General features: G+C 29.6%; 4 protein-coding genes and 1 long non-coding RNA gene across 5 annotated transcripts in view; 3 read left to right on the forward strand and 2 right to left on the reverse strand.

The window, feature by feature from the left end:
• LOC112794189 (monolignol oxidoreductase AtBBE-like 13) overlaps positions 1-1501 on the forward strand; it is a 2205-nt gene extending 704 nt beyond the window's left edge. Inside the window, exons 1-2 of the mRNA XM_025836301.3 lie at positions 1-335; positions 760-1501. The exon at positions 1-335 is cut by the window's left edge and continues 704 nt beyond it. Coding sequence (XP_025692086.2) covers positions 1-335; positions 760-1424 — 1000 coding nt within the window. The 3' untranslated portion in view covers positions 1425-1501. The remainder of the gene's footprint in view (positions 336-759) is intronic.
• Positions 1502-31920: 30419 nt separating this feature from the next.
• On the reverse strand, positions 31921-35180 carry LOC112796162 (lignin-forming anionic peroxidase). The gene is made up of 4 exons (XM_025838492.3): positions 34940-35180; positions 34664-34855; positions 34415-34580; positions 31921-32837 (listed from the first exon to the last, which is right to left on the reverse strand). The coding sequence occupies exons 1-4, from the start codon at positions 35150-35152 to the stop codon at positions 32500-32502; spliced, it is 909 nt and encodes a 302-aa protein (XP_025694277.1). The 5' UTR covers positions 35153-35180; the 3' UTR covers positions 31921-32499.
• A 5900-nt stretch (positions 35181-41080) lies between these two features.
• On the forward strand, positions 41081-42209 carry LOC140184285 (uncharacterized). Its single transcript, XR_011880710.1, has 2 exons — positions 41081-41502; positions 41597-42209. It is a non-coding gene; the product is annotated as an uncharacterized lncRNA (long non-coding RNA).
• A 2456-nt stretch (positions 42210-44665) lies between these two features.
• LOC112794611 (uncharacterized) lies at positions 44666-45496 on the forward strand. The gene is made up of 2 exons (XM_025836600.1): positions 44666-45052; positions 45107-45496. Exons 1-2 carry the CDS (start codon positions 44666-44668, stop codon positions 45494-45496), a joined length of 777 nt encoding a protein of 258 aa, XP_025692385.1.
• Positions 45497-48475: 2979 nt separating this feature from the next.
• LOC112794190 (uncharacterized) lies at positions 48476-49815 on the reverse strand. The gene is made up of 2 exons (XM_025836302.3): positions 49375-49815; positions 48476-49009 (listed from the first exon to the last, which is right to left on the reverse strand). Exons 1-2 carry the CDS (start codon positions 49600-49602, stop codon positions 48587-48589), a joined length of 651 nt encoding a protein of 216 aa, XP_025692087.1. The 5' UTR covers positions 49603-49815; the 3' UTR covers positions 48476-48586.
• Between the last annotated feature and the right edge of the window lie 22274 nt (positions 49816-72089).

The following is a 72089-nucleotide window of genomic DNA, read 5'->3' on the forward strand; positions in this document are numbered from 1 at the left end:
CAATGTCCTCGATGCAAAACTAGTTGATGCCAATGGGAGATTGCTGGACAGAGAAGCCATGGGAGAAATCCCGTTTTGGGCCATTAGAGGAGGTGGAAGTGGAAACTTTGGAATCATTCTTTGGTGGAAGATAAAGCTTGTTCCTGTGCCAGAAACTGTGACCGTGTTCACAGTTACCAAGACAGTAGAGCAAGGTGCAGAAGACATTTTCCTTGCATGGAAAGATGTGGCTTCCATTGACAATGATCTTTTCATAAGAGTCATCTTTCAACCAGTTAGTGCTGCCAATAAAACTGGGAGAACCGTCTCAACTTCTTACAATGCCCTCTTCCTTGGTAAGCCTCTCTAATATGCACAATGCACCCCCATTAAAACTTGTTACATACAATTTTCCTTCCTTGGTGATGCTCTATAATGTGTCTGCGTATGCTTATGCATCTCAGAGCTTGTCATGAAATTACATGTATCACAAAATTTTAAATCATTAACTATAGTTATATATATCTATTATGCTTTTTACACTAGAGATTTTTTTTTCTTAGATTTAGAGTGAGAATTTGTATATATATATTTTTTCTCTTTTTATTTTATCTTATAGAAAAATAATAACTATAAAATTTTAAGTCATAAAAATTCTAATAGCATATCATGAAATCATTTTTCACAAAAAGTTAAGACATAAGATATCATATATCTAACATTAAGCATCAGATTGTATTGTATTTAATGTTTGTATTTATATTTTTATAACAAATGTAGGTGATGCGAGTAGACTCCTCAAAATTATGCAACATGACTTTCCTAAGTTGGGTTTGACAGAAAAAGATTGCTTGAAAATGAGTTGGATTAAATCGGTACTCTATCTTGCTGGTTACCCTAATGATACAAACCCTGATGTCTTGCTTCAAGGAAAACCAATATTCAAAAACTACTTCAAAGGCAAGTCGGATTTTTTTCCATTTTCGACACCGCCCATTCAAGAGTTATTCGCAAGGTTGGTTGAAGAAGATAACCCTTTAATAATTTGGAACCCATGGGCCGGAGGAATAACATATTTCCCAAATTCTGTTACGCCATTTCCTTATGGATTTGAAAATCTTTATTTGGTCGAGTACTTAACTTTGTGGCATAATGCATCCGAGGATGGGTCAAAGCATTTAGATTGGATTAGAAATATCTACAAGTACATGACCCCTTATACAAATACTCAAAATCTAGGCAGGATAGCATATGTGAATTATAGGGATCTTGATTTAGGGGTGAATAAGAAAAATGCCACAAATTTTACGGAAGCAGCTGCATGGGGTATTTCATATTATCAGGAAAATTTCAAAAAGTTAGTGAAAATAAAGAATAAAATGGATCCTGAAAATGTCTTTAGACATGAGCAGAGTATTCCACCAGATCTATCAATCATGGCTTAAAATCCAAAAATATGTATATCCACACATACATGTGTGTGAGTGGTTTAGGTTTATATACTAATTTAAAAGAATAGGAGGGGTTGTACGTGATTTTATTATGCATTAATAAATAAAAAGAGAAGTGCACACTCAATATATAGTCTCAATAATTTTCATGTCCAATTACTTTAATCTCCATCCGTTACTAAAAAAATTAATTTTAGTGACAAATTTTTAGTGGCTATGATATAATGGCTACTGTTAATTTTGTTTAAGTTATATTTTAGTGACAATTGTACATTTGTCATTATTATTATATTTTGTAATGACAATTATTACTATTATCATTAAATTATTATTGTCTTTTTACTTTTAGTTCTAATTTTCTCCATCAATAACTGCAATTACCATTATTCTCTCGAAATTTTTAACTTTATTTTTATTTTTATCATCTTCTTCCATCAAATGCCAAACAAAATAAAAAATTCTCCCACCTAAAATAAAGAACTCAAAACAGCAAAACCTCAAGCACTTTCCTCCATCGCCAACCACTACCGCAGATCTTGCCATCGCCAACAACCGTCCATCATTCAAACTACATCGTTGTTCCTATTTTCATCATCTGCCTCAGATCCACGTTACTGTCTTTGTTTCTTCATTCGTCTCAGATCTATGTTGCTACGCCAGACCCAGCATCACTTTCATCTTCAAAAGTATCGTCAATGCGGCAAAGAAGTTCGGCACGGAGGTTGAGGAGGTTATTAACCAAATGTTCGATCATTTGGCTTTCTGCAAAATTCTAAGCTTGACCTCGTGCTCTCCAATTCCGGCACTGTTCGCGAAAAGGTTCAGCAATTCTCCTCTCTAGTGGCGGATCTTAAAACAAAATTTTGGAGGGGCCAAAAAGTTTAACATAAAAATTTAATAATAATATTTATATTAAAATAAAATTTATAAATATAATTATTCTTTAAGTTTGTTACTAATAAGATAATAAATAAATAATTCTACAGATAAAAAATACAAAATAATTTATAATAGAATTCTTCAAGTCTTTAGTGACTTGAAATCTTCAATAATTGAATCAGAACTAAACTTTTTAGTAATTTATAATATTTATTAAATTTTTTTATTAATTTATACAAATACAATAATATCAATACTTATTAGATATTCTAATATTTTTTATCATATAAAAAATTAAATTAAATAAATAATAAAATATAAAATAATATTAAATTAAATAAATAAAAAATATCTAATTTTTATATTTGAACTCAAAAGTAAAGGAAGTGTTGCTTGTTGAATAGAGAGCTACGAAATGCGAATACAGAAGCTGCTAGCAAAGCAGCGTGTTTTTGTAACAATAATTTTTATTTTTTATTTTATTAGATGATCTGTTTTTTATTTTATTTTTTGTTAGATAACTTTTTTTATTTGATTTGATTGTTAGATTATCTTTTTTCTTTTTTTTTGTTAGATAACTTTTTTTTATTTGCTTTTATCTTTTAATTTTGATGTGTTGTGAAAGCCAACAAAAGCCCATCCAGTTCAGTTCAAATCCAACATGTTTTTAATGTTTAAAATTAAAAATAATTGTGCAATAAAAGTAAGAGATGAGAATTAAGCTTGAGTGCTTTAAGTCATAGTAAAGTATTTGAGTCAACTTGAACTATTTTTTTATTTTTCGAAATACTACTAATTTTTTTATAAAAAGTTTGGGGACCATGGCCCTCTCTCTCTCTCTCTCTCTCTCTCTCTCTCTCTCTCTCTCTCTCTCTCTCTCTCTCTCTCTCTCTCTCTCTCTCTCTCTCTCTCTCTGCAATTTCTTTTTAACTTTCAAATTTGAAGATTCTACTGCTGATTTTGTGAATAATTGTGTTAATTGTGCAAATATCATAGGATTTCAAATTTGCGGTTGTGAGGGACTCAGAGAAATCGGAATTAGAATATAATAGTAACAAATTATATAGGTTTGAGTTCTACCAATTTTGCTTCTATAATCTGTGATTCACTATTTGGTCTTTGTTACATATTTCATAGTTTCACATTGATATTTTCATTTTCTCTAGCCAATAAACGATTAGTTCTCTATTCTGAAATTTAGCAGGATTTTGTTGTTGTCGCCATCGCCAACAGTTGTTGTTGCTCTTCTGTTTCTCTCTGGTGACCAAACTTGTTGCTCATTGCTCAGCTCCACGGCTGCCATAGTTGTGCTTTTCTGAAAGCCCTTATTTATGGTTAGAATTGCTGCAATTTTTCTTAAAGAAAACTTTTGTGTTAATTATAGTTGTATGTTATGTTATTGACACAACTAGAAAATGGATTAACACAAATAAATTTACAGACAGATTTAGTCTTTATTACAGACGGATTTTCGGTTACTGATAAAATTACCGACGGATTTTGTCCCTCTGTAAAAGCCTCATCGGAAATTATTTACCGACGAATTTTTACCAGTTATCGACGGATTTTCCCTCAGTAAATTCTCCATCCATTTTTCTGGAACGTCAAACTTTTCGACGGATTTTCCATCGGTAATTGAAACCTTGGAAAACCATTCCAAACTCTAAATGCAGATAGAAAATCTGTCTGGAAATTCGTCGGTAAGGTAAAATAATTTTTTTATTTTTTCATTGCAAAATAAACTTGTTTTCATACAAAATAAATATAAATTTAATAAATACAAATTTTTATCTAATTTGTATTCAAATATTTATAATATTTTAAAAAATAAACAAATTCATCGTATTATCAAACTAAAAGAAAATATTATAAACAAACAAGTCAATATAAGTCAAAACATAAACAAAGTGTATTGATACATCAACTATAATAATAAATAACAGCCATACACCAACAAAGTTTATTGAGTAAATTAAAAGTTGTTAATGGGTATCCAAAGGGCTCTAAATAATTTTTCTCATACTAGTAAATTAAAAGACCTATGCTGCAAGCAACTCCTATTCAATTTTCTAACTCATTTGAACAATTTTTGCTGCTCTAATAATTAAATTGTAACAGAAGATTCATTAGATGAAGTTGGTGAAGGAGGTCCTTTGTTAATTCCATTTATCTCATCTGCAAAATTCACTTTACTTGCTCTTTCTGCTGCTACTGCTTCTTCATCATCCCAGCTTTCCTCACACGGTCACAAATGTTCTCTAAGACCATCATCCATGTGCTGAAATAGTGGTACCTGAAAAAATTAAAATTTTTTTAGCATCCAAGGCCTGTTCACCCCCTTTAGGGTTTGGGCTAGTTTAGTTCATATCTTTAGGACCCAGAAGAGAATTAACAATTCAAGTAGCTGATGTGTATCAAAGTCATGAAAGACATTTACTAGAAACAGAACCAGGTAGTTGATGTTACATTACTGAAGCAAGCTAGAACTCTGGGGACACCATCACATGGTCCATCCACACCAAGAATGAAGTCCATTCTTGGGCCAATCTAGTTATAGGGTCTCACAATTGTGAACTTGAGGCCATTCTCCGCATGCTTAGCTATAGTTTTGCACAACAATATAATTAAGTTAACAAAGAAAATAAAATCTAATTATAGCTTACATAAAAGATAAAAAGTAGATTCTTTACCATATATTAGCCTATCAGTCATTTGCTTTGCACAGGTGATGAGCGGATAATTTGTACGCTTTTTGGCATTGTTTTTAGTATGTTTTTAGTATGATCTAGTTAGTTTTTAGTATATTTTTATTAGTTTTTAGTTAAAATTCACTTTTCTGGACTTTACTATGAGTTTGTGTGTTTTTCTGTGATTTCAGGTATTTTCTGGCTGAAATTGAGGGACCTGAGCAAAAATCTGATTCAGAGACCAAAAATGACTGCAGATGCTGTTGGATTCTGACCTCCCTGCACTCGAAGTGGATTTTCTGGAGTTACAGAAGCCCAATTGGCGCGCTCTCAACGGCTTTGGAAAGTAGACATCCTGGGCTTTCCAGCAATATATGATAGTCCATACTTTGTCCAAGATTTGATGGCCTAAACCGGCGTTCAAAGTCACCCTCAGGAATTCCAGCGTTAAACGCCGGAACTGGCACCTGAATGGGAGTTAAACGCCCAAACTAGCACTAAAGCTGGCGTTTAACTCCAAGAAGAGTCTCTACACGAAAATGCTTCATTTCTCAGCCCAAGCACACACCAAGTGGGCCCGGAAGTGGATTTTTATGTCATTTACTCATCTCTGTAACCCTTAGGCTACTAGTTTTCTATAAGTAGGACCTTTTACTATTGTATTAAAAATCTTTGGATCTTTGAATCTTTGGATCTTTGGATCTTTGGATCTTTGGAACCTTTTTCTTTAGATCTTTTGATCACTTTGGGAGGCTGGCCATTCGGCCATGCCTAGACCTTGTTCTTATGTATTTTCAACGGTGGAGTTTCTACACACCATAGATTAAGGTGTGGAGCTCTGCTGTACCTCGAGTATTAATGCAATTACTATTGTTCTTCTATTCAATTCCGCTTGTTCTTGTTCTAAGATATCACTTGTTCTTCAACTTGATGAATGTGATGATCCGTGACACTCATCATCATTCTCACCTATGAACGTGTGACTGACAACCACATCCGTTCTACCTTCGATTGGGTGAATATCTCTTGGATTCCTGATACACGATGCATGGTTGATCGCCTGACAACTGAGTGCTCGCCTGACAACCGAGCCAGCCATTCCGTGAGATCAGAGTCTTCGTGGTATAGGCTAGAACTGATGGCGGCATTCAAGAGAATCCGGAAGGTCTAACCTTGTCTGTGGTATTCTGAGTAGGATTCAATGATTGAATGACTGTGACGTGCTTCAAACTCCTGAGGGCAGGGCGTTAGTGACAGACGCAAAAGAATCACTGGATTCTATTCCGGCCTGATCGAGAACCGACAGATGGATAGCCGTGCCGTGACAGGGTGCGTTGAACATTTCCACTGAGAGGATGGGAGGTAGCCACTGACAACGGTGAAACCCTTGCTTAAGCTTGCCATGGAAAGGAGTAAGAAGGATTGGATGAAGACAGTAGGAAAGCAGAGAGACGGAAGGGAAGGCATCTTCATACGCTTGTCTGAAGTTCCTACCAATGAATTACATAAGTATCTCTATCCTTATCTTTATGTTTTGTGCGTTTATCACCTACATCCATATGAGTTTGCCTGACTAAGATTTACAAGATGACCATAGCTTACTTCATACTAACAATCTCCGTGGGATCGACCCTTACTCGCGTAAGGTTTATTACTTGGACGACCCAGTGCACTTGCTGGTTAGTTGTGCGAAGTTGTGTTAATGCCATGGTATTGAACACCAAGTTTTTGGGGTTCATGACCGGGGATTATGAGAGTTGTGAAAAGTATTGTTCACAATTTCACGCACCAAGTTTTTGGCGCCATTGCCGGGGATTGTTCAAGTTTTGAGCAAGCTTTTGGTCCGGTAACATCAGTGCCAAGGATTGTTGAGTTTGGACAATTGACGGTTCATCTTGTTGCTTAGATTAGGTATTTTTTTTTTCGGAATTCTTGAAGATGAATTCTAGAGTTTCATGATGATTTGTTGAAGTCTGGCTGGCTGTGAAGCCATGTCTAATTTCATTGGACCGAGGTTTCAACTTATCATCACAAAAGCTTGTTGATTTCTATCAATCTTGCTTTTGGAGCAGTGATTTGCTAAGGCTTGGCTGGCCATTGGCCATGTCTAGTGTTTTGGACCGAAGCTTTCTTTGAAAGTTTGGCTGGCTGTGAAGCCATGTCTAATTCCTGGACCGGAGTCTTAGACTAGCATTGCACTGATTCCTGGAATTCTCATTAAGAATTTTGATACCTTTTTCCTCTTAATTTTCAAAAAAGCACAAAAAAATTACAAAATCATAAAATCCAAAAATTTCTTGTTTGAGTCTAGTGTCTCATCTTAAGTTTGGTGTCAATTGCATGCATTCATTCGTGTGTCTTAAGGATCTTCAAGTAATTCTTGATGATTTTCGTGCTCTGATCTTTGAATTCAATTGACTTGAGTGTTTTGTATGTCTCATATGCATTCTCATTAGTGTCAGTAGTATACAAACTGCTAAGTTTGGTGTCTTGCATGCATTGTTATTTGATTTTAGTTGCATTTTGATTATTCTTTATTATTAAAAATCCAAAAATATTTTTAATTTGTGTCTTTTCAAGTCAATAATACAGAGAATTGAAGATTCAGAACATACAGCAGAGGAATTGCACAGAAAAAGCTGGGCGTTCAAAACGCCCAGTGAAGAAGGACAGACTGGCGTTTAAACGCCAGCCAGGGTACCTGGTTGGGCGTTTAACGCCCAAAAGGGTATAGTTTTGGGCGTTAAACGCCAGAATGTGCACCATTCTGGGCGTTTAACGCCAGGATGGCTAAAGGGGGAAGATTTTGTTTTCAAATCAAATTTTTTTTAGTTTTCAAAATCTTTTCAAAATCAAATCTTTTTCAAATCAATTTTTCAATCAAAATCTTTTTCAAAATCAATTTCTTTCCATTTTCAAAGATACTTGCTACCAATTAATGATTTGATTCAACATTTCAAGTATGTTGCCTTTTCTGTTGAGAAAGGTTTAATGTTTGAATCATATCTTTTCTTGTTAGCCAAGTTTTTAATTTTCAAAATCAAATCTTTTTAAAATATTTTTCAAATCATATCTTCTCAATCACATCTCTTTTTTTTTAAAAACTAATCATATCTTCTTAACCACATCTTTTTTCAAAATAATTTTCAATCAAATCTTTTTAATTTCTAATTTCAAAATCTTTTTCAAAAATCACTTGATCTCTTTCCCACTCTTGGTTTTCGAAAATTAATTAGTGTTTTTCAAAATGTTTTCAAAATTTCTTACTTAATTTTTGAAAACCACTTCCCTCCTTCTCACATCCTTCTATTTATGGACTAACACTATTCCTTAATGCAAAATTCGAACTCCATCTTTCCTGATAAGTTCGAATTTTCTACTTCTGCTTTCCATTTTTCTTTTCCTCTGACACCTAAAGGAATCTCTATACTGTGACATAGAGGATTCCATATTTCCTTGTTCTCTTCTCTTTCTTATGAGCAGGAGCAAAGACAAAAGCATTCTTGTTGAGGCTGATCCTGAACCTGAAAGGACCTTGAAGAGAAAGCTAAGAGAAGCCAAAGCACAACTCTCTTTAGAGGACCTGACTGAATTCTTCAAAGAAGAAGAACACATGGCAGCCGAAAACAACAATGCCAACAATGCAAGGAAGGTGCTGGGTGACTTTACTGCACCTACTCCCGACTTTTATGGGAGAAGCATCTCTATCCCTGCCATTGGAGCAAACAACTTTGAGCTTAAGCCTCAATTAGTTTCTCTAATGCAACAGAATTGCAAGTTCCATGGACTTCTATTGGAAGATCCTCATCAGTTTTTAGCTGAATTCTTGCAAATCTGTGACACTGTCAAGACTAATGGGGTTGACCCTGAGGTCTACAGACTTATGCTATTCCCTTTTGCTGTAAGAGACAGAGCTAGGACATGGTTGGACTCACAACCTAAAGAAAGCCTGGACTCTTGGGAAAAGCTAGTCAATGCCTTCTTGGCAAAGTTCTTTCCACCTCAAAAATTGAGTAAGCTTAGAGTGGAAGTCCAAACCTTCAGACAGAAGGAAGGAGAATCCCTCTATGAAGCTTGGGAAAGATACAAACAATTAATCAGAAAGTGTCCCTCTGACATGCTTTCTGAATGGAGCATCATAGGTATTTTCTATGATGGTCTCTCTGAACTGTCCAAGATGTCTTTGGATAGCTCTGCTGGAGGATCTCTTCATCTGAAGAAGACGCCTGCAGAAGCTCAAGAGCTTATTGAAATGGTTGCAAATAACCAATTCATGTACACTTCTGAAAGAAATCCTGTGAACAATGGGACTAGTCAGAAGAAAGGAGTTCTTGAGATTGACACTCTGAATGCCATATTGGCTCAGAACAAAATATTGACTCAACAAGTCAATATGATTTCTCAAAGTCTGTCTGGAATGCAAAATGCACCAAGCAGTACTAAGGAAGCTTCATCTGAGGAAGAAGCTTATGATCCTGAGAACCCTTCAATGGAAGAGGTGAATTACATGGGAGAACCCTATGGAAACACCTATAATCATTCATGGAGAAATCATCCAAATTTCTCATAGAAGGATCAACAGAGACCTCAACAAGGTTTCAACAATAATAATGGTGGAAGAAACAGGTTTAGCAATAGCAAGCCTTTTCCATCATCTTCTCAGCAACAGACAGAGAGTTCTAAGCAGAATACTTCTGACTTAGCAACCATGGTCTCTGATCTAATCAAAACCACTCAAAGTTTCATGACTGAAACAAGGTCCTCCATTAGAAACTTGGAGGGACAAGTGGGTCAGCTGAGCAAGAAAATTACTGAACTCCCTCCTAGTACTCTCCCAAGCAATACAGAAGAAAATCCAAAAGGAGAGTGCAAGGCCATCAACATGGCCGAATTTTGGGAGGAGGGAGAGGCAGTGAACGCCACTGAGGAAGACCTCAATGGACGTCCACTGGCCTCCAATGAGTTCCCCAATGAGGAACCATGGGAATCTGAGGCTCAAAATGAGACCATAGAGATTCCATTTGACTTACTTCTGCCATTCATGAGCTCTGATGAGTATTCTTCCTCTGAAGAGGATGAGTATGTCACTGAGGAGCAAGTTGCTAAATACCTTGGAGCAATCATGAAGTTGAATGACAAGTTATTTGGAAATGAGACTTGGGAGGATGAACCCCCTTTGCTCACCAAAGAACTGAATGACTTGTCTAGGCAGAAACTGCCTCAAAAGAGACAGGATCCTGGGAAGTTTTCAATACCTTGTACCATAGGCACCATGACCTTCAAGAAGGCCTTGTGTGACTTAGGGTCAAGTGTAAACCTCATGCCTCTCTCTGTAATGGAGAAGCTAGGGATCATTGAGGTGCAAGCTGCAAAAATCTCACTAGAGATGGCAGACAACTCAAGAAAACAAGCCTATGGACTTGTAGAGGATGTTCTGGTGAAGGTTGAAAACCATTACATCCCTACTGATTTCATAGTCCTAGAGACTGAGAAATGCATGGATGAATCCATCATCCTTGGCAGACCCTTCCTAGCCACAGCAAAGGCTGTGATTGATGTTGATAGAGGAGAGTTGATCATTCAAGTGAATGAAGAATCCTTTGTGTTTAAGGCTCAAGGATATCCCTCTGTCACCATGGAGAGGAAGCATGAAGAGCTTCTCTCAAATCAAAGCCAACCAGAGCCCCCACAGTCCAACTCTAAGTTTGGTGTTGGGAGGCCATAGCCAAACTCTAAGTTTGGTGTTGAACCCCCACATTCAAACTCTAAGTTTGGTGTTGGGAGGTTCCAACATAGCTCTGAGCATTTCTGAGGCTCCATGAGAGTCCTCTGTCAAGCTAATGACATTAAAGAAGCGCTTGTTGGGAGGCAACCCAATGTTTTATAATTAACTATTTTCTTTTGTTATTTTATATTTTTTGTAGGTTGATGATCATGAGAAGTCACAAAATCAATGAAAAAAGCAAAAACAGAATGAAAAACAGGAAGAAAAATAGCACACCCTGGAGGAAGAACCTGCTGACGTTTAAACGCCAGTCAGGCTAGCAGATGGGCGTTTAATGCCCAGTCTGGCACCATTCTGGGCGTTTAACGCCAGAAAGGGGCACCAGACTGGCGTTAAACACCAGAAAAGGGCAAGCTCCTGGCGTTAAATGCCAGAAATGGGCACCAGCCCGGCGTTTAACGCCAGAAATGGCTAAAAACGAAACTTTGATTGCCATTTGGTGCAGGGATGACTTTTCCTTGACACCTCAGGATCTGTGGACCCCACAGGATCCCCACCTACCCCACCACTCTCTCTCTCTCTTCTTCTTCCATTCACCAATCACCTCAAGACCTCTTCCCCAAAAACCCTTCACCTATCAAATCCCATCTTTCTCTTCACCACTCACATCCATCCTTCATAAAACCCCACCTACCCCACCATTCAAATTCAAACCTCTTTCCCACCCAAACCCACCCATACATGACCGAACCCTCCCTTCCCCCTCTCCTATATATACCCTCCTTCACTCCTTCATTTTCACACAACCTAAACACCACTTCTTCCCCTTCTTGGCCGAACACAAAAGCCATTCCCATCTCCTTCATTTCTTCTTCTTCTACTCTCTTCTTTCTTCTTTTGCTCGAGGACGAGCAAACATTTTAAGTTTGGTGTGGTAAAAGCATTGCTTTTTGTTTTTCCATAACCATTTATGGCATCCAAGGCCGGAGAAACCTCTAGAAAGAGGAAAGGGAAGGCAAAAGCTTCCACCTCCGAGTCATGGGAGATGGAGAGATTCATCTCAAGGGTGCATCAAGACCACTTCTATGAAGTTGTGGCCTTGAAGAAGGTGATCCCCGAGGTCCCTTTTTCACTTAAAAAGGGTGAATATCCGGAGATCCGACATGAGATCCGAAGAAGAGGTTGGGAGGTCCTTACCAACCCCATTCAACAAGTCAGAATCTTGATGGTTCAAGAGTTCTATGCCAATGCATGGATCACCAAGAACCATGATCAAAGTGTAAACCCGGATCCAAAGAATTATCTTACTATGGTTCGGGGGAAATACTTGGATTTTAGTCCGAAAAGTGTAAGGTTGGCATTCAATTTGCCTATGATGCAAGGAGATGAACATCCTTACACTAGAAGGGTCAACTTTAATCAAAGGTTGGACCAAGTCCTCACAGTCATATGTGAAGAGGGCGCCCAATGGAAGAGAGATTCAAGAGGGAAGCCGGTTCAATTGAGAAGGCATGACCTCAAACCCGTGGCTAGAGGATGGTTGGAGTTTATCCAACGCTCAATCATTCCTACTAGCAACCGGTCCGAAGTTACTATAGACCGGGCTATCATGATTCATAGCATCATGATTGGAGAAGAAATAGAAGTTCATGAGGTTATAGCTCAAGAGCTTTATAAGGTGGCGGACAAGTCCTCTACCTTGGCAAGGTTAGCCTTTCCTCATCTCATTTGTCACCTCTGTTATTCAGTTGGAGTTGACATAGAGGGAGACATCCCTATTGATGAGGACAAGCCCATCACTAAGAAAAGGATGGAGCACACAAGAGACCTCACTCATCATGAGATCCCTGAGATGCCTCAAGGGATGCACTTTCCTCCACAAAACTATTGGGAGCAACTAAACACCTCCCTAGGAGAATTGAGTTCCAACATGGGACAACTAAGGGTGGAGCATCAAGAACACTCCATCATCCTCCATGAAATTAGAGAAGATCAAAGAATCATGAGAGAGGAGCAACAAAGACAAGGAAGAGACATTGAGGAGCTCAAGCACTCCATAGGATCTTCAAGAGGAAGAAAGAGCCGCCATCACTGAGGTGGACCCGTTCTTTGATTTCCTTGTTCTTTATTCTTCTGTTTTTCGAATTTTTTGTGCTTATGTTTATCCATGTTTGTGTCTTGTGATCATTAGTGTCTTAGTGTCTATGCCTTAAAGTTATGAATGTCCTATGAATCCATCACCTCTCTTAAATAAAAATGTTCTTAATTGAAAAAGAGAAGAATTGCATGAATTTTGAATTTTATAACAGTTTAATTATTTTGATGTGGTGCCAATATTTTTGTTCTCTGAATGTATGCTTAAACAGTGCATATGTCTTTTGAATTTGTGATTCATGAATGTTGGCTCTTGAAAGAATGATGAAAAAGGAGACATGTTACTGAGGATCTGAAAAATCATTGAAATGATTCTTGAAGCAAGAAAAAGCAAAAAAAATCGAAAAAAAAAGAGAAAAAGAAAAGAAAACGAAAAAAAAGAGAGAAAAGAAAGAAATAAAGTTGTGATCCAAGGCAATAAGAGTGTGCTTAAGAACCCTGGACACCTCTAATTGGGGACTCTAGCAAAGCTGAGTCACAATCTGAAAAGGTTCACCCAATTATGTGTCTGTGGCATGTATGTATCCGGTGGTAATACTGGAAGACAGAGTGCTTTGGGCCACAGCCAAGACTCAATAAGTAGCTATGTTCAAGAATCATCATACTTTACTAGGAGAATCAATAACACTATCTGGATCCTAAGTTCCTAAAGAAGCCAATCATTCTGAGTTTCAAAGGATAGAGTGAGATGCCAAAACTGTTAAGAGGCAAAAAGCTAAAAGCCCCGCTCATCTAATTAATACTGATCTTCATAGATGTTTTTGGAATTCATTGCATATTCTCTTCTTTTTATCTTATTTGATTTTCAGTTGCTTGAGGACAAGCAACAATTTAAGTTTGGTGTTGTGATGAGCGGATAATTTGTACGCTTTTTGGCATTGTTTTTAGTATGTTTTTAGTATGATCTAGTTAGTTTTTAGTATATTTTTATTAGTTTTTAGTTAAAATTCACTTTTCTGGACTTTACTATGAGTTTGTGTGTTTTTCTGTGATTTCAGGTATTTTCTGGCTGAAATTGAGGGACCTGAGCAAAAATCTGATTCAGAGACCAAAAATGACTGCAGATGCTGTTGGATTCTGACCTCCCTGCACTCGAAGTGGATTTTCTGGAGCTACAGAAGCCCAATTGGCGCGATCTCAACGGCGTTGGAAAGTAGACATCCTGGGCTTTCCAGCAATATATGATAGTCCATACTTTGCCCAAGATTTGATGGCCCAAACCGGCGTTCAAAGTCACCCTCAGGAATTCCAGCGTTAAACGCCGGAACTGGCACCTGAATGGGAGTTAAACGCCCAAACTGGCACTAAAGCTGGCGTTTAACTCCAAGAAGAGTCTCTACACGAAAATGCTTCATTGCTCAGCCCAAGCACACACCAAGTGGGCCCGGAAGTGGATTTTTATGTCATTTACTCATCTCTGTAACCCTTAGGCTACTAGTTTTCTATAAGTAGGACTTTTTACTATTGTATTAAAAATCTTTGGATCTTTGGATCTTTGGATCTTTGGATCTTTGGATCTTTGGATCTTTGGAACCTTTTTCTTTAGATCTTTTGATCACTTTGGGAGGCTGGCCATTCGGCCATGCCTAGACCTTGTTCTTATGTATTTTCAACGGTGGAGTTTCTACACACCATAGATTAAGGTGTGGAGCTCTGCTGTACCTCGAGTATTAATGCAATTACTATTGTTCTTCTATTCAATTCCGCTTGTTCTTGTTCTAAGATATCACTTGTTCTTCAACTTGATGAATGTGATGATCCGTGACACTCATCATCATTCTCACCTATGAACGTGTGACTGACAACCACCTCCGTTCTACCTTCGATTGGGTGAATATCTCTTGGATTCCTGATACACGATGCATGGTTGATCGCCTGACAACCGAGCCAGCCATTCCGTGAGATCAGAGTCTTCGTGGTATAGGCTAGAACTGATGGCGGCATTCAAGAGAATCCGGAAGGTCTAACCTTGTCTGTGGTATTCTGAGTAGGATTCAATGATTGAATGACTGTGACGTGCTTCAAACTCCTGAGGTCGGGGCGTTAGTGACAGACGCAAAAGAATCACTGGATTCTATTCCGGCCTGATCGAGAACCGACAGATGGATAGCCGTGCCGTGACAGGGTGCGTTGAACATTTCCACTGAGAGGATGGGAGGTAGCCACTGACAACGGTGAAACCCTTGCTTAAGCTTGCCATGGAAAGGAGTAAGAAGGATTGGATGAAGACAGTAGGAAAGCAGAGAGACGGAAGGGAAGGCATCTTCATACGCTTGTCTGAAGTTCCTACCAATGAATTACATAAGTATCTCTATCCTTATCTTTATGTTTTGTGCGTTTATCACCTACATCCATATGAGTTTGCCTGACTAAGATTTACAAGATGACCATAGCTTGCTTCATACTAACAATCTCCGTGGGATCGACCCTTACTCGCGTAAGGTTTATTACTTGGACGACCCAGTGCACTTGCTGGTTAGTTGTGCGAAGTTGTGTTAATGCCATGGTATTGAACACCAAGTTTTTGGGGTTCATGACCGGGGATTATGAGAGTTGTGAAAAGTATTGTTCACAATTTCGCGCACCAACAGGTATAAGACCATCTCTGCTTCTCTACTGGACCAAATATACAAGGACTGACGTCTTCCTTTAGCATATAGTATTTAGGATCCTGCAGCATGAAAAAAGTAAGGGTAAAATACAAGGGTACCAGCATCATATTAACCTAAATTCTCCATTTCTTTTAGAATTCTTTGCACCAGAACATACCTAAGCAATGAACTTTGACAATTATGCCCTGGCTTTCCAATATGGAGTCAACGTATAGGCCAGAACCAGCACAAGTGATGCAAAGCACAACACCTTTAGCTTCGCAATATGGAGTCAAACTTGACACAGACTGAAACAATAGGAAATAGTTATCTATGAGGTACATTAAGTGAAATTTTGCAATCAAGATTTATTTACTACCATGTAGTTCTCAGGTTCTAATAGCTCAAATATGGTTTAGGCAAACTGTGATTGGATTTCAGAAACAGAACCGTCGTTTTTCTGATCATAAGTCATTGAAGTGAACCGTCGGTTTACACTTTCAACAGGAGCATTGGCATAAATTAACAAACAGAAAATATTATAAATTAAACAAAACACATTAGAAGCAAATTCCAAAACCAATGTAAAAAAATCAAAGGTGAAAGTGGCCTCACTCTCCAAACAATAATTATAAACCAACTTTAATTAAAGGTAAATTAAAAAAAATAACATTACCTCACTTTTCAAGTATTTTAATTCTCATATCTAGAATTTTAGTTCCCATTGATTCAAAACTGAATTGTTAAAGCTAAGCTCCAGTTTGATTCTTCTTTTGCCATTGAAGCAAATAAATAACAAACTTTTCCATTATTATACTTTTCTTCTACTATTCAATTTCTCCATCCTAAAAAATACAAACAAAAAAACACACGCACGTACGCATAGGTTCATTCTATTTATATGCATTCATTACTTTGCTGCATTCACTGGCACTAGAATAAAGGGCTACAAATTGATTCAGACTCTTCCTATTTCTTTTCAATCATGCTAGGTGTATAGTGTATATTAAAAAAAATGTCATGTACATGCACAAAGTGCTCTACCAAGAAGAGGTACCTAGAACCAATCAATCAGAAGAAACACACACATACACACAAATAAGAGCTAATTAATAATAAAAGGAAGAAATTAAGGAAGAAAAACTCACCATACCCCAAGAAAGGCCCTTCCAAGCTTGATGACTAGATTTCTGTATTGCCAGACTGAAAATGAAAAGTAATAAAAGATTACAGAAGCTTCAATAGTTATATAAGTCAACAATTTAAGCAACTGACAGAATGGAAGAGTAAAAATAAGTGTTACATAACATAAATTCGTTGCTGCTACATAACTTACAAAGCATATTCAATAGGAAAAAGCAACTAATATATCTGGAACTTAGGATTCAAACAAACAAATTTCATGAAATCTTATGGAAAACCTGAAATATACCATTGGCATACTACAAGAGCAACTAATCTGACCAAGTTGATCCTAAGAATATTCATGAGAATTTCCACATTTGTGGCAGTAACCAATATAGCATAATGCCTACAATAACCATATGATTTATAAATCAAATCAAGGGAGTAACACAAACAAGATCAAAGGTGCAACACAAGCACAGAAGTACATTACCTACTATCATGAATCTTGCCATGATTTAATCTGAGTAAGACTCTGAAAACAGGTCCATGATACCCATATTACGAAAACAAGGGAGTAATATGATATCCTAAGACTGCAGCCTCCCTGGCAGCTCCACCTATAAGCATTCGCAAACCAACCTCATTTGAATATGGCATAGTGTGCACATAGGCTCTATATGCAGCTAAAGAACTAGCAATAAAAACAGATAGTAGTTACAGAACATGTCAAAACTTGCCTAGTCACATTGAATTTCCCAGAACAAACACAAACCAGGCACTGCAATTTTCACATGTTCATACACGGACACTAAGTTTAGTCCAACTTGGTCACAACATATCATCAAAACTACTAAAACCGTCTCAAACCAGCCATCGCAACTGTCACATGTTTAAACAGACACCAACACTTGTACAACTATGTTATAAAACATCATCAAAACTAGGGAAAGCATCATAATCAAGCAGCTATAGAGATGAAGAGGAAATGATACTAGCATAGTTGCTAATTTTTGTGCTTTAGCTTTAGATTTTTCATTTGAAAAATCATGAAATACTTTTTGAACCACAGCTCTTTTAGGAGTCGCAGCATACCTGAAAGAAAAAAAATTATGGTTTTCAATGAAAGAAAAAAATAGACAACCATCAAACTTTAATGAAAAAATAAGGACAAACAAAATAGACAAGCCAGGGAAGTAATGAAGAGTGGGTACCAGCAACTGAATGTGAACAACACGGCAAAGCATCTTATATGTTAAATAATAATAATAATAATAATAATAATAATAATAATAATAATAATAATAATAATAATAATAATAATAATAATAATATTGAATTTTGAAGCTCTCTGTTGCATCCTACTCACATTGAACTAGCAAGTGCCAAGTTTTATAAATTATTCCCAATGAACAAGCTTACATTCAATATTTTTATTATAAGTTCAATTTTCCTAAAACTCTCTCTAATTGTAAACTTACAATTTGTCATGAGTTTGTACTTAATTTATTGCCTAATGCTTGAAACATATCTCATTCAGATTATTCTCCTCTGTAACATGGCATTTTGATAGTTCAAAATTTGAAAAAAAATTATCAAATCAATTGAAACTGACCTACCTTTTTATCATTGCAGACTTGGAAGTACTTTGTTATTCCCCTAATTCTCTATTCCACTGAGAAACTGCATCTATTTGTTAACCGTGATTCCGTGAAGATCATCGTGTTAGCATGATTAAGGTCTATGTTAGCAACTTGTTCTTTCTAGTTTTGCATCGTGAAGCAAGACACTAACATTATTAATAGTTGGGAATAATTTTCAGGCAATATTATACACAGGAAATGATAGCTCAGATCAAAATTCAAATAAAGCATCTACTCTTATAAGATTATTTAGTTATGGAAAATTAACCAAGCATTGAAAACACAAAACAGTATTTGATTAAGGGAATTAGGGAAACATAGCATTTTTTGTTCAGGGTGGCCACCTTGAAGAATCAATGGAAATAACTAATTATTATTACAATTTATTTGTTTATTAACATAAATCATGACATGGAATTGTGGGGACAAACCTTATGGAAGTTGAATGGTGATGCAAGCAATATTGAATTAGAAAGATATGAGAAAACGTTATATTCTGAGGAAGAGAAGAATGGTACATTAGGGTCTGAATGGTATAAACAAACTCAAACTCATTAACCTTGATTTCAAATTTATACCCTCCATAAAGATAGAGAATGAACTATGAAGTGTTGTTTAGTAGTGTTTACCTCTGGAAGCATTGACGAGAGCGAAGAAGCTCTGTTCAAGGTCATGGATGAAATCACCTTCCTTCTTTGACAAGAAGAGCTTGATACGACGGTAGCTTTCAAACATGGTTCGAACCTCATCTTTGTTCCTCTGCTTGGTGGTGACCTCATCCTGTGACAGAGGCAGAGGAGGAGGAGTAGGCGGACGAGCTAGGGTTTGAGGAGATTGTGGCGGCGGTGCTAGCGGCGGTGGTGTGGCAGTAGGGATTCCAGGAGAGTGTCGTGCTTTCGCTTCTTCAATGGCTACTCGGTGGACGCCATTGGTTATGGTTAGTGCCACTGAATGAGCGATCGATGCTGTAGTTTTATAAAATCGCGAAGGTAGACCAAGGCGACGAAGACGGTGGCGGAGAAATGCACATTAGGGTTCGAAAGGAAACGACGCGAGCAACACACATAGAAGAGCCGGGAAGGGGTGTGACAGGGCGATGAAAGTTTAGTGCAATGGAGGTTCGGTGCGGCGGCGGTGCAAGGTGCGACGGCGGTGCAAGGCTAAGAAGCGCCTCCGATAGAGCATTTGGAGGGGAGGGTGTGGAGGTGCGGGGAAGAATATGTGAAATGAGGAGGAGTTCATAACGTCGAACTTTATTTTAATATTTCCGACTAATTCATCTGTAATAATTTAATAAATGCAGTATTTTTGTTCATTAATTCATCTGTAACTATTTTTCACGAAAAAAAAAATTTTCGATAGAATTATTGACAAATTTTTTTTCTGTCTGTAATTTATGCTAATTCATTTTTTTGGTTTTTTGACAAAAAATTTTTTTGAAATTCTGTCTGTATTTTTGTGGGATAAAATTCGTCAGAAATATTTGTCTATAATAAATAATTTTCTAGTAGTGTGAATGTGTGTATTGGCAAACAGGGTATAGAAAAGATGATGGTTTGCATCTGGAGCATGATGTGGATGAGCAGCTTTTGTTGTATATTCCATTCACACAAGTGATTAAACTTTATCACCTTTCTCATTTTTTGTATGGCTGAATAATTTACTTGGCAATAACAACCATTTCTAATTGTTTTAGAAAATATTTATTTTATCTTAAATTCTTCTTTCCTCAATGCAATAACAGTATCCAAGCAGTCAGTGTATGATCTAGATATCATGATGATACTCCAATTATTTTTATTTTTAGATGTGATCTAGATTTATTGTTGTTATTATTAATATTCAGATACTAAGGATCATTATGTGTCCATGTATGCCTATTGTGTATGTATTACATTGTATTTTCTTTTACGTCGACAAGATTATAATTGAAATTCAATGTTATCTTTTAGGCCCCAAGACTGTTAAACCGTTCTCTAACAAGGAGAACATGGGATTTAAGTAAACATTGGCTTCATTGATTTCAATAAAATATGCGTATTGTGTAACACACTACCATACAGAATCTTCTGTTTAAGTCATAAAACTGAGGTGGCAAGGTATTACGTCCTCTGAAAGTAAAATTATATATAATATAGATGGAAAAGGTTTTATCTTGGAGCCTTTGAGGAAATGTTATTGACAAAATACAAGCAGAACAATGCAACACTCATGATCGGATAAAAGTAGAAAGGTGGATAAGATTGAACAGAAAAGATAATATAAATATATAAGATCAGAGTTCCAAAAAATGCAATTAACAAGCTCTAGGATTAGCTTGTGAAGCAAAGGCCGACCAAAGTATACATATGCATATATATACACGCCAAAGTAACCCAAAACAGAAAACTGACAACCTGTTTCTCCGAGTCAACATCTAAGAGGGATAAATATAAAATACAAGGTGGAGAATCTATATACATATATAAATATAAATAAAATACAACTCTGAATTCCAAGAGTTCTTTGCTTCCTCAGAGTCTCTAGAATACATAGTATGGTGCTTCTCAACTTGCATCTGAAAAATAACAACACGTATGGAATGAGAACCAGAGGTTGTCAACATGGTATTGGTGCCGCATACATAAGATATAAGGTCCCGGGAAAGCCAAAGGCAATCCTAGAACTCCGACACTTAGGTTATAAAACTTAAAGATTTAAAATGGAAAACCATAATTGGGGTGGTCCTCTAAGATTTTAAACTTACCAAAACCGTGCTAAAACCCCTCAAATCCTCCGCCTTTCCTCCAATCCTCCAACTCCAGTGCATAGACAAACAAATCAGACAAGACAAGCACATACAAAAAGCATATATAACAAGTAGGCAATTAACAATTAATATGAATAAACAATTAAGCAAGCCAAGAAAATGTACACTCAAACAAAACATACAAATGCACATGATGCATGCCTTTCCTACTGGCCGTGAGCTCACGTGTCGGTTAAACTGCCAGGATCCGACACATCCGGTAGCTAACCTAGACATTTGTCTCTAGGTTGCGCATCCCCAGGAGGAACATAAAGAAGGAGAGTGTCTTTCCACATCGAAGGAGTGTGCCTTTCCACCTTCTCCTGGGAGAAATATGAAGGAGAGTGTCTTTCCACGTCGAAGGAGTGTGCCTTTCCACCTTACAACTAAAGAAAGACGTGGGGGAAAACGATATGAAGGAGAGTGCCTTTCCACCTTCCCCACATTCACATCACGACAAGAGAGGGAATCATCCATCCTCAACTTGCCATCCGAATACAATCTCAAGTTAACACGCAAGCAGATTCGCATCCAGACCTTGCCATCTCAACCATTCTGGCCATACTCAGTCATGTCACAAGTCAAACCTTACCATTCTCAATTCATTAATCATACATCATCATCAATTCTACACTTTCCCAACCACAATTTATCCTTCCAAACCTTTCTTCACTTCCAAGTAACCTCCCTTTTCATAGTTTAATCTCGTCACTACACTTAAAACTAATATTTAAGGTCTTAAAGAGACCACGAGAGACAACGTCCATAAGGATGTAATGTCGAACACGGGTAGAAAATCGACGGATGAGCTCATTACCTGCACTAGGGCTAGACATGCATCATACTTGTTTGTGCATATTTTTTGTGTGTTTTGAATTCGTTCTTGTGGTTGTATGTTATGTGCTGTTTGCTCTTAATTGCTGTTTGCCCTGTGTTCCTTTGTTGTGGTCTAATTGATCTAGGACACGTGGTCAATTTAAAAAGCAACTTAACTTGTTTCACCTCGACCCTACTAAGAACTCCCCAGATCGTACCCCCTATGTTCCTACCCCCTTTCAGATAGAGATAGGTGTCATTTTCTATGAGATTGAGCAGCTTTATGTGTAAGAGGATCCAGTCCTTCACAGCTTCTATGCCGTGGTCACGGAGCCTCGAGTCCGTAAGTATGTAGTCAGAGAAAATCTCTTTCAACACTCGCTAGCTTCCCCCCTCTTTGATCCTGATGCATCTTATGCTTTTCCGCTATCTTGGTTACATCCCTATTCTATCCACCATCCTTTTGATTTTATGCATGGAGGTCTTGTTCCATCATAGCAGGATGGTTCGGCGGTGCTTGGCCCTGGCCCTATCATCATGACTACATCCCTGAGTCTCCTCTAGTGGATTTAGACATGTTGATAGAGTCTCTTTCTACTAGCTCCTCTGACCCTTTCACCATAGATTCTATCGAGACTTCAGCCGCAGCTTCTGGTTATCCCTCAACAGTTGAGAAGATTTCTCCTAATGGTACAGCTTCCACAGGTGCAACAGTGATGGTAGTCCCCAAAGTATATCAGAGGTCATCGTTATTTCTGACGACAAGGATATCTAGGAGATAGAGATTGTGGATCTGACTTCTGAGGATGATGAGGATCCTAAGATGGATATAGAGATCGTGGGCTTAACTTCTGACAGCGATTAGGTAGCGACATCAGCATCTTCTTTTGGCATCTCTCCAGTTTAGTGTTTCTTTTAGACTCTCACTTTTGTTTTTCGAGAGACAAGGTTAGAAGACTAGGCTAGTCTAGGCGTCAGATTAGGAGCTTCATATATGGGCCAGACCCCGAAAATGTTTTGAATTGTATATATGTACATAACTGTAAAGGAGTAACTAACTTTTTATTTTTTGGGTGCCGTATATATATATATATATATATATATATATATATATATATATATATATATATATATATATATATATATATATATATATTAGTTTACTATCCTTTTTGAAAGATTTTTCGTAAAAATTGAGTTCTGTTAACCCGATTACAGGCTAATAACAGTGTCAGTATAGTTTCAAGTTAGTAACACTCGATATTTCGGTATGAGCATGCCATATTGGAAATTGGGTCGTTACACGGTAAGATGATCAAGATTGAGAATAAAAATTAAGAATTTAAATACACATGTTTTAGAATCTTCTTTTTAAGTCTATCTAATAGAATAATGCTAAACATATATTTGTTTTGGTGAAAATATTGTTTATTCTTAAGTTGTTTTTTTTTTCTTGAATTTTTATGTTTCGAATTTATAATTTTTTTTAATATAATTTGAAGTTATTTGGTTATTACTTGTGATTTTTTTTCAATTCATACCATTAATATTTTGTTAATTTTTAATATAATATTTGATATCATAACGTTTTATATGTTTAATATGAAATATTGTTGATATAATTAAGTTAGTTATTTATAAGAAAAACCCTCAACACAAGCAAATCAAGAATAAATTTTATACATTATTGTTAGATTGGTTTTAAATTTTTGAAAATTTAGCCGTCGAGGGTATATTTGATGCAAATCGAAAAATTTTGGGACAAAATTGAAACAAAATAAAATTTAAGGGTATTTTTGAAACTTTTACCAAACTTCAGGGACAAAAAATATACTTTACCCAAAATATTAATATATGTTCCTTGATTCTTAATTTCTTTCTATCGTTTCTAAAAAATTGAACTAATTTAGTAGTTCAACAAAATGGAAAGTTTTTTTGCTGACATAGCGCTCATACATTGAGCTTGAAAATTATTTGCTTAGGTGTCGTTGTTAGAAATTTTTAGAACTTTTTTATTTATAAATTATAAGTTATTTGGTTAATTTTAAAATTTTAAATTATTTGCTTAAATTATTTTGCTTAGATTGTTATTTTTTAAATTTTAAGTTATTTGCTTAGGTTCTTAGTTTTTAAATTTTTAAATACATCTTTTTTAAGTTGTTAGTTTTAAATATTTACATAATTTATAAGGTTATTAATTTTTAAATTGTAATTAATTTTTTATTTTTATCTGCAATTAGTAGGATAGATATAATTTTTGACGAAACTAAAAAAATCTTTTCTAATTTCTATTTTCTTATTAGATTAAAGAGTAAAGTATCGTTTTTGTCCTCAACGTTTGGGTAAGTCCCAAAGTTGTCCCTAACGTTTCAATCGTCCTATTTAAGTCCCTAACGTTTCAAAATTGACTCAATGTTGTCTTGCCGCTAGGGATCTGTTAACAGAATTGACGGCGGGATAAAATTGAGACGATTTTGAAACGTTAGAGACTTAAATAGGACAAAAATGTTAGGGACAAAAATGATACATAAAAATAAATTTTAATTTAATTTTATCTTTCAATAATATTAATTTTTTACTGTACATAGTATTCAATTATTTTTTAATTACATCTAAATATATAAATTACAAGTAATCACATTACTTTCATTTTAAATTAAATTTATTTTTTTATAATTTTAAAGAATTTTGATACATTAGAGACAAAAGGTATAATTTATATTTTATTGTATATATATTATTTTTTTCTGCAAGTTTATATACTAGTCATTCTACAAACATTTCATGATAACTAAAAATCTTTAAGAGTAAAATTATAAAAAAAATAATTTATTTAAAATGAAGTAATATGATTAAGTATAATTTATTTAAATGTGATTAAAAATAATTGAATACTATGTATAGTAAAAAATTGATATTATTGAAGGATAAAATTAAAATTTATTTCTATGTATCATTTTTGTCCCCAACATTTTCATCCTATTTAAGTCCCTAACATTTCAAAATCGTTTCAATTTTGTTCCGCCGTCAATTCTGTTAACGGATTCCTAACGACAGGACAACATTGAGTCAGTTTTGAAACGTTAGGAACTTAAATAGGACGATTAAAACGTTAGAGACAACTTTGGGACTTACCCTAAATGTTTGGGACAAAAATGATACTTTACTCTAAATTAAAAGAATTTTATATTTTAAAACAATATTCAACTTCAATTTTTCTCATGCCACTATTTTAAAGGAGTGTAAAATAAAAATATTAATTAATTAATTAAATTTTAGATAAGATCAGGAGTGATTCAAGATGTAGTTGTTAGGGGGTGAAACCCGTTCTTCCAAAGCAGGTAAATGTGTCATCCTAGCTACCAGCGTCTTCACTGGTAACATGAGATACATGTTTAATAATGGTCAAGATATTCTGGTAATTTGTAAGAAATATATGAATATCCAAACCTCTTCATCACAATGACATATGACTTGAGTTGGCAAGAGATTGGTAGAGTTAATAAATCCAAGGAACTTAAAGGTTGAAAATCGACCAAATATATCATATAGAGTGTTCAAAATTAAGCTTGATATGATAATCTTCGATCTTAAGCAAGAAATTCCATTTGGAGTACTAGATGCATGTATTGCTCATCATCTAACCTTATTTTTAGGAAAATTTTTCCTTAAATTATTTGCGTAGTTATATATTTATCAAAGCACATATATAAAATAGATAGTTTATTTATAACATATTATTTTTTTGTCTTTTTGTTATAAAGGATGTACATGGTGAAATTCTAAAAAAGAGGTTCAGCACATACTCATATTCTTTTGTAGTTGAGTGGAGACCACAAGATAACAACCACAATTTAAATTGACCGATTAATATTGTTAGAATTGTATGATCCTGTTTAATACCCAAAATTGTTTAGAGTTATGTTTACATATATGATTCATGGACTATGTGGTAGAAAGCTTTCTCAAAATCTCCTTGCATGAAAGATGGGTACTACACCAAATATTATCCTAAAACATTCAATAACACCACAGTTATCAATGATAGTAGATACCCATCATTATAAAAGATGAGACACAAGAGTAGTTATTGAGAGGAAGGAAGTCTATATGGATAATAGAAATGAAGTTTCTTACAATGCATATCTGCTGATGTCTTATCAAGCGCATGTTAACGTCGAGTACTACAACAAGTCAAATGCTATCAAATATTTGTTCAAGTACGTGAATAAAGGTCCAGACAAGGTGGCAGCTGAGGTTTCGAAGGAAGCTTTCAGTGGAGAGGATGCTCAGATTATTATGAGATCAAACAATTTTATGATTGTGGGTATTTATCTTCATGGGAGGCTGTGTGGAGAACTTTGGCCTATGATATTCATCGGAGATGGCCTTAAGTGATGAGATTAACCTTTCATTTGCTTGAAAAGCAAAATATTATCTTTAAAGATGATGACAATCTTGAAAAAATCATGGATTAAGAGAAAGGAAAAGATACGATATTCTTAGCATGGATGGAGACCAACAAAGAATTTGAAACAGGTCAAACTTTAATGTATGCTGTGTTTCCAAATCAATTTGTTTATGATAGATAATAAAGGGAATGACATCCACGCAAGAGAGGATATTCTATCAGGAGGTTAAACTTTGTTCCACCGGGTATAGATGATATATACTATATGAGAATTTTGTTAACTGTTCAGAAAGGTTGCACAACATACACTACAAAAAACTCTGGTAAAAATGGCGGTTTTTTGTATTTACGGCGGTTTAAATCGCCATTATTACCAAGAATGGCAGTTTCAAAAAGCGATGAAATTCTGGGCTCTATTCTGGTTATTACGGCGATTTTCGAAAAATCGCCAAAATTTCATGGGCTAAAACGGTGGATTTTGAATAGGTTAAAACGGCGGTTCAAACCACCATTATTTCCAAATAAATTGTAGTTTTCTGGTTAGTTAAAACGGCGTTTGAAACCGCCGTTTTTAACAGGTTCAAATGACGTTTTTAAACCGCCATTTTTACCCTCACATTGGCATTTTTATTAGTTAAAACGGCATTTAAAATCGCCGTTTTTACCGGATTAAAATGGGATTTCATATTGTTTAAAATGACAGTTACAAACTGCCCTTTTCACCGAGTAAAAATAATTTTTTTGATTGCTTAAAAAGACAATTTTAACCGTCATTTTTATCGCATTAAACAAATAAATTTTTGATTAAAATTTTTCAATAACAAAAAATCAATACCCATCAATAAAATATTATGTAACTCATAAACAAAGTATTAAACATAATATATGATTTTTTAGTAATAAAATCAAAAATAATAACTCTTATACAAATAAAATATCTTAACATAATATAATTTTTTAATTATAAATATCTAAACATATAGTTCTTAATATATATATTACAGTATTTCTAAGCACTTCTAGTGACTGAAATTTAGCAGCATCTCACTAATGAGTGTTTATGTTCCTCAGAATTTGCTTTTCTTCCGCGAGACTCATGCTTCTGTGTCACATCAATGCATTCAGATTCTATACAATATACATTGTTATCAAGTATAATATGTAGATAGAGATTAATTATAGCACACTATATACACTACTAAAGTTCTTACATGATTATCAAATTCTTCTTCCTTGAACCATTTTCCAGTAGTATGAGCTTCTCATCCCAGCACAATATAGTCCTTTTTTTAACTGTTAACAAAAACAGAATAACATCATTATATTATCCTTTGTCTTCTATATCAAAATTGAAGGCTGAAATTAATGCTTAGAAAGAAGCAATTAAAAACAATGCTTGAGCCAACTTCATATGCTTCAGATTTTAAAAATAGAAATATTTTCTCATCTCAATTCATTTTTATTCTAAAAGAAAAACAATATCTCAAAATCAATTGCAGATGAATTGTATTGTACATATGTAATGTTTGTTTTGTTTGCAAGAAAGGAATTACTTAATTTTACATAGGCCAGAACTAAAGCGTTCTCAAAAATACAAAATCCATGCTAGCTTTCGAGGATATAAGAATATAGCATGGTATATACTTCCGTGAATTTCTTGAAAAATAGAGCCATTGGCAACTCATTCATATGAGTCTATTAGGACAGTTAATAGGATTACATGTCCTAATTTTTAAGATACTTTTTATTTTATGAAATTACTGTGTGACGATTAAAAATTCATTACAGCTATTAATGAAGTTCGGTCATCAATTAAGAAAATTGTTTGTAATGCTATTGATATCTAATAATGTTAGCAAACCAAATCATATTTGAAATACAATTTGGACATTATTAGTTAATAGGATATTATATATGAGGAGAAAAATATTGAAAAACCAAGATATTTTACTATGTGGTAAATCATTATTACATGTAGGAGTAGAACTTTACTTGCCAAAATTAGTGTTCACCCATCAACAACTTTACGCTACTTTGTCAAGAGTTAAGAGTCGCAATGCCCTGAATATTCTAATTCTAGATGAAGACAACAATCCAAAGTCACCAACAACAAATGTTGTGTTCAAATAAGTTTTTAATAATATTTAGATAACAAAAATAGTATTTTCATTTTAGTGACATGTTATGATTATTTACACTTTTCTATAAATATTTGTCGTAGATATAACTAATTTATCTATAACTATATTTTCAGACTTGAAATAAAATATGTAACATAGAGCACAACATCATAAGGCAATTGTTTATTTAATGAGGTTAGTAAAATATTAGATTTCTGATAAACTTTTGTTAATATTTTGATATAAAATTTAGTGCAAAATTGACATACTACTAATCCAGTTATATATATTGTTATTTTTTCAAATTTTTTTATATATTTTTATTTTTTTAGATCTCTTTTTTATATGGTCTCTTTTCTACAAATACAATTCTACATGCTACTAATTATTATTATTATTATTATTATTATTATTATTATTATTATTATTATTATTGAATTTAATTTTTATGTGCCATTAATATAAAAATATAAATGATTCAATTAAGAGTACAGTAACAAAAACTATGTTAATTTATTTATTTATAATATTGATTTAGTTTTTCACATGAAAAAGGTGTTGTTCCTTAAATTAATTAATAGTAATAAAACACTATTGGTAAAAATATGTAAATTGTATTAGGATGACTTTTTTGGATTATTATATAAGATTAAATCATTTTTATAAAATGTAGTTATAATATAGTAAATTTTATATTTATTCGTATAACATTCCTTTTAATTGAAAAAAATTGCATTTTTTTAGAGTAAAAAAAGAAAGAAAACATATTATATTTTAGAGTCTTGCTATCATATATTTTAAGAACACATTATAAATGAAAATATTTTACTAAACTTTATTAAAAACATAATTTATTTTATATTTTTAGTGCATTAAAAATAAAAAGCTTAAGTAATTTTTATTATTATACTATTAAAATATATTTTTAAAACACAAAATAGTTAATTCCTATATTATATTCATAACAAGAAATAAATAATAGGTGAAAGTAATTGATATACATTTAACAAGAACAAAAATAGTGCATGCTGTATTCCTCATTAACAGTAACACTGTTTAATTTTGTGTAAAGTCTGGTGGGTCTACATCTTACATTTGTGCCTATAATCTTATATCATATGAGGATGAGTAGCATATACTCCAAAAATAGTTTTAAATCTACCATTGAGATTTGAGATGCCTTATTCTAATTTTTAAATAATTGTTTTATGCCACATAAAATTATATTCGACCTAAACATGATGGGGTGGGTTCAGCTCTGCTGGGGGCTGGGAGGGGTGGGTTCGGCGCTGCTGGTAGTGGGAGGGGTTCCTCGTTTTTTTTTTTTTGGTTTATAAGGGGACTTAGAGCCCAAGAAACAAAAACTAAAATTTTAAACTAGAGACTATAGAGAGTTGTTTAATTTACTGACAAAAAAAAATAGAGACTACACGGGGTAATAAAACTAGGGGTGTCCATAGATCGGATCATATCCGCAGATCCGCGATAAATATCCGCATCCGATCCGCAAATTGCAGATACGATCCGATCCGCAAATTGATCGGGTCGGATCGGATCCGATCCGTACCCTTTGCAGATCGGATCGCGGATATCTGCTCTACATCCGCGTATCCGATCCACGGATCCGCAGATCCGCACTATAATAATTAATAAATAAATAAATATATATATATATTTAGTATTATATTTACTTGTTTGTATGTTTTAGTTAATAATTATTATTCATATATTGTATTATTTTATTTTTATTATTTAGAGAGAGTTTGATTAAAAATATTTTAGGAATAAATAAGTTTAAAAGTATGAAAGAAATATTTTTATCGAATTTTTTTACATAGAAATATGATTAAAAAGAGAAGGTTTAATTATGCGGATATATCCGATATCCGATCCGATCCGATCGCAAATGTGCGGATCGGATCAGATCGGATCCGGCATTAAAAAGTGCGGATATCATATCCGATCCGATCCGATAGAAATTATGCGGATCGGATAGAATTTTCGGCCATATCCGATCCGATCCGCGGACACCCATAAATAAAATCCTTCTACTATCATCATTAATAATGTACCTTAACTCAAGTGTGGAAAGGTCAATGAAGTGAAATCCCGAAAAAACTTCTAGGCTATTCTTAGCAAGCCAATCTGCATTTCTATTGACTTTTCTATAGACATGTTTTATATTCAACTGCTAATTTCTTTTCACGATCTGACGGATGCTTCTGACCAGAGCCTCCGGAGGATTCTGGATTTCTTCCTTCTTTTACATAATTTACAGCACTGCTCTAGAATCTGTCTTCTAAGATAGCTTTTTTGAATCCTAGATTAGAAAATGGTTTTTTTTTTTTGTCATAGAGAAAGGTTATCTGATTTGGAGGTGGGGTAATGAGGTTGGGCTAATGGTTTTGTTAGGGGGAACACCTGGCTTAGTGGTAGACTAGTAGACTTAGCGAGAGTGATATTTTTTTAAAGCGAGAGTGATTTGAATTTACTTAAAGTGAGTTGGAGCGTTGGTTGACCCAACAGGATCTTGTGTTGTGCGTTTTGGTATGGGTTGGGCCTGTCCGGCCCATATTGTAACCAAAAGAATACCAAAAAATATTGGGTTGCTGCTTGCTTTGGTTATGTTATTCAGGAAACAAAATTTATTCATGATGATAAATGATAATGCTGCTTTGATTGAAAACAAAAGCAAATTAAAAAAAAATAGTATATTAATATGATAATATTTTTTCTTATTACATTATGCAAAGTTAAACTAACACTTTGCATTTTTATTTACATTTACTTAGTTTTTCTAAATATTAAGAAAATTACTCTCATAATGTTAATTGTGCTTTTAATCATTTTGGATTTGACTTTTATAGTAGGCTAATGCATGAACAAATTTTTTTTTGTTTTTTTATAGATAAGTTTTCATATTAGGAATATTTACGGATAAAAAAAATAATTTACTCTAATAAATTTTATGATATTTTTTGAGCTAGAAACTGACCGTAGGCATGACTCAAACCGATGTGTTTGAAATGCAGTATTGGTTCACATCATGCGAGTTGTTTAATTCATCTTACTAAAAATTACCATATTTAGCACAATAACATTTAATAAGATCGTCATTTTGATTCATAAAAAAAAAACAAAATAAAAAAAAAAACAAAAAAAAGGTGTTAACGAATAAGGACTACAAGATTATCCACGTACGATAATTTTGAGGACTTCTCATATTAAATGAAATTTGGTTAATAACAATAAGTAATTTTGTACATTCCATTGGTAATGTTTGATAATAATTAGTATTACAAAGTATAGGTGAGTATAAAGTATGTGTGATTAATATTAATGTGGAAATGGAGATATAGTTAATTACTTAACTTCAGACATACGAAAATTAACATTTTTTTTTGCTAATTATGACGATAGCGAAGATAGATTTTTTTAAAAGGATAGGGTTATCAATTTATGTTACTAGTTTTCTTGGTGTAAAGAGTTTGTAAAGTACGTTGTGGACTTTTAGAAACTAACCCAATAGAAAAAGATCAAAGCCGAGTCTATATTGGGCCGAATCCGGTCTGCCATTTTTTTATATTTTAATAAAATCCTCATTTGAATTTGGGATGGGCCCAGTTGCAAATTTGAGAATATTATTTTGGGTATATTGAACCACAACGAAAATTTAAAGCCCTTTCCTTGAGCTTTCGACTCTCGTGGCCACTTATGGTACAGCGAATAGAAGCTTCTAGCAATGGCCATGGCAGAGCACTGCATCTCAGTTTGGAAGGGATGATCGCAATCTTCGACGCACCAGATCCAGATGGAGTCCTAGCATAGTTGCAGGAGCAGCGTATTGGAGTGGGTATTGGCGGTGGGTGACTGAGGATACCATTCCAATGATAAAAGATGAAGCATGAAGCCGGAGAAGAAGAAGAGTTTTCTCAGGTTCAGATAGTTCCAAATGATAATGCTGCTTTGATTAATATTTTTTTTATTACAAACAACCTTGGTTGCGGCCCTTTCCCGGACCCTGCGTTAAACGCGGGACGCTTGTACCGGGTTGCCCTTTTTTTTTTTTTTTTTTTAATACACAAAGTTAAATTAAAACTTGTATTCTTATTTATATTTCCTTAATTTTTCTAAATATTTATAAAATTGCAATGCTTTCTAATGATTCCTTGTTCACCCACAAGGACCTCAATCATACTCATCTTTATCATGGAGGCTTTAAAAGCCTCGAAGAAGAGTGTTTGATTGGAAGCTAATACATTGATTGTTTGTTCACCCCTTGCCTTAATCAGCACTTGATCGCTTTTAAAGGGGGCATCACCACGCAGAATATTTATATAATAATTATTATCAAATTCAAAAGGAGATATCCGGTCCAAATTTGTGACATTCTCTCCCGGTAACCCATCGTTTTTGCAGTTTCGGCGACGGGAAAGTGTACACCGTCCTCGGCCAATTGTGTGAGCACCTGAAGAAGTGAAAAAAAAAAATATTAAAAACATAAATTACCAAATAATTAAAGGGAAATTCTATGCTACTGATAGTGAAAATTAGCATGTGATGCTGTCACTAGGTGTTACTGTAAAGTTGCTGTGTGCATATATATATATATATATATATATATATATATATATATATATATATATATATATATATATATCGTAAACAAAAAAAATCATTTAAACTGAGAAGATTAATAAAGTAAAAAAATAAAGAATTAATTATTATTAAGTTTGTGATTTTCATATGTAAGGATAATTAAACTCCTCACTTTTTTAATTAACCCATCTTCATTTATTTTGGAGAAGCTAGTTTGATTCGTAGACAAATAATGCTACATTTTTCTTATTTGATAATTATGTTTAGCAATATCCTTTTTTTAAAAAAGTGAATAAAATAAGTTTTTGTATACATAACTAGCCTATTATATTATCAAGAAAAAAAGAGAATATTGGAAAACATTTTGGTTGTACCAACCTTTTGTGGATCATCTCTTGTACTAATTTGTTGTTTCTTTTAACAGCTATAATCAATTATTATGTGAATCATTGTTTCTGAATTATTTAAAGATGTGTGTGCATCCATAAATAGATATATTTCTATTGTCCATACTCCATATATAAAGGAAAACTTATCTTGTTAATCTAAAATGAAAAGGTACACAATAACATGCACAAATTTAATTTGTTGTTTGAATAAAGAGTTAGAGATACACAAGTCTTAACATATATAATCATGTCTGTTTATTCAAAATAAATGGATACAAGCAACTACTCTGATTTTAGCAATGATGTAAAGACATCAATCTCTTCAGTTAAAAAAATGGATATATCATTATGAAAAATCATCTTTATTTACTTTGTCCAAGGGAATTTTTATTTAATATACTACAAGTGTTAATTAAAAAAATTCTATACAGATATTTAATTAATTAAATAATTATTTACAGATAAATTTTATCCAATTCTTTCTAAAATAACATATAATTTATTTTCTATGATATGTCAATTTTTAATTGAATAATATCTTAATTATAATAGAACCATTTTATAATTAAATTATTATTTAAAATAAATCAATATATAATTTTTTAAAATATTAATAACCAAATGGATCACCATCACATTTGCACCGTACTCCACGACTTTTCTCAAAGTATGATAATCGGGTGCAGTACCATTTAAAAGAAATTCTATTTTCAAAATTTTAGTGTAATTCATTTGTAATAAGCCACTGAAATTATTAACAGCAGCATTTATATTCAGTGGCACATTAATCACAAACTTATACTCATTTATGGAGTAGTTTTTGCGCTTCAACGCCTTCTTATAAAAAAAATCATAAATAAATAATGAATAACATTTTTAGCACAATCTACTTTATATATGGTGTAATTTATTAGTTTCGTTTGTATAATTTAAAACGTGGCGATAGCACCACATTCCAACCGCACTACATACTGTCCGCATGCATGATGATTATAACAGTTATAAAGTCATTACTATAATCAAATTTTAAAATTTATAAGAAAGGTTGAAGATAAACCTGAAAGTGCCACTAAATCATTCATATCAAGACCTTTTTTCTGAAATGCCGAAATGAGCTGAGGGAGGTTGGAGCTTGGACCAGGAATGTCAGAATTTGCCAAGTCGAAGCTTGCGGTTTCACTGTCTCTTCTGCCCAAGGGAACTTGCCAAGTTGGACCATTTGACTGCCAAATCAAGATAGTTAAAAAAAATGAATAATGCACACTAATCAATTGAGATGAACATGCAAATTAAAAAGAAAGTTTACCATCTCCGAAGACACTTCGGCAGCAAGTGCGACAATGTCAGCACAGGAAACAACCCCAGGACAAGCTTCTTCAATATTTTCCTTAATCAAATTGATCACATCCAACCTACGAATGGAGTTCAGATTCGGCGCTGCAAGTTGTTCGCTTTTAATAAAAGCTGTATCATTCAACAAAATTGATCCATCACACCCCTGCATACATACATATACATGATTAGAAACGTTCCAATAATTTACGATAATAACATAGAAATTAACAAAATTTTGCATACTTACTTGGACAAAGCAATCGTGGAAATGAAGTCTTATCAAACTGGCGAAAAGCCGCTTATCTTTTCCAGGCCCCTTCGAAACATTAAGAAGAACTTGTCGTACAGTTGACTGGAGAGAGGGACATGTATCTTTGTAAAAGAATGGATCTAATTGTGCTCTGGTAGGAACCACAACACACAAAATCAGAGGGAATAAGAAAAGAAACAGAAACTTCATCTTGTATAATTGTATATGATAGAGTGTTTGAGCGGCTTTCTCTGCAGATACAGCACCTCTATTTATAATAAAACTTTGACCATTCCTAAATATTTATTTTAACAGGTTTAATTATAAATATTAAATAATACCTTCTTATAAAGAGTGAAATAAACATTAAGTGTTAAGTTAGAGAAAATCAAAAGACACTTGTATGATTAAAACAGTAAAACTCTAGAAGTATCATTATATCATTTGTGGCTAAAAAGACATAGATCCCTTATAGAAATTAATATGCAACTTGGTTTAATGAATATTATTTTACAAAGTCTAATATATATGTGTAAGCTTGAGAATGTTTAATTATAATATATTAAGAAGTAGAGTTTCATTTTAGATAAAATTAATTCAAATAAAATAATAATAATAAAATATGCAGAAAAAATTACAAAAATATTAATTTATAAAAAATATTTATTTTTTATATTTTTTATATTTATTTTTAATTTATTCAATTATATGAAACACCCAAAAAAATAATAATAATCAAATATTATATATTGAATAAGTAAATACACACAATTATTCTCCAATTTTAGGTTTTACTCTATATAGTTGGTGGTCCAAGATTTGTGATTGTTTAGTATTAGCCTATTAGGTGCTTAGGTAGTATAGTTATATCTCATTTTTTCTTCTTATTTGCATTGCATTTAAGATAATTATAATAAATAAAACCCAAAATCTGAAATCAATTACCAGATAAAACTAAAACCAAACTAATTAAACTACATCATAGCTTATTTTTTATATAATCAGTTAATAAAAGTAATTTGTTCACAGAATTTTAAAAATTAAAACATAAGCAGTTAAGTACCATATTTTTAAAAGTTCAGGATAATAAATATCAAATTTCCATTGTTAAATTGGTTAGTGATTATGTTGGATAAATTTAAATAAAAAATAAAAATCATTCCACGATAATTTAGCATGATTTTGGATGTATAATTTTGTTGTAAGTTTCTTATGTTTTATTGATTTTATAAATTAAAATATACAATAAATATTGGTATTATATTATTATTATTTTTAAAGTTTAAATATTGGAGCTAAAAGTATAATATTGTAATTTATAAAAACTAAAAAGTTTATATTTTTAATTTATTCAATTATATAAATACCAAAAAAAATCAAATATCATATATTGAGTAAATAAACACAGAATTATTCTCCAATCAAAAACTCTACTCTATATTTGGCAGTCCAACTTCTAATTTCATCTTATCTTGTATGAGAAGTTTTCTTGTAAATAGCAAGTTTGTTGTTTATATAATTGTATGACATTTTTTTTTCCCTTAATCGTATATATGATATTGAATATTTGCCTTACTTGCTTTACATATAGAGGACTAGAGGAGCCTCTAGCTATTTATAAGAAAATTGGAACAAGGCTGTTCCTATAGTACTACATGCTAAAGGAATTAATTTTGTCGTAATGTACATATATATACATATTCATAAATATAATTACTTAGAAATTTTCTTCGTATTGCTATTTTTTTCTTTTACAGCCTACTTAATTACTATTCTTGTTGAATATAATTAATTAAAAAATGCCCTCCAAGTGCAGCTATTAGTAACATATTAACATGTATTCAACACATCCATAAATACATATCTTTAATAAAGTAACAGTAATTAATAGGGTAAGAAACAAGATCATGAAGATGATCAAATGCACATATATACAAGAAAGCGGGGTATTGCAGTAATTGCAATAATTATATTTAAAATATTTATGTTAAAAGTTAAAACAATAAAAATGCATAAATGATCATATAATATATATTAAATATATTTTTTAAAATTATAAAATATTTTTTAACCTTGTATATCAATAAAATAAAATAAAACAAATTTTCATATCCTTATTAATTATATCCGTTTCCGTTGACCGTTCTCTTTTTGTTTTGTCCTTAGTTTTTCATTTTTTTCACATATATATGTAGCCATTTCATAAAAAAACTTGTCAGCACTAGCTAGCATTTAAAAAAGGATTAATATTCCATAATTGGTATAATGAGGTGTAGTCTCACATTAATATATGCTTTTAAAAATCAAAATATTAATAACCAGAAGTTTTGTTTTGTCATTAGTTTTTCAGTTTTTCCACACACACACACACATATATATATATATATAGCCATTTCATAAGAAAATCATTTCACGATAATTTAGCATGATTTTGGATGTATAATTTTTAAATTTTAAATATATAATTGTTAAATATTAAATTTAATTTTGATATACTATTAGTGTAAAATAATTTTATACATACATTTAACTATGTAATGACATATTATTAAATATAACTATTTTTTATATTCATTGTGTGAATTGTCATCTAAAAAAATAGATATAATTGCACAACTAAATAAAACGTTTTATACAATCAATATATCAAAATTAAACTCTTAAATATTTTAGATATGACACTTTTAAATATATGATTATTAACTCATTTTTATATCGATGTGCACCTAATTAATAATTCTCTTTTTATATTATGAGTATAACAAGGACACTTTTTATTTTTTACGAAAGCATAAATAACAATCATTGGAAATCCTAGACTATTTTCGTAATTTATTTTAATTATAAATAAAAATTATATTTTTATATTTTTTATATTTTTTATGTTTTTAAAAACAAATATAAATTTTAAAATTTGAATGCCTAAATAAAATTTGTAATTATTCCTCAATGTTTAATAAATAAATACGACACCATGTGATGAATATGTACTAATTTTATATTTGAAATATTCATGTTAAAACAATAAAAATGCATAAATAAACATATAATACAAATTCAATATATTTTAAAATCATAAAATATTTTTCAACTCTACATATCAATTAAAAAAAATAAAACAATTTCTCTTACCATATAGAATTATTATCTATAGGTCTTGGAGTCATCTCATAATAAAACTTCATTTCTAGTCAACGTATAACGTTAAAAATAGGATTATTATTATTATTATTATTATTATTATTATTATTATTATTATTATTATTATTATTATTATTGGTATAATGACTAATTAGGGTATGATAAAAAGAAGGCTATGATACGCAGGTGTGTATACATAGGAGAGCAGCACATGACTATTAATTTCATGATAGGCACATTATGATTTGGTAAAAATTTCTTACTCCAAAATTTAAATTCAGAAATGAGTTTGATACTCCATATTTTCATTTACTTTTAATATTTTTTATTTTAAATTCAGCTTATTAATTATTTTGTTGCAAGTTTCTTATATTTTATTGATTTTATAAATTAAAATATACAATAAATATTGGAGCTAAAGCCTAAAAGTATAATATTGTAATTTATAAAAACTAAAAAGTTCATATTTTTAATTTATTCAATTATATAAATACAAAAAAAAATCAAATATTATATATTGAGTAAATAAACACAGAATTATTCTCCAATCAAAAGCTCTACTCTATATTTGGCAGTCCAACTTCTAGTTTCATCTTATCTCGTATGAGAAGTTTTCTTGTAAATAGCAAGTTTAATTTGTCGTTTGTATAATGTATATGATATTGAATGTTTGCCTGACTTGCTTTATAAGAAAATTGGAACAAGGAACAAGGCTGTTCTTATAGTACTACATGCTAAAGTAATTAGTTTTGTCGTAATGTACATATATATATACATATACATGAATGTAATTACTTAGAAATTTTCTTCGTATTGCTATTTTTTTTTTTACAGCCTACTTAATTTCTATTATTGTTGAATATAATTAATTAAAAAATGCCCTCCAAGTACAGCTATTAGTAACATACTAACAAGTCAACACATCCATAAATACACACCTTTAATAAAGTAACAGTAATTAATAGGGTAAGAAACAAAATCATGAAGATGATCAAATGCACATATAGACAAGAATGCGGGGTATTGGAGTAATTGCAATTATATTTGAAATATTTATATTAAAAGTTAAAACAATAAAAATGCATAAATAATCATATAATACATATTAAATATATATTTTAAAATTATAAAATATTTTTTAACCTTGCATATCAATAAAATAAAATAAAACAATCACTTTTTCCACACACACACACACACACACACACACACACACACACACACACACACACACACACACACACACACACACACACACACACACACACACACACACACACACACACACACACACATATATATATATATATATATATATATATATATATATAGCCATTTCATAAGACAACTTGTCAGCACTAGCTAGCATTTAAAAAAGGATTAATATTCCATAATTGGTATAGTGAGGTGTAATCCCACATTAATATATGCTTTTAAAAATCAAAATATTAATAACCAGGCTAGAAGTCTATGTATGTCATTTAATTTCATGATAGGTAAGTTTTATTATGTATAATAAATAAATGAATAGATAATAACATTAAAATTTAAGTAAAAAAAGTATTACACATGGCAAAAAAAAAATGAGTAGATAATAACTTAACTCCTTAAAATACATATAAATCAATTTAATTATTATAATATTTTTTTACATCAATTTATAAATATATAAAAAAATTATACATAATATCAATGTTTTTTTTACTATTCTCTTATAAGAAGTTATATTATATTATTATAGTCCCCAAATATTTATAATATGGTCAAATAATGAATATGGAAAAACTTTCACTTTAATATTTAATTAATTGCATCACCAAACAAATATGTATATATAAATGTACAGTAATAAAGGTTTTGCGTTGATTTTAACATATTTAACATATGCTCTGTACAAATTTTATTTATGTATTGTTACTATTAATTGGACAGCCAAAATTGTTATATCTTTTTTACTGTAATTGTCTTTTTGAAACCCGTCCCAAAATTTTTACATCTTTTTTTCCTGTAATTGTTATTATTAATTGGACAGCCAGCCAAAATTGTTACATCATTTGCTCCCAAATATGTGTTGCTACTGTGCATGACTACTATTTTTTTCCCAAGTATAATTGCGTGTTAACAATTAGTATGGAGAAGGGGATAGTAGCATAGTTTAAAATATTAGAAATAAAAATATGTTAAAATAATATAATTTAAATAAATTTATAAATTTATGAAAGATATATAATTTTGAATATAATTTAAACAAGTAAAAAATAATTAGCATGTAAAATTTTAAAAATAACTTAAAGAGAATACTAGCTAATACCAATAATAAAAAATTAAGGGTAAAGTATATTTTAATTTTGTCCTTAAAATTTACTAAAAATTTTTAAAATATCTTTAAGTTTTATTTTGTTTTCATTTTGTCTTAAAAAAATTTTATTTGCATCAAATATACTTTTGAGGGTTAATTTTTCAAAAATTTTAGAATCAATTCAATAGCAATTTTACAAAAATAACTATCAATACAAATAAACCAGAGATAGTTGTCATGTATTATTGTTGAATTAGTCCTAAATTTTTTAAGAATTTAGTTATCAGGAATATATTTTATGCAAATTAAAAAATTTTAAAATAAAATTAAAACAAAATAAAATTTAAAAATATTTTTATAATTTTTGAAAAATTTAAAAGACAAAAAATATATTTTACCTTAAAATTAAAATTCAAGTGTACTAAAAGAAAAAGATTAATTTTGAGTTCAGTTTTATAAAGTGTCAATGTCATTTTTTATATTCATATCTAATATACCTTTATATATAGAAAAAATATTTTTGGATAATTTGCATGGAATTTTTTTTTATGTAATAACATTAGCACTTAACTAAATGTCATTATAAAATTATTCACATAAAAAACTTTTCATTTTTTAGATAATAATTGTTACCAGTGGCGGATCCACGGGGGACCTAAGGTGGCCATGGTCCCCCCAAATTTTTTTAAAAAAAATAGTAAATAGTAATAATTAATAATATTAAATTTTTTTATATATAATATTAAAAAAAATATAAGTTACAAAATTTTATAAATTAAAATAACTAAAAACTGCACTATGTATTGGATATTTGAATTATTGTTGTTCTTGTTAACAAATAGCTCATTCTAATAATTAATAAAAATGGTTCTATTATACTAGCCCAAGCCCATACTATTAATTAAAGTAACCCTAGTACATTTTTCAAATATTTATTTCAAACTATCATAGGCATAGCGTCACTTTTCTCTCTCTTTTAGTGATTCCCAAACTTTTGGTCTTCTACTCTTCTCATTTTAATTTTCTTTCCATACCAAAACAAGACATATGAAGAAAAACCATTGAAGAGAAGTGAACAACAAAATATTAACCATTGAATGCACAACAAAGATTCAAAGAGGTATATTTCAATTTTTTTTAAGTTAATGACAATGTCAAGTATTATTTACATTATTTATTTAAAATAATTAATTTATTTTTTTTATAATGGACAGTGTTCAAAGATTGAAGTGAGGACAAAACTCAATAGAATTATTTTTTTGTGAGACTTGGAACAAAAAATAATCAGGTAAATCAATAACTTTATTTTTGGTTATTATATATTTGTGTTTCTAAAATTATTTGTTATTGCTCAATAGGTTTAATATTTTTTTTAAGAAAATAATATATATGCAATTATTTTTGTTTTTTTTTTGTTAGATAGTTCAAGTTAAGTTAAAAATGTCAAAGATGAAAACAATTCACTCATTTTTCAAGAGAAAAGAGAGAATATATGATGAACAAAATTCAGCTTCAGATTCTTTGAGTAATGTTCAAAATATTATTGAACAACCTGTGACACAACTTGTTGAGCAAGATATTCAACCCCCTGCTTCCAAAATAGCAAGGACTGAAATAGATCAAGTTAATATTGATACATTGATGCGTGATCCCGGAAAGCGTCCGCAAATTTGGAATTATCCTATCAATCAACAAGATGAAATTCGTAGAGCATACATAAAGTTTGGACCATAAAGTTTTAGTATGTAGTTGAACATTGACTTTTATATAATATAATTACTTTTTTGATATATATGCTACAAATCATATTTTGTTAATTTTTTGTTATATTTTATATTTAATTGGCCCCCCTCTTATAAAATTTCTGGTTCCGCCACTGATTGTTACCATTAATTATAAATTTGAATTCCTAATTAAGATTTATAATTATTCCTGAATAATTAATAAATAAATAGGATGTCATGTGATGAACACGTACTAGTTTTATATTTAAAATATTAATGTTAAAACAATAAAAATGCATAAATGGTCATATAATACATACTAAATATATATTTTAAAATCATAAAATATCAATCAAAGAAAATAAAACAATTTCTCTTGCTGCATGGAGTTATTGTCTACGCGGTTTGGATTCATCTCAATATAAAACTTTCTAGCCACTATCGCATTAAAAAAAAAAATTTAAATTATCCATAGTTGATATAGTTTATTTAAATTAAATAAAAAGAAGCCTATGATGATGGTGTATATTCATTATTATACATTTTTAGTCACTTTGTATTTATACATCTATTTACATTTATATTCATTAATATACTATCTGATAATTTTTTTTTGTGATATGATTCAGATTGTCTATTTAATTTAAATTTAATTCGACAAAAAAAAGATCCTACACACTTTTATTAATTTTCTTATATGCTTCAACTCTTACAAATTTAATTTTACAGAATAATAACGATTGATACAAGTATTAAAAATTCTTGAAATTATCATAATATAAAAATAGTAAGTAAAAATATTAAAAAAATAATAAAATTGATCTTCTTCGCTTTCAAATTATAGAGACCCTACTTAAATATTATATTTATTCTCGCAATTTATTAATTTTTTTTACCATTCGGTGATTATATATCTTTTTTTTTTTTATGTTTCAACACTTACGAATTTAATCTTACAGAGTAATAACGATTGATTCAAGAATAAATTTTTTTTAAAATTATCATAAAATGAAAATAGTCAAGTAACAATATTTAAAAAAATAAAATAAAATTGATGGTAGAAGCAGTGGATCACAGCGTCAGGAATAATATATAAATTTAAAGTTTTTTTATTTTTACAAAAAAATTTAAAAAATAAAAAATAAACTTAATCATTTTATTTTTCATATTTCCAATTAATTAAAGAGGATTTCGAAAATTTAACAGGTTTATTTTCATAACAGGTTTAATTATAAATAATACCTTTCTAGTTAAAGTCTTAAAGAGTGAAATAATAAACATTAGGTGTTAAGTTAGAGAAAATCAAAAGTCTCTTATATATATGACTAAAACTCTAGAAGTATCATTGTACGATAATTGTGGCAAAAATGACATAGATCTCTTATAGAAATTAATATGCAACTTCATTTAATGAATATTATTTTACAAAGTCTAATATACATGTGTAAGCTTGAGAACGTTCAATTATAATATATAAAGAAGTAGAATTTCATTTTAGATAGGATAAACTCAAATAAAATAAGCTTGTAGTTGGTTTTGAAACAATTCAATTAGCTATTTAAAATATGTTTAATTATTATATTAATTTTTATGATTTATTAAATTTATAACTAAATTTTTATATTTTTTAAATTAAATTTTTATATTATTTTTAATTTTATAATTATAGTCTTTTTTATGTCAAAATATTAAAATTAACAAAATATTCTTCTCAAAAAATATATGATCAAATATCTAATTAGATTTTAATTGTGAGTATCTTTAGTTTGCAGAAAATTTTTTTGTTAATTTTAATATTTTTTATACTGACAAAAACTCAATTACAAAATTAAAAATATAGTGTAAGAACCAAATTAAAAAAAATATAAAAATTAAATTAAAAAATATATAAACCTAATTATAAATTTAATAAAATTATATAAACTAATAGAATAATTAAACTGTTAAAATATGGTTTATGTAATTGTATTATAAATTTGAAATATTAATTTGACTTAAAAAGAGTAAATACCTTTTTAGTTCATGTATATTAACAGGATATTATCATTTTTGCTAAGGGATAATATTCAATTTAGTTCTTATATTTGTACATTAGTCTTAATTTAATTTTTAAAGTTTTAATTATTTTTATTTAGTCTTAATTCATGTTAATTTCTGAAACAATTTGAGAGAGAGAGTATTTTTATTTTATCGGAATTTTATCGGTATTTTAGTCTTTGAAAAAATTAATTTGTATAATTTCTAATACAGCAAATAACCTTAATTCTAAAAGGTTATTTTAATCTTTGTATAATTTTTATTTTTGGAATTTTATCGGTATTTTAGTCGGTGGCAGAGAAGCTGATTTTTCTACAACGACAATTCTTGTGGAGTACAGATGGGGGGAAGCAAGGGTTGCTCCTTGTAAAATGGGAAGTAATTATGGCTCCAAAGAAAGCAGGTGGACTGGGGGTCGGGGACGCAGTTATTCGAAATACTGCGTTGCTGTTTAAGTGGTGGTAGAGGTTCTCAAGAGAAGACTGCCCCCTATGGAAGAAAGTGGTCTGCTCATGTACCAATATGGATCCTGCGGTGATGCTGCGTGACCAGCCTGTACCCGCACGAGGAGGTCCTTGGAAAGATATCTGTCAGCTTCAAGTCTGTGAGCCGCGACTGAGAGAAAAGATGATAAGCGGGTTGTCTATGGAGCTCGGGAACGGTAGAACGATTCGATTCTGGGAGGATAGTTGGTTGCCTCATGGGGCGTTGAAAGATAAGTTTCCTAGGCTCTTCTCGGTTTCAACCCTTACTGGCGCTGTCGTAGGGGATTGTGGGTTTTGGGATGGATTGGACTGGATTTGGAGTTTTCAGTGGAGGAGGGAGTTGTTTCAGTGGGAGCTGGATCTGGCAGGACAACTTCATGAGACATTGCAGTCAGCCAAGCCTACAAATGAAAGAGAGGATACGGTGACTTAAAAATTTGATAACACAGGTGTTTATTCAACGAACTCCTTTACGCAGATGATGCAAGCGGAAGTCCTTCCGGCTGAAATTACAAGTTATAGTTTCACGCGGGCCATATGGAAAGGGTTCGTCCCTCCAAGGATTGAGCTCTTGTCTTGGTTTGTGCTGATTGGAAGAGTGAATACTAAGGATCGCCTGTGTAGATTACGTGTTCTTGATCAGAATGACAAGCTGTGTGTGCTATGCTCTAAGTCTGAGGAAACTGTGTTCCACTTGTTTCTTGGTTGTGATATCACATGGCAGGTGTGGTGTGCTTGGCTGCATGCGTTTGGAAGGAGTTGGTGCCCTCCCGGTAATCTCAAGGACCACTTCGAAAGCTGGACAAACATGGCAATATGGAGGGTTGAGAGAAAGAGGTGGTTTCTTGGGTTCTTTGCTGTTGTCTAGACAGTCTGGTTAGAAAGGAATAGCAGGCTGTTTCGAAACCACAGATCCAGTTTGCGAGAAATTATAAACAAGTCATTTGCGTTTGCAGAAGAATGGATTGGAGGTGAACCCTTTAGTTGTTGACACCATGTCGAAGATAATTAGGAGTTGTTTTGTAATTCATATTTTCATGACCTTATAACTTCTTTCTTTGCTCCACTCTATTGTGTTGAGCTCCCTTTAATTCAAAAAAAATCTTTGTACGTTAATCCTTTAAAATAAATTAAAAGGGTTTTTAGTCTTTTTAATATTAAATTTAAATTACTAATTGTTAATACAATCAATCAACCTTAATTAAAGCTTAAAGGATATATTAGTCTTTTAAAAATAAACTAAAAAGTATTTTAGTCTTTTTAAAATTAATCTCCAAAAATTATTTTATTATTTTAAAATTAATTATAGGAGTATTTTAATTATTTTAAAAATTAAAATATAAAATTTTTAACATGATTACAATTTTTACAATTCTCTACATGTATACTCTTTAAAATTAATAGTCTTTTGATACTTACATTTTCTTAACAGCTAAATACGTTTTTTTTTTGTTAATTAAAAGCTAAATTAAATCTATAATTAATTAATAATAAGTTAATAACTATATTTTTATATGGATGTGAAGAATATTTAGTGTATAAATAATATTTTTTAAATTTTTATAGAAGTATTTGTGAAATGTGTTTGATGTGGCATTTTCATGTGCTGGTAGCCTGGTATCATGTATTAATTTTTCAGCCAATTCTTTCCTATTTCTTTGAATTTTCAACCAATCCTTTCATATGTTTTGCTTCTAATAAGTTCTAACCCAACATTATATTCTTTTGCTCACTTTCTTGTGAAAAACAAAAAACTCCATAACCCCAACCTAAGAGACAACAAATAAAAACAGGTACCACATTAGGGCCACTTTGAATAATGGAGCCCAATAGATGCTACTGTAAGTTACAAAAAAAACTCCGTAACTTTGAAGAATTTAAAACCCTGACTTTCACGAAAAAAAAAAAATGAAACTTTGGAAAGCCGCTTATTAAGTTTTGAAGGCAGCAGTTTTATCTCTAGTAATAGTTTTATTTTCTTTGATTTTTCTTTCTCAGATTTAAAATTTGGATGTTGATTATAATTCATTTTTTTAGAAATGCTAATTATCTTTTAATTTTTAGCCTTTATTCAATATTTTTAAAGATTTATTATTATTTATTTAATTTAAATACCAACTTTTACGTATCAATTGGTCAAAAAATTATAAAGTTATTTATTTTTTATTTTTTCTCTCCTTTAAAGATTAAATAAAGGATAATATTTAAAAATATCTAGTTGCATTATTTTTTTTTTTAAATTCACTTTTCTTAAAACTGTTAATCTTAGTGGTTATTATATATTGTGCCAAATACTTAATGATTAATAGCACATACAAATAATACAGAATGACTCGTATTAATATTTATAATAAATTTTATAAATAATAAAATTAAAATTAGATATAGATAATCAAATTTGAATTTTATTTATGATAAAAAAATATAAATAAAAATACAAAAATATAATAATGCTTATTTTTTATATTCATGAAAAAATTAATTTTACCACAAAAATTTTAATTATTTTAGTAATTAATTATATAACTAAAATATATATATATTAATATATATATATATATATATACAGTAATAAAGGTTTTGCGTTCACTTTAACATTTTTAACACACTCTACAAATTTTATTTATGTAATGTTACTATTAATTGGACAGCCAAAATTTTGTTACATTTTTTTACTGAAATCTTTTTGAAACCCGTCCTCATTTGCCTCCAAATAGCGCATGACTACTTTTTTTTTTCCCTAGTACAATTGCGTGTTAACAATTAGCAGGGGGAGAAAGAGATAGTAGTATAGTTTAAAATATTAAAAATAAAAATATGATAAAATAATATAATTCAAATAGATTTATAAAATTACGAAAGATATATAATTTTGTATACAATTTAAATAAGTAAAAAATAATTAGTATGTAAAAATTTAAAAATAATTTGGAGAAAATACCGATACTAATATTAAAGTTAAAATTCAAGTGTACTAAAAGAGAAAGATTGATTTTGACTTTAGTTTTATAAAGTGTCAACGCAATTTTTTTTTATATTGATATCTAATATATGTTTATATATAGAAAAAACATTTTTAGATAATTAGTATGAAAATTATTTTTGTGTGTGTAATAACATTAGCACTTAATTAAATTTCATTATAGAATTATTCACATAAAAAACTTTTCATTTTTTAGATAATAATTGTTACCATTAATTATTAGTTTAAAACTGTTACCATTAATTATTAGTAAAAAATAAATTCTTTTAGATGATAAATATTAAGATTCTTGTAAAGAAAATAATAATAATTTAAAACTCAAGACTTAATTTTCTTATCTTTCTTGCTTATTTATTTCATTTTTGGACTTCTATTCTAATTAGAGGTGCATAACTTTTTTTTTAGGAAATAGTATACTAAAATTTAATTAATTTTTCTTTTTATAGTTGTTAACATAAGATTTATGATTAATTATAATTCTAATTTCATATAATATAAAATTTATATATCATAGTTGTTTTAGTGATTTTTAACTTAGTTTTAATGTTTATAAAAATTGAAAAAATATTTTTAACTGTGATTTAAAAATGATCATTTTTATGTATGCCATTTAAATAGTCTAAAATATCTTTACATCGAAATATTAGTTTACTCTATACATATAATTTTTTACACTAATATTAAATATTTGACAAGAATTCAATAAAAATAATTAAAACAACAAAGAAATAAACAAAAAATTTGAATATCCCATAATATTATTATAGGTAAACCAAATGCTTATTTTTGTCCAAAGAACAAAACCACCATATACTTATTATAAGCAAGGGTTTTCTTTTATTCATCACAAAGAAACAAGTTTGTTTATTTATTTATTGGGTTCACTTATCACCCAATGCAACAAGGAACATATATAATTGAGAGTCTAATTTTTTTTTTTTCATTTTCGCCTGTTGTATATTTTTTTCTTTGGTGTCAGAAGTAAGGCATAGGCCCAACCAAAGGGTTATGAATGCTGCCATTTTCTTCCAAACACAAAAACGCTGCTTCATCTTCTTGCCGCTGCATCTCCTCACAATACGGCACACCATCTGCACCGTTGGCGCCACAACTCTCAACACCCACCTGATCTTGACACGTGTACATGGGCACCGAAATGGGCCCGTCGAAACACAGCAACGGATCATGAGAAGAACAACCCCGTTCTCCAACTCTAGCTATGTTGTTTGACACAGCTGCCGTAGTAACCGCTGCAGGTGCAGGGTCTGTAATGCTGCTGCTGACTACGCCAGACGTTGCCAACGACGTCGTTGAAGCGCTTCCGTTGGCCTTGGGCTTGATTGGTGACAAATTCGCGGTTGCAGCACGGGAACCACATAGTGGACACTTCACCAAAGCCTTCATTATTCATTCCATATAATAAAAACAACAACAATTAAAATCCGGTGTGAATAATTATATTGGTCAATGCAATTAAACATGATGGTGCATTCACTTCTCAAATTGTAAACATCATACATACGTCACCTTATAGGTAACAAATTGAGAAATATTATTATATTTAGTTATTTTACGGAAATTAATAATTATGGTTTTGATATTTATTTAACATTCAATAAATAAAACTAATTCATGACAATAATGCTGCTTCAAATTATGAAATGCATGATCCAATACTTGCTTTTCTCAACCAGAATTTTAATCCATAAAATTTTGCCGTGAAAAAAAAATAATAGAAAAAAAAAAAGCAGTATGTTACTTACCTTGGAGCGGTAGGTGGTGCCGTCAGGGTCAACGACGAAGCCAGCTTCGTTGGCAAGGTGGCGGAGAACGGCGTTGATATCGGAGCGATGAGAGAGAGGGTAGCCACCATGGTTTCTTAGACCTCTGAATATGTTGGTGGTGATGGCCCTTCTCTTCCTCTCTCTCATCTTCGTCTTCTCCTTCTCACTCTCACTCCTCTTCTTCTCACTACCACCCTTCTTCATCATCTTCTTCTTGTTAATCTCTCTGTTTCTCTCTGCTCCTGTGTTTATGAAGTGGAGTGGGAGTGACTAGTAGTAATAAACTAATATAGTTGTGATGAAGCACAAAAAAACATACAAAACTGTTTTCAGGTAAACCGGGGAGGTTTTGATCGAACGGGTTTGGAATGTGCCACGTGGAGAGGAGATGGGAATTGATGGTGGTGATGATGCTGGGGTTTCTGCATGATCCAGTGAAGAAGGTATAGGAGAAGGAGTGAATATTGCATGTTAAATTTGTTGGTTGCACTCTTAATATAAGATATACTACAACCACGTGAGCCTCACGTGTTATATGTGCTCTTCCATTTGACTTGAATGCAATTAAGTTAAAGAAAATAATTGTAAATTTTTTAAACTAGACCACATTAATTATTTTCTTCCTATTTTAATATTATATTCCTATAATAATTAATGTTAGTACTTAGTACATATTTGTTAATCCACCATCTTATTTATTAAATAAATGTGTATAACAAGTTTATATATATAAAGAATGAAATTTTAAGAAAATTAAATTGTGGACTAAAAATTTCCAATCTTTTTTATATATAGAAAATTAATGACAAGAGTGAGAGATTATGGCCTTAAAGCTATAATTTTAGTTTCTTGTGAAATATACTTATATAATTTTAAATTTACTGTTTTAATAATTTTTTAATTGATGTGTGTGATTAAAATTGAATATTTTAATAAAAATATTATATGTATATTAAAATTATTCATTAAAATCAATATTATATATTTATGTATAAATACATGTGTTGTTTAACTTATTCATAAATTTACGAATATATAAATTTACGAATATATAAAGAGGAGTATACGCATAAAATAATAAAGAGAGAGAATATTCATAAAATTATCTACTAAAACATTATACAAACAATTAACTCATGTATAACAATTGTAAATAAGTGAAGTTTGACATGAAATTACTTCTCCTAAAAGTTTAATTTTATAGGAATTCGCGGAAGAAGTTGAGGTGAAAATTAAGAAAAATCATGATGAAGATGACGCAATAAATGAGTAACATTTATGGTTACATAAAGAGAAGTCTACGCATGAAATACAGTAGGGGTGTACATGGTCTGAGCCGGATAATTTTAGGGGCTAATTTAGTGTGATTTCATCAAGTTTAGAGTCGGACAAAAGTCTTAAAAATAGACATGGTCATTATTTAGGGACGGGTCTGGGTCATGGCGAACTCGACTTCATTTGACCCATGTGCGCCCTAAGGAAAATTAAAAATGGTATATATGTTTTAAATTAATTCCAATATTATGTTATATTAATTATAAAATTATTTTATTTTTAATCACACTTGTTGAATTGGAAAATAGATCAAAAAAGTATTAAATTAGAATTTATGGATGAATTCAAGTTCAAATATGATATCAACTTCTTGGTAATAAGTTTCTTCTTTATAAATAAGTGTATCATAAATAAGTTTTTTTATAAATTATTATTAAAGTTTTAAAGGTTGAATTTTCATTCGGTTTGGACCGGTGTAGTTGTGGCTCAAAAATGTTTATGTTTTATCAGGTTTAGAGTCAGATTAAGATCTAAAAAATAGACCTAATGTAAATTTAAGATCGAATATGGGTTAGGATAAACCCAATTTTATCCGACCCATATAAACTCCTAAAACACGAAAAGAAATCTCTGACTTGTATAAAATGAAATTTTAAAATTAGCCAAGGAAAGGTAAAAAAAAATAATATCTTTAATTTGAATGATATTTTTTATAGGTGACATAAAATAAAACTATCAACATGATATTTATATAAGTTGCATTGACTCTATACTCAACTTAAAATGGAAAATATTAATTTCGCTACAATAATAATAAATTTTGATATAACTTCATTAAAATTAAATAGTAAAAATAATAATAATCTAAATCTCCCCTTATCCTTATGTCATTTTGTCTCCCAATACCTAATGTCACTTTTTCTAGAATTAATTTTTTTAATTAAGGTCATGAAAATCTAAGTAAAATTTATTTGAATTAAATATTTAAAAAATAAAAAGTTAAACTAAAATTTAATGAGAGATAAATTAGATATAATAAAATAATATATTTATATATAATATGTAATTTTTAAAAAATTATATTTTATTATTTTAAAAATTGATCAATTTTTTATTATTTTTTATTTTTTATTATTTTTAATTGATGTGTGTGAGTAAAATTGAATATTTTAATAAAATATTATATGTATATTAAAATTATTCATTAAAATCAGTATTATATATTTATGTATAAATACATAGGTTGTTTAACTTATTTATACATTTATGAATATATAAAGAGGAGTATACGCATAAAATACGGGAAAAATTCTAAAAGAACAAATAATAATAATAAAGAGAGAGAATATTCATAAAATTATCTACTAAAACATTATACAAACAATTAACTCATATATAACAATTGTAAATAAGTGAAGTTTGACATGAAATTACTTCTCCTAAAAGCTTAATTCTATAGGAATTCGCAGAAGAAGTTGAGGCGAAAATTAAGAAAAATAATGATGAAGATGACGCAATAAATGAGTAGCATTTATAGTTACATAAAGAGAAGCCTACGCATGAAATACAGTAGGGGTATACATGGTCCGAGCCGGATCATTAATTTTAGGGGCTAATTTGGTGTGATTTCATCAGGTTTAGAGTCGGACAAAAGTCTTAAAAATAAACATGGTCATTATTTAGGGTCGGGTCTGGGTCAAGGCGAACTCGACTTCATTCGACCCATGTGCGCCGTAAGGAAAATTAAAAATGGTATATATGTTTTAAATTAATTCCAATATTATGTTAAATTAAGTATAAACTTATTATTTTATTTTTAATCACATTTGTTGAATTGAAAAATAAATCAAAAAAGTATTAAATTAGAATTTATGGATGAATTCAAGTTCAAATATGATATCAACTTCTTGGTAACAAGTTTCTTCTTTACAAATAAGTGTATCATAAATAAATTTTTTTATAAATAAGTTTCTTTATAAATTATTATTAAAGTTTTAAAAGTTCAATTTTCATTCGATTTGGACTGGTGTAGTTGTGGCTCAAAAATGTTTATGTTTTATCAGGTTTAGAGTCGGATTAAGATCTAAAAAATAGACCCAATGTAAATTTAAGATCGAATCTAGATTAGGATAAACCCGATTTTATCCGACCCATATAAACTTCTAAAATACGAAAAAGAATCTTCGACTTGTATAAAATGAAATTTTAAAATAAGCCCAGGAAAGGTACAAAAAAAAGATATCTTTAATTTGACTTATATTTTTTGTAGGTGATATAGAATAAAGCTATCAACATAATATTTATATATGTTGCATTGACTCCATACTTAACTTAAAATGGAGAATATTAATTTCTTTACAATAATAATAAATTTTGATATAACTTCACTAAAATTAAATAGTAAAAATAATAATAATCTAAATCTCCCCTTATCCTTTTGTCATTTTGTCTCCTAATATCTAATGTCACTTTTTCTAGAATTAATTTTTTTAATTAAGGTCATGAAAATCCAAGTGAAATTTATTTGAATTAAATATTTAAAAAATGAAAAGTTAAACTAAAATGTAATGAGAGATAAATTAGATATAATAAAATAATATATTTATATATAATATGTAATTTTTAAAAAATTATATTTTATTATTTTAAAAATTGATTAATCTTTTTTATTATTTTTTTATTTTTTATTATTTTTTAATTGATGTGTGTGTTTAAAATTGAATATTTTAATAAAAATATTATATATATATATTAAAATTATTCATTAAAATCAGTATTATATATTTATGTATAAATACATGTAATGTTTAACTTATTCATAAATTTACGAATATATAAAGAGGAGTATACGCATAAAATACGGGAAAGAATTCTAAAAGAACAAATAATAATAATAAAGAGAGAGAATATTCATAAAATTATCTACTAAAACATTATACAAACAATTAACTCATGTATAACAATTGTAAATAAGTGAAGTTTGACATAAAATTACGTCTCCTAAAAGCTTAATTCTATAAGAATTCGCGGAAGAAGTTGAGGCGAAAATTAAGAAAAATCATGATGAAGATGACGCAATAAATGAGTAGCATTTATGGTTACATAAAGAGAAGCCTACGCATGAAATACAGTAGGGGTGTACATGGTCTGAGTCGGATAATTTTAGGGGCTAATTTAGTGTGATTTCATCAAGTTTAGAGTCGGACAAAAGTCTTAAAAATAGACATGGTCATTATTTAGGGTCGGGTCTGGGTCATGGCGAACTCGACTTCATTTGACCCATGTGCGCCCTAAGGAAAATTAAAAATGGTATATATGTGTTAAATTAATTCCAATATTATGTTATATTAATTATAAAATTATTTTATTTTTAATCACACTTGTTGAATTGGAAAATAGATCAAAGAAGTATTAAATTAGAATTTATGGATGAATTCAAGTTCAAATATGATATCAATTTTTTGGTAACAAGTTTCTTCTTTATAAATAAGTGTATCATAAATAAGTTTTTTTATAAATAAGTTTCTTTATAAATTATTATTAAAGTTTTAAAGGTTGACTTTTCATTCCGTTTGGACTGGTGTAGTTGTGGCTCAAAAATGTTTATGTTTTATCAGATTTAGAGTCGGATTAAGATCTAAAAAATAAACCCAATATAAATTTAAGATCGAATCTAGGTTAGGATAAACTCAATTTTATCCAACCCATATAAACTCCTAAAATACGAAAAGGAATCTCTCACTTGTATAAAATGAAATTTTAAAATTAGCCAAGGAAAGGTACAAAAAAAAAATGATATCTTTAATTTGAATGATATTTTTTGTAGGTGACATAGAATAAACTATCAACATGATATTTATATATATTGCATTGACTCCATACTCAACTTAAAATGGAGAATATTAATTTCTCTACAATAATAATAAATTTTGATATAACTTCATTAAAATTAAATAGTAAAAATAATAATAATCTAAATCTCCCCTTATCCTTATGTCATTTTGTCTCCCAATACCTAATGTCACTTTTTCTAGAATTAATTTTTTTAATTAAGGTCATGAAAATCCAAGTGAAATTTATTTGAATTAAATATTTAAAAAATGGAAACTTAAACTAAAATTTAATGAGAGATAAATTAGATATAATAAAATAATATATTTATATATAATATATAATTTTTAAAAAATTATATTTTATTATTTTAAAAATTGATCAATCTTTTTTATTATTTTTTATTTTTTATTATTTTTTTAATTGATGTGTGCGATTAAAATTGAATATTTTAATAAAAATATTATATGTATATTAAAATTATTCATTAAAATCAGTATTATATATTTATGTATAAATACATGTGTTGTTTAACTTATTTATATATTTATGAATATATAAAGAGGAGTATACGCATAAAATACGGGAAAGAATTCTAAAAGAACAAATAATAATAATAAAGAGAGAGAATATTCATAAAAGTATCTACTAAAATATTATACAAATAATTAACTCTTGTATAACAATTGTAAATAAGTGAAGTTTGACATGAAATCACATTTCCTAAAAGCTTAATTCTATAGGAATTCGCGGAAGAAGTTGAGGCGAAAATTAAGAAAAATCATGATGAAGATGACTCAATAAATGAGTAGCATTTATAGTTACATAAAGAGAAGCCTACGCATGAAATAGAGTAGGGGTGTACATGGTTCAAGCCGGATAATTTTAGATGCTAATTTGGTGTGATTTCATTAGGTTTAGAGTCGGACATAAGTCTTAAAAATAGACATGGTCATTATTTAGGGTCGGGTCTGGGTCAAGGCGAACTCGACTTCATTCGACCCATGTGCGTCCTAAGGGAAATTAAAAATGGTATATATATTTTAAATTAATTCCAATATTATGTTATATTAATTATAAACTTATTATTTTATTTTTAATCACACTTGTTAAATTGGAAAATAGATCAAAGAAGTATTAAATTAGAATTTATGAATGAATTCAAGTTCAAATATGATATCAACTTCTTGGTAACAAGTTTTTTCTTTATAAATAAGTGTATCATAAATAAATTTTTTTATAAATAAGATTTTTTTTATAAATTATTATTAAAGTTTTAAAGGTTCAATTTTCATTCGGTTTGGACCTGTGTAATTGTGACTCAAAAATGTTTATGTTTTATCAAGTTTAGAGTCGGATTAAGATCTAAAAAATAGACCCAATGTAAATTTAAGATCGAATTTAGATTAAGATAAATCCAATTTTATCCGACCCATATACACTTCTAAAATAAGAAAAGAAAACCCCAACTTGTATAAAATGAAATTTTAAAATTAGCCAAAAAAAGGTGAAAAAAAAAGATATTTTTAATTTGACTGATATTTTTTGTGGGTGACATAGAATAAAACTATCAACATAGTATTTATATATGTTGCATTAACTCCATACTCAACTTAAAATGGAAAATATTAATTTCTCTACAATAATAATAAATTTTGATATAACTATTAAAATTAAATAGTAAAAATAATAATAATCTAAATCTCCTCTTATTCTTATTCTTATTCATTTTGTCTCCCAATACGGCAATACCTAATGTCACTTTTTCTAGAATTACTTTTTTTTATTTAAGGTCATGAAAATTCGAGTGAAATTTATTTGAATTAAATATTTAAAAAATAAAAAATTAAACTAAAATTTAATGAGAGATAAATTAGATATAATAAAATAATATATTTATATATAATATGTAATTTTAAAAAAATTATATTTTATTATTTTAAAAATTGATCAATTTTTTATTATTTATTATTTTTTATTTTTTTAATTGATGTGTGCGATTAAAATTGAATATTTTAATAAAAATATTATATGTTTATTAAAATTATTCACTAGTGTTATATATTTATGTATAAATACATGTGTTGTTTAACTTATTTATATATTTATGAATATATAAAGAGGAATATACGCATAAAATACGGAAAAAAATTCTAAAAGAACAAATAATAATAATAAAGAGAGAGAATATTCATAAAATTATCTACTAAAATATTATACAAACAATTAACTCATGTATAACAATTGTAAATAAGTGAAGTTTGACATGAAATTACTTCTCCTAAAAGCTTTATTCTATAAGAATTTGCGGAAGAAATTGAGGCGAAAATTAAGAAAAATCATGATAAAGATGACGCAATAAATGAGTAGCATTTATGGTTACATAAAGAGAAGCCTACGCATGAAATACAGTAGGGGTGTACATGGTCTGAGCCGGATAATTTTAGGGGCTAATTTAGTGTGATTTCATCAGGTTTAGAGTCGGACAAAAGTCTTAAAAATAGACATGATCATTATTTAGGGTCGGGTCTGGGTCATGGCGAACTCGACTTCATTTGACCCATGTGCGCCCTAAGGAAAATTAAAAATGGTATATATGTGTTAAATTAATTCCAATATTATGTTATATTAATTATAAAATTATTTTATTTTTAATCACACTTGTTGAATTGGAAAATAGATCAAAGAAGTATTAAATTAGAATTTATGGATGAATTCAAGTTCAAATATGATATCAATTTTTTGGTAACAAGTTTCTTCTTTATAAATAAGTGTATCATAAATAAGTTTTTTTATAAATAAGTTTTTTTATAAATTATTATTAAAGTTTTAAAGGTTGAATTTTCATTCCGTTTGGACTGGTGTAGTTGTGGCTCAAAAATGTTTATGTTTTATCAGATTTAGAGTCGGATTAAGATCTAAAAAATAGACCCAATGTAAATTTAAGATCGAATTTAGGTTACGATAAACTCAATTTTATCCGACCCATATAAACTCCTAAAATACGAAAAGGAATCTCTTACTTGTATAAAATAAAATTTTAAAATTAGCCAAGGAAAGGTACAAAAAAAATGATATCTTTAATTTGAATGATATTTTTTGTAGGTGACATAGAATAAACTATCAACATGATATTTATATATATTGCATTGACTCCATACTCAACTTAAAATAGAGAATATTAATTTCTCTACAATAATAATAAATTTTGATATAACTTCATTAAAATTAAATAGTAAAAATAATAATAATCTAAATCTCCCCTTATCCTTATGTCATTTTGTCTCCCAATACCTAATGTCACTTTTTCTAGAATTAATTTTTTTAATTAAGGTCATAAAAATCCAAGTGAAATTTATTTGAATTAAATATTTAAAAAATGGAAACTTAAACTAAAATTTAATGAGAGATAAATTAGATATAATAAAATAATATATTTATATATAATATATAATTTTTAAAAAATTATATTTTATTATTTTAAAAATTGATCGATCTTTTTTATTATTTTTTATTTTTTATTATTTTTTTAATTGATGTGTGTGATTAAAATTGAATATTTTAATAAAAATATTATATGTATATTAAAATTATTCATTAAAATCAGTATTATATATTTATGTATAAATACATGTGTTGTTTAACTTATTTATATATTTATGAATATATAAAGAGGAGTATACGCATAAAATACGGGAAAGAATTCTAAAAGAACAAATAATAATAATAAAGAGAGAGAATATTCATAAAAGTATCTACTAAAATATTATACAAATAATTAACTCTTGTATAACAATTGTAAATAAGTGAAGTTTGACATGAAATCACATTTTCTAAAAGCTTAATTCTATAGGAATTCGCGGAAGAAGTTGAGGCGAAAATTAAGAAAAATCATGATGAAGATGACTCAATAAATGAGTAGCATTTATAGTTACATAAAGAGAAGCCTACGCATGAAATAGAGTAGGGGTGTACATGGTCCAAACCGGATAATTTTAGAGACTAATTTGGTGTGATTTCATCAGGTTTAGAATCGGACATAAGTCTTAAAAATAGACATGGTCATTATTTAGGGTCGGGTCTGGGTCAAGGCGAACTCGACTTCATTCGACCCATGTGCGTCCTAAGGGAAATTAAAAATGGTATATATATTTTAAATTAATTCCAATATTATGTTATATTAATTATAAACTTATTATTTTATTTTTAATCACACTTGTTAAATTGGAAAATAGATCAAAGAAGTATTAAATTAGAATTTATGAATGAATTCAAGTTCAAATATGATATCAACTTCTTAGTAACAAGTTTTTTCTTTATAAATAAGTGTATCATAAATAAATTTTTTTATAAATAATTTTTTTTATAAATTATTATTAAAGTTTTAAAGGTTCAATTTTCATTCGGTTTGGACCTGTGTAATTGTGACTCAAAAATATTTATGTTTTATCAAGTTTAGAGTCGGATTAAGATCTAAAAAATAGACCCAATGTAAATTTAAGATCGAATTTAGATTAAGATAAATCCAATTTTATCCGACCCATATACACTTCTAAAATAAGAAAAGAAAACCCCAACTTGTATAAAATGAAATTTTAAAATTAGTCAAGAAAAGGTAAAAAAAAAAAAGATATTTTTAATTTAACTGATATTTTTTGTGGGTGACATAGAATAAAGCTATCAACATGGTATTTATATATGTTGCATTAACTCCATACTCAACTTAAAATGGAAAATATTAATTTCTCTACAATAATAATAAATTTTGATATAACTATTAAAATTAAATAGTAAAAATAATAATAATCTAAATCTCCCCTTATTCTTATTCATTTTGTCTCCCAATACCTAATGTCACTTTTTCTAGAATTACTTTTTATAATTAAGGTCATGAAAATCCAAGTGAAATTTATTTGAATTAAATATTTAAAAAATAAAAAAATAAACTAAAATTTAATGAGAGATAAATTAGATATAATAAAATAATATATTTATATATAATATGTAATTTTAAAAAAATTATATTTTATTATTTTAATAATTGATCAATTTTTTTATTATTTATTATTTTTTATTTTTTTAATTGATGTGTGCGATTAAAATTGAATATTTTAATAAAAATATTATATGTTTATTAAAATTATTCACTAGTGTTATATATTTATATATAAATACATGTGTTGTTTAACTTATTTATATATTTATGAATATATAAAGAGGAATATACGCATAAAATACGGGAAAAAATTCTAAAAGAACAAATAATAATAATAAAGAGAGAGAATATTCATAAAATTATCTACTAAAACATTATACAAACAATTAACTCATGTATAACAATTGTAAATAAGTGAAGTTTGACATGAAATTACTTCTCCTAAAAGCTTTATTCTATAAGAATTTGCGGAAGAAGTTGAGGCGAAAATTAAGAAAAATCATGATGAAGATGACACAATAAATGAGTAGCATTTATAACATAAAGAGAAGCCTACGCATGAAATGCTGTAGGGGTGTACATGGTTCGAGCCGGATCATTTTGGGAGCTAATTTGGTATGATTTCATCAGGTTTAGAGTCGGACAAAAGTCTTAAAAATAGACAAGGTCATTATTTAGGGTTGGGTCTGGGTCAAGGCGAACTCGGCTTCATTCGACCCATGTGCTCCCTAAGAAAAAATTAAAAATGGTACGTATGTTTTAATTTAATTCCAATATTATGTTATATTAATTATAAACTTATTATTTTATTTTTAATCACACTTGTTAAATTGGAAAATAGATCAAAGAAGTATTAAATTAGAATTTATGGATGAATTAAAGTTCAAATATGATATCAATTTCTTGGTAACAAATTTCTTCTTTATAAATAAGTGTATCATAAATAAGTTTTTTTATAAATTATTATTAAAGTTTTAAAGGTTCAATTTTCATTCGGTTTGGATCCGGTGTAATTATGACTCAAAAATGTTTATGTTTTATCAGATTTAGAATCGGATTATGATCTAAAAAATAAACCCAATGTAAATTTAAGATCGAATCTGAATTAGAATAAACTCGATTTTATTCGACCCATATACACTCCTAAAATACGAGAAAGAATCCCCGACTTGTATAAAATAAAATTTTAAAATTAGCTAAAGAAGGTACCAAAAAAAAGATATCTTTAATTTGACTGATATTTTTTGTGGGTGACATAAAATAAAACTATCAACATGATATTTATATATGTTGCATTGATTTCATACTCAACTTAAAATGGAGAATATTAATTTTTCTACAATAATAATAAATTTTGATATAACTTCATTAAAATTAAATAATAAAAATAATAATAATCTAAATCTCCCCTCATCCTTATGTCATTTTGTCTCCCAATACCTAATGTCACTTTTTCTAGAACTAATTTTTTTAATTAAGATCATGAAAATCCAAATGAAATTTATTTGAATTAAATATTTAAAAAATGAAAAGTTAAACTAAAATTTAATGAGAGATAAATTAGATATAATAAAATAATATATTTATATATAATATGTAATTTTTAAAAAATTATATTTTATTATTTTAAATGGATCCATCTTTTTTATTATTTTTTAAATCAGACATATTTAACGACTAATTCTTGATTAATTTGGCTAACCAATCTAAATTTTCAAGAATCATGTTTTTCATCCTCTTAATCTTTCCTAACATATTCTACATGTGTATACCTTTTTTTCTTAATTTTTCCTCCCACATCATTTTTTACTTACCTTCCTCTTTCATCTTACAAAATAATACATAATATTTTATTAATTTTGTTTCATTTATCTTTGATACTTTTAATTTGCCCACAATTTATCATGAGCAAGGTACATAGAACAAATAGGGAAAAGAAACAATACAGAATAATGGACGCAAAAAAACATGAGTGTTGAGCCAAAAATTGAGAATTGAGTCAAAAGAAAATATGAATGATCATCATAGAAATCATAGAAATGGTAATGAGAACAATAAAGAGAGAAGATATTTATAAATAATATTCTAAAGGAACAAATATGTTTATTATTTATGGAAAATTTCATTTCTCACTTCAAATGATACTCCTTTTTTCTCTATTTATAATATATATATATATATAACTTTTAAAAAAATTTTTCTTGAATCTATTTTAAATTTTTTGTCTTAACTAATATTAACTTTATCTATTTTTTAAGAAAAAATCAATTGTTTTAACAAAAAAACTCTTTAACAAAAATTTTATTTTTTGTTATTAAATTTTGCTTACCAAAATATCTTTTAATAAATTATTTTTTATTGATTAAATTGCATTTTACCAAAATATTTTTAAAAAAATTAATAATTAAATTATTTTTTAAGATATCCTTTAATAATTTTTTAATTATTAAATTATGATTTTATCAAAATTTTTGTTAACAATTATTTTTATATTTTACTATTAATTTTTTTATATCAATATATATTATTTTAACATTAAATATAAAAAATATTACCATTGTTAATATGTATAACAATTAATATATATTGATATCGAAATATAATCTTATCAAATTTTTTTATTTAATGTTAAAATAATATATATTGATCTTAGAAAATTAATAATAAAATATAACTATAATTGTTAATAAAAATTTTGGTAAAATCACAATTTGATAATTAAAAAATTATTGAAGGGTATCTTAGAAAAATAATTTAATTATTAAATTTTTTTAAAAAATATTTTAGTAAAAATACAATTTAATCAATAAAAAAATAACTTATTAAAGGGTATTTTGTTAAGTAAAATTCAATGACGAAAAATAAAATTTTGCTAAAGGTTATTTTTGTAAAAAATATTTTTTTTAAAGAATAGATAAAGTTAACAATAGTTAACACAAAATTTAAAATGGATTAAAGAGGATATTTTTTAAAAGTTATAAGGGAGAAAAATATACATTAACAAATAGAGGAGAAGAGAGTGTTATTTTAGTATTTCTAAGCGGAGAGAAGTAAATTTTTTCTATTATTTATTATCTACCAAAATGTTGTATAAATAATTAACTCATATATAACAATTACAAATAAGTAAAATTTAACATGAGATCACTTCTCCTAAATGATAAATTCGATAGGAGAAGGAAATAAGAATAATTATATATCTAACACTTTTTCTCATTACACAAAAATTTTTTTGAGTTTGTTTAATTTTTATAGTGATCTTATTTATTCCTTCATTTCACTAAACAACACATAATAATTTATTAATTTTGTTTCATTTGTTTAGGATGATTTCAACTTGCCCCACAATTTTTTATGGGCCAAAAATTGAGAGCCAAGTCAAAAGAGAATATAAATGATGATCCAGTGGCAAAAGTATTTGCCTCCAACTAAAGCCACATAGATTCGAATCTTAGCAGTGGTTGCTAGGTTAGTGTGTGTAAGTAGGTGTGTGAGTGTGTTTGTATAATCCAAAAAAAATGATAATAGCAATGATAATGATAATAATAAAGAAAGAGAATATTTTTACAAATAATATTCTAAAAGAATAAATTTATTTATTATTTATTAAAATGTTATATATATATAAACAATTAATTCATGTATAACAATTGTAGATAAGTGAAGTTTGATATGAAATCACTATTTCTAAAAACTTAATTTAATAAAAAGAAGTAATATAAATAATTATATCTCTAACACTTTTTATCAAATAAGAACTATTTTAAATTTGTTTAATTTTTTTATTTTCTTTTTTCTTTTACTTACGTTATACTATTTTATTAACTTTTGAAATTTATGAAAGATTAAACTCTACACTTTTCGAAAATAAAATTATTTGTATTTGCATGATCCAATAAAAAAGGTATAGGAGGAGGAGTGAAAATTGCATGTTAAATTTGTTGGTTGCACTCTTAAGATATACTAAAACCACGTGAGCATCACGTGTTGCATATGTGCTCTTCCATTTGACTTAAACGCAATTAAGTTAAAGAAAATAATTGTAAATTTTTTAAATTAGACCATATTAATTATTTTCTTCCTATTGTAATATTATAAAAAAAATGAAATATTTGTACAATATATATAATAAAGGTTTATAAAGTATTAAAGATATAACTATTAGTATTATCTTTTTTCATCAGTTGAAACTTTTGGAATGAGTGGTATTATGACATGGTATTAGAGCGCTAGATCTGAAAAGTTAAGAGTTTCGATTTTTGGTGAATCCCAAAATCAGTTTAATATTTTGGAAAGATGTTTATTATTCATAGTACTCGATTATTCTAAATAGTATAGAGGATATTCATTTTATAACTCAATAATTTATTGTACACATTGTATAAATAATCCATTGTCTCTCTAGCGGAATTCTATCCGTAAATCCATGTGTATCTTGGTGAGAACACGATGCATTTTAGGGATTACTGGATTAGTGTTGACTGTTGAGTTTATGAATGGGAGATTGATTCCCCTTATATGTTCTGGCGAGATCAGAGAATTGATTGCTAATGATGCTACTAATGAAGGCTTGGTATGGGTCATAGTAGTTATTGGGCCAAAAATATTCTTATAGGCAAATGAAGAAAATTAAAAAGCTACCAAAAACACCCAACATTTGGCCCAAAAAATATTAAAGAAACATAAAAGAAGAATATTGAATATTATTAAGAACATTCACTCCTCTTTTGGATGATTTATATTCTCACAACAATCTTCTACTGTCGTTGAAATTGCCACCAGACAAGCAGAAAGAGAGATCTAATGGCTGTTGAGTAAAATAGGATAAGATTAAGTTTATATAAAAATCTCAATTTAAAATAGAATTAGAATTGGGTCTAAATTCTATTATATCCTACTTTACCTATTATTATTTCTATATGTCTAAATCTTAACCTAACACTCTTACCATGAGGGTTTATTTTTCTTTTTCTTTTTTTTGTTTTATTCTTATTTTCTCACTTGTTGAATCATCACTATTCTAATGACAAGAGGTAAATACCACAGATTTTTACTTGTTTGTTTACATAAATTGAAGTATTTAAAAAAAAAATTCAGAAAAAGATATTATAATGACGATGAGGATTCTATTTGCGAAAAAAAAAAGTGAAGTTAATATTATTTTGAGATTTAAATTATTCAAAAAAAATTCAATTAGAGATTTTGATATCATCTTCCATCTTAAAATGTTATTACTATGAAATGTTTGCACTATATTTTGTTTTCTCCCATTTTATATTTCACCCCTTATATCCAAACAAAGTATAAATAAAAACTCTTTGCTTTTCCGGTTATGAGATAGAAAATTTGGCATAATATTTTTACGAAATTCTCTCATCAAGATGCGGACAGAACCAAAGCATTTTTTCCAGGTTCAAAGTTTGTTGAATTCGAGCTATGTTTTGAATAGAATCGGCCTATCACAAAGTCGTGTATTTTTTTTAAAATACATATGTTGTTGGTAAAGTTAGTAATAAAATGATAGATTTTGAAATTTTGATTTATATATGTTACATAATATTTATTAATTTTAATTTTAAAATTCAAGATTTAACACAATGCTATCATGTTATGTATAATCTCCACAATTATTTTCGTTGATTAAATATTAAGTGAGTCTCCTTTAACCTAATTTTTTAATTTAATTTTGATACATTGTCAGTATAAAATAATTTTATTAGGGTGTTTGCGGTGCGGTTTGGATCGATTTTGAGTCAAAAATTTATCCGATCCGAACACTAATTTTACTTGCGGTGCGTTTGGATCGGATGCTTTTTAAAAAAAAAATCCGATCTGATCTGATCCAATTTCAAGCGGTTTTGATTGGATTGGATTTGCGGTTTATAAATTAAAAAAATTAAATACATATAACAAGTCTTAACATCAAATTTTTAATAATCAACAATGACATAACAAGTCTCAATGATATCTTAAAAAGCTAACAATAATATAACGATAGAAATAAAATTGTAGGTTAATTAAAATAAATAAATAAATAACATTTTGAACATAAAATATTTATTAAATCATAATAATACATGAATAATATAAAAATCTATAAAAAATTGGACATGTAATAAATATAGTTGTAAATATAATAATAGCGGTTTGGATTGGATTGGATCGGTTATGAAAAGTATATTCGATATCTGATCCGATCCAGCGGTTTGTAAAAAATAGAATCCAATCAAATCCGAATTAGTGCGCTTTTAATCGGTTTTCGGTTTGGATTGGATTGGATGAGCGGTTTAATTTAAATCGATTTAAATTTGAATACCTATAAATTTTATACGTGTATTTAATTACATAATGTCACATCAATAAAAATAATTATCTTTCATATTGACCATATAAATAATCATAAAAAAACAGGTATAATTATATAAATGTATATACCCTGTCAATGTATCCAAATTAAACATTTGTTTATCCATTCAGTTTGAATGGTTTAGGACTCATAAAAACCGACTCAATAGAAAGAACAAAGTTGAGTCTAGGTCTCGCCGAACCCAGTTCAACCCATATACACCTAACAAACAGTTTATCTGTGTATCCTCTCATTTAAGATCATTTTTCTATCTTTTAATAAATTCTCACTTGCAGTTGGACTCTGCCATTATTAGGCCAATTTAAGAATATTATTTGGATATAAATTTTAGAATAATAATATTGAAATATCAAATTTTGAATCACAACCAAAATTCAAAGCCCTTTCGTTGAGCTCTCGTGGTCACAATTTATTCGTTGATGCTTGTTTTAACTTTTGATCAAAAAACAAAAAAAAAAATTAGTTTTTCATTATATTTTTCAATTCAATAAGTCAATGATTAATCTATTAAAAATTGGAGTCTTATTTAACACTAAAAAATACAGAATATTGTTAAATTTAGTATCGGACATTAACGACGAATTTACTAACAAATTTGGTAATAAATATTTCGGGTGAAAAAATTACTATTATATTTGATTTTTCGACAGTAAATTCGTCGGTAATATTTGGAGGAAAAAAAATTAAAGCGATCATTACTATTGGAATTATCAGCGGATAAATCTACCGGTAGAGCTCAATTAATGGAACGTTATATTTTGGTCACTCGCAATGCATTACCGTCGAATTTATCTATCCGTAAATCGGACGGTAAATTTCCTCTAAATTGGAATATCTCTCTCCCTCCCTCCCTCCCTCTCTCTCTCAAGCCACCTTTGGTAGCCTCTTCTGTCAATGCTGGCGCCACCAACAGCCTCCAAAGAAAAGTCAAAATCAACACTAAAAAATGATCTCAAAATCCTAGTCGTAAGAAACCAAGCACCAACCTCTCTGACTCCAAAGACGATCACCTTTTTCCCGAAGACTGCCAACATAGCACATCGTTGGAAGGCACACAATTCGTCATCTCGGCCAAGGTCGAAATCGGACTTGTGAAAAGAATACTTGTTGAGTTAAAAAAATAACTAAATTAATTGATGATGACAAACATTATTTTATTGGGCTAATTACCCAATTAGTGTTGATTATTTCTGATTAAGTGTTGCAGACCAAAATTCATCGTTGCAGCAGCCCAATATGGAACAAGCTAAATTTATTGTTATGGGCAACAATTTCAAACAAAGCCCAATTGTAAATAACAAAGAAAACAAACTGGCTGAATGGACAAAGTCAACCCAAGTCCGAACTGATCACTCAAAGCTAATCCCTCCAAAGTGCTTTCACCAAAAGCAACGATCACCTTTTCTTTTCAGATAGAATACAGAGAAGAGAGAGTGCTTCGTTCCTAAGTATTTCATCAAAGAGGAAAAGAAAGAGAAGGACTAAGTAAAGAGGTTGAAGTCTAATCACCCGGATCTATCCATATCTAGCTAAGTCAGACGCTAAAGGTGATTAATTTTTTTTTTGCATGCATTCTAATTTCTACCCTTCTCCTCCAACGCTCTGCCAATTCCAATTTGAGACAAAGGGAGAAAATGAGCTATGCTAATAACTGTTGTAAATCAATGGTCAAATTTTTTTCTTGAAGACAAAGTAGTATATCAAGGGTTCAGATGTGGGATTGCCATTGAAAACTGTTTTTTTTTTTCTTTACTTCCCTGAGGCTTTCGGTCAAGCAAGAGAAAGTCAGTCTCAAATTACTATTTTGGAGATTAACTGGAAAAAGTGATGTGGTAAGTTGGTAGTACACAACTTAAGGAGTTGATCTAGGAGAAAGCAACTCAACAACATGTAAGGAGATACAAAAAGAAAATTTTTGGTTCATACTGAAAAAAAAAGGGGAGAGAGAACCAGCATTTGAGGTTTATGTTCTAAGAAGAGCTCTCTGAAGAAGTTCATCAACTTGGACAGTGTTCCTAATCAAAGGAGCATTCCGCCAGAATGAGAAACTAAATGAGAGGCAAGCTAATCTGGTTCATCACATAGCAAAGAGGCTGTTGAAACATTAATCTCCTTCATGTTTTGCAGATTGTAATTTTCTTTTCAATGTTTATCTTTCTGTAATTTATTGAGGTAAAAGGCTGAATAAGAGATTTCTTAAAAGAGCCTAAGAGTGGAAAGAGGCAAAGAAAAATACTTGAGTGAAAAGCCTAGAGTGATTTCAGATTTCTTTAGGGTAGTGTTATATCTTGTATCTTGTACCAGTGATATACCCCTTTCTTAGTTGGGTAAGCACTAAGATGAAGAGTTAGATATTAGTATAACCAAGCCAAGTTAGGTTAGAACTTAAGAGTGAAAGGATCGTATCAATCCTGTGGAATTGGTGTATGTAATACTTTAACTAACAGTGGTAGAGACTGGATGTAGGTTGCATTGCACAAGGCAACTGAATCAGGATACATGATAGTGTCAGCTTCTCTCTTCCCTTCTCTGTTCTGTTTTCTAATATTCATGAGATAAAATGAAATTGTCTCATAAATTTTCCGTTGCTGAGTTCAAACAGATTCAGAATGAAAGTTTGTTTTAAAAGTTTATTTTATTAAAGCAAAAGAAGGTCATAGATTCAAACCCTCCCTTCTCTAAACCTTCTACAACCTTCAATACTGGTTGACACCGGAGAGGATTCCAATACCCTTTTCAAAGGAGCATTCGACAAGCAGGGTCTCCGAAACAAAAAATTGCAAACCCATCGCAACGGAGTAACCAGACTCGGAGACAACTTTCTCAGATCGGACGGTTCTATAGTGCTACTGCTAACCATCGGAACCGAAAGCCAGAGAAAAATCATCCCCTTCGAGTTCGTGGTTCTCAAGGACTTCACTGCCTACAACATCATCCTTGGAAGGAAGACAATCAATAACCTATCCGTCATCTTCACCAAGTTCCTTATCATGAAGTTTCAGGTCGATAACGGCACCATCGGAACGATACACGGGGACCAAGGAGTCCCGGTAGAGTGCGACAATACCAGCCTGGCCCTCCGTAAGAGATCCCAAGATGCGGCAGGCATCTTCCTCGCCGGCTACCATAGATGCCAAGACCCCAGCCTACGCAGAATCGTGGGAGGAAACGATAGAGCAGAACCTCATAGACGAGGTCAGGAGCGTAGCACACTTACGGGAATGAAATTCATTTTTTCAAAATCATTGCCCCGTCCAATGGCACGAACTAAACGCGGCTACCCGAAAATCGATCACTCCGAGACCAACAAAACAGATATCCAAAATAATAAAAAGGATATCCAATAAGTAAATGGCTACCCAGAAATCGATCACCCTGAGACCAACAAAACGGATATCCAAATAGGTAAATAGATATCCAAATAACAAAAACACTGACCCGTGAATCGATCACCCGCGAAGCCATCAAAACAGATATCCAAATAAGTTAAACGGCTACCCCCAGAAATCAATCACATCCGAGGCTAACAAAATGGATATCCAAATAAGCTAAATGAGCAAAGTATTGAAATCGGCTTACCAAGATGCCTAAAATAAGTTCATAATAACGGACCCAAAAAGCCACACGAAACAAGTATGAGCTGACGGTCTTCCAACTCGCGGAAAGCCAAACTCACCAACATCTCGCCAATTGGCGAAGATCACGTCACGCCCTTTCCAGATCCTTCACGGCATCCCGATCAGGGACGGACCCAAGGGGGCGAATGGAGGTCTCGGCCCCAACTTTTTTTTAAAAAAATTAATAGTAATAAGTTATTATGTATAATTTAATTTTAAAAAATTATTTAGTATTTAATTTAGTATAAATAAAAGTTCAGTCCAATTTAAATATTAATGATTTTTAATATCTAAAAAGTAAGTACCAATATTAAAAAATTTTTAAAAAGATATTATTATTAATATTTTTTAATTAAATAAAAATTATCAAATCTCATCAAGTGAATTCTTTTTCTTCTTTTGACCGTCTTTTTTATTCATTTAGTATTAATTCTCTCTATTTCAACTACTACAACTAAGAGATATTTTTCAACTATGAATATTGTGAAAAATAATTTAGAAACAAAAATAAAAGATGAATTTGTTGCTAATTGTCTTTTAATTATATTGAAAAGAAAATTGCTGAAAAATTTGACACAATTTCTATTATCGATGAATTTTATGATACCAAAAATCGATCACTTCGTTAGTATAAAGTACACACATATTTTTTATACTTTAAAATATATTCTCTATCAATATATTTTTGTAATACATCTTATATTATATAATTTTTTACATAATTTTTAATATTATATATGTTATTGGCCCCCCATAATAACATTTCTGGATCCGTCCTTGATTCCGATAATAGAAAACCAAACAACGAGCTCCTTGCCAAGCCACAACGGCGAGAAAAAGGTTCTTCCAGCGATGAGATCGAGCACGCTCACTTTCTCGCTCCGAGGGCAACTGTTATAGACCTGATTTTTGGGTCCCACATCGGAATGGCCTCCGACACAGTTACCCAGGAGTTGGCCTCCTTTTAACGGTCCAAACCGACCCTACAATCTCTAATAGACATTTGAATTCAAATATCTCCCTTATCTTAGCCAGATAAGATAAAATTAGATAACTACCACCAGCTATATAAAGGGGAGCCAGAGGCCCCCTCAGTTATTTACTCATTCCTCATACTTTATACCTCTTAGATCCATTCTAACTTGATCATCAGAGTGTCTTTGCAGGTGTCCACCTCCATTGCTCTAATCAAATAATCTAGCGTCCACCTCAACTCACAATTTCCCGTTTCATCTCACCACCCGTATCAAAAATTTCTCGTATAAAGTCCAAATTACACTGATTTCAGGTTAATTTTAAAATACTTTTATTATACTCAATTAAAATAAGGATTTTTTTTTAAAAAGGATATTTGTTAATATTTTTAATATAAAAATTTCGAATAAAAAATAAAAAATTTAAATTTTTAATAAATTTATTATGCATCTAATAAAAAAATTAAAAATTTTCAATAAAATTAATCTTAATAAATATTTTTAGAACATTTCTTAATAAAATCTTTATAATTATCAAATAATTTTTTGAGTTATAAAAATGGGTCTTGTTAACAAGTGTAAGGGCATAACAATTGAGAAATAATTAAAAAGTTAAAAATTTAATTTTTTAATGTATTTATCATAATTTATTAGAGAAACGTTTTGGTAATTATTTAATTAATAATATCCTTATTACTGGGAAATTATTAGAAAAACCTATAGAAATAGCAATCTGGTAATTATCTATAAAATACGGATATTTTATAGAATTGTTGTGTTTGTGTATCAGACATATTTTAGATATGATACTCACTAATATTTGTTTGATAGGCGTGTTTGCTGTGTCCAACAATATTTTAATCAAAAAATTTTTCAGACACATTTAGACATACTTAAATATTATCACGTATCAACGTGTTCAGTCTTATTCTTAACAGATATTTTAAAAATAAGTTTAGAAATAGTACATATTATTATTTATTAAAATAAAAAATATTTTAAATATTTTTTATAATTAATAAAAATATTAAAAATAATTAAAAAATTTATTTATATTCTAATATCGATAAAATATCAAAATAGCATTATAATTTATCCAAAAATATCTTATATTATATATATGCGTATTTTCGTGTCTTATAAAATTTGAAAATTCATGTATTCATACATCATATATTGTATCGTGTCTTGTGTCCGTATCCATGTATTATAGGTAATATTATGCATTTTAATAATCAGTGCTTTTTTTGTTGTCTACGATATCCTTTAACTCGACAGGTCAATGACTAATTCGCCGCTAGCCAATAAATTACTGTATGTACAAAATAAAATTAGGGGTGGCAAGCGGGGAAGCCCGCCCCGCCCTACTCCACATAGTAAGGTGGTCCTAAAATCCCACCCCGCCCCGCCTAATTGCGAGCTAGCGGGCTAAGCCCGCCAAATCTCCCTTTTTTTTACTATTAACTATTAAATAATATATATAATTTTACAATCATTTTAATAAATTTATAATTTCTAAAAGTATAAAAAATTATAATTTTTATATTCACAAACATTAAAGTCTTTGTAATTACAAATATCTAATAATCATAATTATAAACCAAATTTTCATCCAAAACATAATTATAAATATTGTCTCCAAAACAAAATAAACATAATCTAAAATATAATTATAAATATGGTCTCTAAAGCAA

The sequence above is a fragment of the Arachis hypogaea genome, chromosome 4, assembly GCF_003086295.3.
Source record: "Arachis hypogaea cultivar Tifrunner chromosome 4, arahy.Tifrunner.gnm2.J5K5, whole genome shotgun sequence".
Taxonomy (NCBI): domain Eukaryota; kingdom Viridiplantae; phylum Streptophyta; class Magnoliopsida; order Fabales; family Fabaceae; genus Arachis; species Arachis hypogaea.

Bases quoted from the DNA above. Each gene is read 5' to 3' on its own strand.
- LOC112796162 (XM_025838492.3), bottom strand. From the start codon at position 35,152: ATGAAGTTTCTGTTTCTTTTCTTATTCCCTCTGATTTTGTGTGTTGTG. The intron at 34,581-34,663 runs GTAAACTTTCTT...TTGATTTGGCAG, and splicing joins CCGAAGTGTCTTCGGAGATG to TCAAATGGTCCAACTTGGCA. The intron at 32,838-34,414 runs GTTTATCTTCAA...TCACTTCTTCAG, and splicing joins TGATTTAGTGGCACTTTCAG to GTGCTCACACAATTGGCCGA.
- LOC112794611 (XM_025836600.1), top strand. From the start codon at position 44,666: ATGGATCCTGCGGTGATGCTGCGTGACCAGCCTGTACCCGCACGAGGA. The intron at 45,053-45,106 runs GTGACTTAAAAA...TCCTTTACGCAG, and splicing joins CAAATGAAAGAGAGGATACG to ATGATGCAAGCGGAAGTCCT.
- LOC112794190 (XM_025836302.3), bottom strand. From the start codon at position 49,602: ATGATGAAGAAGGGTGGTAGTGAGAAGAAGAGGAGTGAGAGTGAGAAG. The intron at 49,010-49,374 runs GTAAGTAACATA...TGAATAATGAAG, and splicing joins GCACCACCTACCGCTCCAAG to GCTTTGGTGAAGTGTCCACT.